The sequence below is a fragment of the Zingiber officinale genome, chromosome 1A (assembly GCF_018446385.1).
Source record: "Zingiber officinale cultivar Zhangliang chromosome 1A, Zo_v1.1, whole genome shotgun sequence".
NCBI classification, from domain to species: Eukaryota; Viridiplantae; Streptophyta; class Magnoliopsida; order Zingiberales; family Zingiberaceae; genus Zingiber; species Zingiber officinale.
This window is the reverse complement of record NC_055987.1, coordinates 21,586,549-21,657,387: the sequence shown is the minus strand read 5'-3', so window position 1 is coordinate 21,657,387 and position 70,839 is coordinate 21,586,549. Positions and strand designations below refer to the sequence as shown.

Here is a 70,839-nt window from a genome sequence, read left to right as displayed (position 1 = left end):
GTTATCTGCTGATGCAATCTTGGCGATGACAACTTCTCGCCTATATCATCTGTGGTACTGGCTTATATGTTTACTTGCTTATGGGCTCGTGGTTCCTTCGAGTTTGCAACTGCACGCTATTATCACAATAAATTGTGATGATTTTGGGCAAACCAGAATCACATCTAAGTTCATTAGAAGCCTAACCGCTTTAGCTCTTTAGAGGCTCTACATACTCGCTTCCATGGTTGAGTCCAAACATTCGTTAACACTCCTCCATGCAATGGCTCCACCTCCTAAAGTAAACACATAGCCTAATGTAGATTTAATGTTGTCCCTATCTGATTGGAAGTCTGAATTCGTGTAACCCACAGGGAGCAAATCGTCTGCTTGGTAAACTAGCATATAATCTCTAGTCCTTCTAAGGTACTTTAATATATGCTTTACCGCAGTCCAATGTCCTTGTCCAGGGTTACTCTGATATCTGCTAACCATGCCCACGACAAAACAGATATCAGGTCTCGTACATAGCATTGCATACATAAGGCTTCCTACAGCCGAAGCATAAGGAACTGCTTTCATGTCCTCTATCTCCTTTGATGTTGTTCGGAGACATCTCTTTAGATAGAGCTACTCCATGCCTAAAAGGTAAGAAACCTTTCTTGGAATTCTACATACTAAAATAAGCAAGGATTGTATCTATATATGAAGCTTGGGACAGACACAACATTCTTTTCTTGCGATCCCTTATAACTTTGATCCCAAGAATATGTGCACAATCTCCTAAGTCCTTCATATCAAATTGTTTGGACAACCATACCCTTACGTCCGATAGTACCTTGACATTGTTGCTAATTAACAAAATATCATCTACGTATAGTACAAGAAATACCACCACGTTTCCATTACACTTCTTGTATACACAAGACTCATCCGGACACTGAATAAATCCATTGTTTCAGTCCATAAATGGACCGATTAAGCTTGCACACTAAATGCTCTTTGCCTTTTTCAATGAACCCTTCTAGTTGCTTCATATGGATGTTCTCTTCAAGACTTCCATTAAGGAAAGCCGTCTTGACATCCATTTGCCAAATCTCATAATCCATATGAGCAGCAATGGATAAGAGTATCTGGATAGACTTAAGCATGACTACCGGTGAAAAAGTCTCCTCATAATCTATTCCCTCTTTTCAGGTGTACTTCTTCGCAACAAGCCTAGCTTTAAGGTTTCTACCTTCACGTTGTCCTCTTTTCCTTTGTAGATCCACTTGCATCCGATGCCTTTTACACCATCAGTGGTTCTACAAGCTCAGACCTTATTAGAGTACATAGACTCTATTTCGAAATTCATTGCCTTTTGCCAAGATGCTGCATCTATATCTTGGAGTGCTTCATCATGTCGGGTTCATGTTCACCAGGATCAAGTCCAAGACTCTCCCAAAACATGAATCTCTCAGGTTCCTCACTCTCCCACTACGACGAGACACCGTCTGTGGTTGTGTATCATGTGTGACACGTGTTGGTCTCTTGTGGTACTTCATCTTGCACTTTGGTACTAAAGACGTCCTCTAAGTTCTTCTAGAACAACTTTGCTACTGGGTTTGTGATCCATTATATAGTCTTTTCTAAAAACGGCATTGATGCTAACAATAACCTTCGGTCTTTAGGACTATAAAATAAACTACCTTTCGCTCCTCTAGGACACGCGAACTTCTGTTCGAGATTCTAACTTATCAACATCCTCGGACTACCCCAAATTCAATATGTCTTAGACCGGTTTTCGCCCATTCCATAATTCCGGGTAGAAGATACTAATTTAGAAGGTACTAAGTTCAGAATGTGCGCTTCCAGATTGTATCCCCAAAACGAATTTGGTAATTTTGAATAACTCATCATCGATCTAACCATCTCCATAAGAGTCCTATTCCTTCGCTCTGACACACCATTCTATTGGGATGTATACAATTGGGATTGAATCCCGCCTCGATAAGTAATTCCTAAACTCTCCTAAGAGGTATTCGCCACCACGATCGAGTAGTGTCTTGATACTTTACCTAGTCGCTTTCTCCACATCATTCTTGTACTCTTTGAACTTATCAAAGCACTTGGACTTTGCAGCGATTAGATAAATGTATCCGTATCTTGAATAATCGCTCATAAAAGAGACAAAATATTCAAAACCACCTCACCGAACATAACATCAGATCACAAATCGAATGAACCAATTCTAACACTTCTTGCTCTATACCCTTGGCCTTAAAATGCCTCTTGGTCATTTTACCTTCCAAGCAAGATTCAAGTTGGAAAATTTTCCAACTCTAATGAACCCAAGAGTCCATCGGCTATAAGCCTTTGAATCCTACTTAGTTAATACGACCAAGCCTTAGATGCCAAAGATATGCTTGGTTCATTTCCAGGTTCTTTTCTCTTATTTGAGTTAAAAGATGTGTTATTAATTTCCATATTTTGCTTTGTGGGAGAAATTGATTTAAAGTATATAAATTGCCAACCAATGCACCGTAACAGATAATCACTTTATTTCTCTTAATAACCACATTATTAAAGGAACTAATATCCATCCAAAATAGTTTAGAAACGAAATTAAATCTTTTCTAAAACTGGGTACATAAAGATAATTTCTTAAAACCAAATTTATATTCCTATCAAAAGATAAGTAGACGCTCCCACCGCAATGTAGCCACCTTAGTAGCATTGCGTACTATTATCTCCCTCATATAGTCATCGTGTTTCGAACCCCAGAAAGAATTGCAGACATGATCGATGGCTCAGATTCACACACAGTGGTACATAACACGCTTAAACATGTTTCAACAACGAAGCATGAGATATACCTTTGTTGTTTTGATTCCTACGGACGAACGCCCACCCCGACTCGCTATGCAGATGAAGCACTTGCCCTTCACTTCTTCATTCCAATTTAGGTCTGTATTGAGATTTATTCACTTTCTTCGTGAGTCAACTTGTTTCTTCTTCTTCTTTCCTTCTGAAGTAGAACCATTTTCAGCATAGTGAATTTGAGAATTGTGACGAAACAAACCTTCTGCTGCCTGAAGTTCTGTCAGTAGTTCCGCCAATGAATATACCATTTTATTCATATTGTAATTCAGGCGGAATTGCTCAAAACTTCTAGGTAGCGTTTGGAGGATCATATCGATCTGGGTTTCCCCATCAATTTCTCCTCCAAGGATTTGTATTCCATTTAGATAAGTCACCATCTTTAGGATATGATCCCTCACGGGAGTACCCTCTTGTATGGTGGCCATCATTATCTTTCTCATGGCTTCTTGCCTAGAGGCCCGATCCTGGTGACCAAAGAGTTCCTTGAGATTGTTCATAATATTATAGATTGTTGGTAAATCTTGATGCTGATGTTGCAATACATTTGACATTGAAGCCAAAATGTAACAACGCGCCATCTCATATGTTTTTACCCATTTCTTATGATACTCAATCTCCTCTTGGGTAGATTCACCATTGAGTGTATCAGGGCAAGGCTCAGTCAGTACAAACTTATAACTTTCAGCAGTGAGAACAATGTCCATATTCCTTTTCCAATCTATGTAGTTAGGACCAGTAAGTCTATTCTCTTTTAGTATGATGGACAGTGGGTTGAAAGTCATCCTAAGAATCACAAATAACTTTTGGTCAGAACTCTAAATTTAGAATAATATTGATTCCTCAAACAATACTATTTTAAATTAACCAATACCTCAAAACACCGTGAATTTTGTATGCCATGATAGTGTGGACTATACAAATTCAACATTTGTAAAAGGAGGGTTTAACCCATTAATTTTATTATCTTGTCAACCTAACTTTTTGACAAATAAAATTAATAGTTGGTTTTCTTTGGTCACACGAATAATAGCAGTGACTCCGATGGGGAAGATACTATTAGACGTGCCTAAGTGTATACCATTACTTGATACTAAGTCCATTAATAAGATTGTGCCCCTTCCGATGGGGAAGATCATACGCTCTTAATTAACTTCCTATAGTCATCCAAAAATGGAAGTTTAATCTAGTGATCTGTAAACAAGCTCATCCGATATGGAGGAAGGCACTTAGAGCCAACGCGCAAGCTTGTTGCATCACTTATAAACCAATAATGGAGACCGTGGAATTTATTTTTAAAAATAAATCCCTCTCCCACTTAGTTATTTAAAGTGAGGAATTTTGACTATGCTAGCCTACTTAACATGCATACTAACAAGCACACACAGTCACAGCATAAAAAGCAATAAATAGAAAAACTAATTTTCAACTATTATGGCTTTTATCTATTGCTGTCCTCCGTGTATCGCCAACCCTAGCTGCTGCCATCTTTGGCCACTACCACCGAATCTAGTTGTCGCATCCATCTTGCTCATTATTCCGCTGCGCCTCTGGTCCTCAAAAGGTTCCACGCCTTGCAAGATTCGATCCGTGACATAAATAGAATTTTACATTTTTTGATCCTATATTCCTCGAAGGAATGTACATGTAACTAGATCAAAAAATAAAATCCTAATAAAACTAAATACAACTCCTGCTGTATTTTATAATATAATCATGCACACACAATAAAATGCCCTTGACATGTCCAAGGGTCCAATCACACACATAATAACTATAAGCCATAATAGTTGGATCCTGCATCCACAAAGTTAGCACATCCTATTATTAACCTGCCTAACTTATGTATGACATGTGCATAATTAAACTAATACCAAATACACAGAGGCAAAACCCTAGCTCTGATACCAATTGTTGGTTGCTACTCGGAAAACCTAATGGTTCCACTGTACAAAATTTTGTACAAAGGTCTAAACCTTTTCCTAGCTACCATGTGTTCTTTTAAATTAAACTTGGATCGCCTGCGGAACTTAAAACATTTGATCCAAAGTTTAATTTATTTGTTCTTTTAGGTTTAGACTTGGATCTCCTGCGAAACTTAACACGTTCGATCCAAATCACCTAGGTTATTAATTCCATTAAATATTAATTTCCAAAATTGGCTTCCAGAACTGCATGGCGAGGCAAATGGCCTTCTTGGATATGGGAACAACCACCACAGCCTAGACAAAGCCTTTTAAGGAAAGTTAATATTTAATTTCCTTAAATAACTTTAGGTCAACCAAAAAGAATAATCAAATCACAAGAAAAATAAAAACAAAAGAACACAACATCAAAAACAAATTCGAAATACTAGAATCGCATGCCCCTTGTATTTGGTATTTTTACAAAGAAATAAAACTAGTATGATGCAGAAATTAAATACTAGTATACCTTTTCTTTTGCAAGCAAAAACCTCTAGGTCTTCTACCGTATTCCTCTTCTAACCTCGGACGTTGTGTGGGCAACGATCTTCCGAGATAAAAAACCACCAAAGCACCTTCTTCTCCTACTTGCAAGGTTCGGCCACAACAAGAGCACCTCCAAGGATGAAGAGAAAACACCACCAATGCTCCAAGGGATGCAAGCTTTCTCTCCTTCTTCTCCAAGCTAGAATCCGGCCACCACTTGATCTCCAAGAGGAAAGGAAGTTTCGGCCACAAGGATGGAGAGAAGAGAAAGGGATGAGTCGGCCACACCAAGGAAGAAAAGAGGGAGAAAATAATAGAGGTTGTTCACCTTGAAGGCACCCAAAACCCCCTCTTTTATAATCCTTGGCTTTGGCAAATAAAGAAATTTAATTACAATAAAATTTCCTTAACTTTCCTTGACATGAATTAATTAAGAAAAATTAAATAAAATTTCCTAATTAATCATATCATGGTCTGCCACCTCATGGAGAGCAAACAAGGTAATTTTCAATCAACAATTAAAATTCCTTATTTGTCTTCGGAAATTTTAAAAAATAAAATTTACCTTTAAAATCCCTTCATGGTTGATAAAAAGAAAACTCTATAATTTTAATTTTTCAACATGTGAATAATTTACAAAGAAGAAAAATAAAATATCTTTCCAATCTACAAATAAGGAAAGAAATTTAATCCCTTTCTTTAATCTTTTGTAGAACCTTATAAAAGAGATATTTTAATTTTTAATCTCTCCAATAAATTATATCTTTCACATAAGAAAATTTTAAAATTAAAATTCTTTTTTAATTTAATAGGGCCGGCCACCTAAGCTTGGGTTCAAGCTAGGGTCGACCACCCATGGACCAAGGCTTGACCGGCCCTAGCTTGATCCACAAGATAGCTTGGTCGGCCCCTACAATATGGGTATGAAGGTGGGTATAGGTGGGTATAGTACTCTATAAATAAGAGGCTACGATAGGGACCGAGAGGAGGAATTAGTTTTGGTCTCCCGATAAAATTAAGCATCCCGTGTTCGCCCCGAACACACAACTTAATTTTATCAATAATAATTCATTCCACTATTATTGAACTACCGCACCAATCCCAAATTATATTTTTGGGCTCCTTCTTATTATGAGTGTGTTAGTCTCCCTGTGTTTAAGATGTCGAATGTCCACTAATTAAGTGAGTTACTGACAACTCATTTAATTAATATCTTAGTCCAAGAATAGTACCACTCAACCTTATCGTCATGTCGGACTAAGTCCACCTGCAGGATTTAACATGACAATCCTTATGAGCTCTTCTTGGGGACATTATCAACCTAGATCACTAGGACACAGTTTCCTTCTATAATCAATAACACACACTATAAGTGATATCATTTCCCAACTTATCGGGCATATTGATTTATCAAACTAAATCTCACCCATTGATAAATTAAAGAAATAAATATCAAATATATTTGCTTGTTATTATATTAGGATTAAGAGCACACACTTCCATAATAACTGAGATCTTTGTTCCTTTATAAAGTCAGTATAAAAGAAACGACCTTTGATGGTCCTACTCAATACACTCTAAGTGTACTAGTGTAATTATATAGTTAAGATAAACTAATACCTAATTACACTATGACCTTCCAATGGTTTGTTCCTTTCCATTTTAGTCGTGAGCTACTGTTTATAATTTATAAGGTACTGATAACATTATCTTCTGTATGTGACACCACATACTATGTTATCTACAATATAAATTAATTGAACAACTACAAACAAGTGTAGGTAATTTGACCAAATGTGATTCTTTATTCAAAATAAATGTTTAAAGGATAACGGTTAACAGAAGCGGGTCGGGAAACAGATCGGTCAAGCAGGTCGGAGCGTACAAGCCATGGATAGTAGTGGATTGAAGCAGGTCAGGATACAGATCTAGCGTTTAGATACTATAGGACAAACAAGCCAAGGAATCGCAACCTCTTGTCAGAGAGTGTCAGAGAACAATCAAGGTGTCAGGGAATATGCTAACAGTCGGGTCGCACTACGCCTTCGGTTTTGCCGCGAGCTTATCAGGAAGAGTCACGTGTCAGTCACCGCCAAACAAAGCCTGACAGCTGACATTCTCTAACACTTGTCAGGTCCCAGAGGAATCCGTTGCAGTATAAAAAGGGATGCTTTATCCCTTATGCAGGTACGCTCACTCATCATTTCTCACTAGTCTTTACTTTTCGTCCTTTCTCTGTGATTTCTGGGGAAAAAGTACCTGACTTGAGTGTCAGAGGGCCTGACTCGGGGACTTTTCCCCTAGTTTCTGGTCTCTAACGACCCGTGGGCTCGTCAGAGTGTGCGCAGAGCCACAGCGTATCGTCCTGGTCATCTGTCTTCATCAGTCGCCCGTAAGAACCTTTCCAGGGGGTGCCAGGTAGATCCGAGGCTTCAGCGACTTTCCATCAACTTCCAACACACCAAGGTCTACCTTCATCCGACTCAGCTTCCGGACGTGATCAAATTTGGCCCCGTCTGTGGGAACGCAATAGCCTGTTCCGGAATGTGAAGATGGAGGAGTCTAGCCGCATTAATGTTACTATGACCGTCGGAGAGTATGAACTTTTCAAGGAGGCCAAAAGGCGAGCGACATCCAAAAAGCAAGCGACTATCTCGCGACCGTGACAAGTTCCTGCTGAAGCTTCCAAGGAGCCCCTCCCTATTTCAGATCAGGGCTCTAAAAGAAAACAACTTGAGGTATTTCCTCAAGTTCCTTATCGTGAGCCTGGTGTGGGGTATTATCAACCAGAGCCCCAGGGCCACAGCCTCAAGAAAGAGCAGCCACAAGCCTCCATGGCAGAGAGCTCCTTGCCCTGAGACTCGAAGAAGGGGAAGGCTCTCATAATACCAGAAGTATTCCCGGAAGATCCAGACGAGAAAGTACCTTTCTCGACCAGGATTTTAAATGAAAGACTGCCCAAGGGTTATAGAGCTCCGTCGATCGGAGAGTATGACGGGAGCAAAGACCCGGAAGAGCATTTACGAAAATTTAAAAATGCAGCCTTGCTGCATCAATACAGTGATACTGTCAAGTGTAGAGTCTTCTTGTTCTTGAATACTCTAGCTGGCTCGACATTAAAATGGTTTGATGGGCTACCTCAAGGATCCATCACTTGTTTCTTATACTTCAAGACGGCCTTCCTACGTCGTTTTGCTAGTAGTAAGAAATATCAGAAGACAGATCACTATTTTTTCGCTCTGAAACAAGGGTCGACCGAGCCCTTAAGAAGCTATATCAACCGCTTTAATCAAGTGGCCCAGGATGTCCCCACCGCCACTTCGGAGATTCTAATGAGCGCCTTCTCTCATGGACTAGGAGAAGGAGAATTCTTCAGAGATCTCATCAAAAATCCCGCTGGGAATTTTGATGAAATGGTGGAAAAAACTACCTGCTACATCAAAGTGGAAGAAGCACAAGCGTCTCGGAGGAAAGCCGAAAGACCACCTCCCTCTACCAATAAGCCGGAGAGAAGAGTGCCTCAACCACCTCCTCAACCTCTGTCGCGCGCTCGGGAGGCCAGACCTACCTTCCAGCCCGAGCCAGAGATCAGACCCCCCCCCCCCCCCCCCGAGTTGCAGTTGTGTATGCTCCCCGACCAGGACCATGGAACAATCGGTATTACACTTATCATCGGTCTCGCACTCATGATACTAATCACTGTTTTCAGTTTGCTCGGGATTCCAAACGGACTGCCGAGATGGGCTTACCGTTGCCCGAGCTAGCCTCTCAGTTAATCAAGATGATGGAAGAGCAACGAGCCACAGCAGGACAGGCCAGATAATCCCGTCCTGACCTAGCAGGGCCCAGTACTCATCAACTCGGTCGGGGGAAAGAGCCAGAAGGATCACGGGAGGCCGAGAATAGAGGTAATGCCGCCGTCAGAGAGATTGGCATGATATCTGGTGGGCCAACTGATGGTGACTCGGGAAGAGCGCGCAAGTCACATGTGCGCCGCTTGGAGGTTCACACTGTTGGGTGCAGTCAAGAGCAGGTTGCTGGCCCTGTTATCAGCTTCGGGCCTGCAGACCTGGAAGGTCTGGAGCTACCTCATGATGATGCTCTTATCATCAAAGCCATTATTGCCAATAGCCGAGTGACTCGGGTTTTTGTTGATATCGGGAGCTCGGTCAATATTCTATTCAGGACCGCGTTCGAGGAGATGCAGATTGATGCTACTGAACTCCAGCCGGTGGCCACATCTCTATATGGATTTAGAGGCAATGAGATGAAGCCAATGGGTCAGATTAAGCTGGCCATATCTTTGGACACCAAGCCGTTGGTGCGCATGAGGAGGAGTACTTTTATAGTGGTGGACTCTCCTTCTTTTTATAATGTCATTTTGGGAAGGCCCGCCCTGCATGAATTTAGGTTGCTATTTCAACCTTCCATCAAAAAATCAAATTCCCTGTGGGCGAGCAGGTCGGGGAAGTTAAAGGAGAACAAAGGGTTTCTCGCCGATGTTACATTGATATGGTCTGGGTGGAGGTCCGAAAAAATCAAAGGATGCAAGATGGGGGTATCCACGCTATTCAAGAAGAGCCTTTGCCTGTGGCAGAAGAACCCATCCCCTGGGAGGAAGTGCAACTATACTCTGACTGTCCTGAGAGTATAACCCGTTTGGCGAGCGACCTTCCTTCTCCTCTCAAGGAAGAGTTGGTTCAATGTTTGATCCGCAACCGGGACGTCTTCGCCTGATCTACAGAGGAGTTACCTGGGGTTAGGCCGGAGGTAGTTGAGCATAAGTTACATCTACTACCAGACTCCCGACCGATCAAGCAAAAGAAAAGAAACTTCTCGGCCGACCAAAACAAAATAATCAGAGCTGAGGTGGACCAACTCAGGAAGGCAGGTCACGTTCGAGAAGTACAATTCCCGTCCTGGTTTTCGAATGTGGTTTTAGTGAAGAAGCCCAACAATAAATGGAGGGTGTGTATATATTTTCGAGACCTCAACCGAGCAAGTCCCAAAGATTGCTATCCCCTGCCTCGGATCGATCAGATGGTGTATTCCACGGCCGGCTACGAGAGGATCTGCATGTTGGATGCATACCAAGGGTATCATCAGATACCTTTGGCGGTGGAGGACCAAGAAAAGGTTAGCTTCATCACGGCTGATGGTACTTTCTATTATACTGTCATGCCCTTTGGTCTCAGGAATGCCGGGGCCACATACCAAAGAATGATGGACAAAATCTCTCAGGAGCAGATCGGGCGCAATGTGGAGGCGTATGTGGATGATATACTTATCAAGTCCCCGTTAGCTGTTAACCTGATCAAGGATGTGGAAGAAACATGCAGAACTCTCCGGCAATATGGGTTGAAGCTGAACCCTTTGAAGTGCATGTTTGGAGCTAAGGGAGGAAAGTTCTTGGGTTACCTGGTGACTGAGCGAGGGATAGAAGTCAATCCAGAAAAAGTTCAAGCGCTGAGGGATATGCATGTTGGAGTGTATACTAAAAGCCTATCTTTTGTAAACATTTATTTTTGAAATAAAAGAATCACATTGGTCAATATCTGTATTTATTTGTTAAATGTAATTGTTCAATTAATTTATATAGTAAATAACATGGAGTGTGGTGTCACACTCAGAAGATTATGTGTCGGTTCTCTATAAATTATAAACAGTTGCTCACGACTAAGATGGAAAGGAACAAACCATCAGAATAGTCATAGTGTAATTAAGTATTAGTTTATCTTAACTAATAAATTACACTGATACACTTTAAGTGTATTGAGTAGGATCATTTAGGTAAGTTCTTTTTGTACTAACTTAGTAAAAGAACTAGACCTTAGTTATTATGGAAGTGTGTGCTCTTAATCCTAATATAATAACAAGCACATATATTTAATATTTATTTCTTTAACTTATCAAAGGGTGAGGTTTAGCTCGATAAATCAATATGTCTGATAAGTTGGGAAATGATATTACTTATAGTGTGTGTTGTTGATTATAGAAGAAATTTGTGTCCTAGTTATCTAGGTTGAGAATGTCCCCAAGAGGAGCTCATAAGGATTGTCATGTTAAACCCTACAGGTGGACCTAGTCCGACATGACAATGAAGTTGAGTGGTACTACTCTTGGAGCTAGATATTAATTAAGTGAGTTGTCAGTAACTTACTTAATTAGTGGGCATTCGTAATCTTAAACACAGTGAGACTAACACACTCATGATAAGAAGGAGTCCATAATGTAATTTGGAATTAGTGCGGTAGTGCGGTAATAACTCTCTAGTGGAATGAGTTATTATCGATGAACTTGAGTTGTGTGTTTGGGGCGAACACGGGATACTCAAGCTCATCGGAAGGTCAAAAATCAATTTTTCCTCTAGGTCCCTGTCGTAGCCTCATTAAAGCCTCAAGTCCATCCAAAGAAAGGCCCTTCTTGGTGTCCAAGAAGGGGGTCGGCCCATTGCTTGGTGACCAAGCAATGGCCAGCCACATCTCCTCTTAATAGGGCTGGCCCTATTGCTTGGTGACCAAGCTTGTAGGGGCCGGCCACAATTATTTCAAATAGGAGGGGTGTTTTGAATTTTTAAAATATTCTCTTTGTAGAAAACTATAAGTTTTAAAAGAGAGATTTTAATTTTTAAAACTATCCTTATTTGAATTAGACCACATGTTTTAATAGAGAGTTTTAAAAGTTTTAAAACTTTTCTTTTTTAACCATCCTCATGGTTTAAGAAAAAAAGGGAGATAAGTTTTAAAATTAAAATTTTCTATCATCATGTTAAAAAGAGAAATTTTATTAGACAAGTTTTAAATTTTAAAACATGGTTTTAATTTTTTAGAACTTTCCTTTTTTAACTCTAGGAAAGAGAGCATGTAAAATTTTATAAGAGTTTTTTCTTCTTGTAAAATTTTATAAAAAAATTATTCTTTCCTAAATATGGTGTCCGGCCACCTTGCTTAGTGCCCAAGCAAGGGGCCGGCCAAAACACAATCCTAAACTAAATAGGATTGATCACAACCATTGATTGGTAATTGATTCAATCAAGAGGAAAGAAAAGGAAAAATAAAAAGGAAAAAGGAAAAACTCTTGTATGATTTTATTTTTTGTAACAGGTTTTTCCTTATTTGTCTTGGGCAAGTAATATAAAAGAAGGGGTGAGGGGGCTTCTTGAGACACAATTCTTATTCTCTTGGTTGGAGATCATCAAGTGGCTGACCCTCCCTCTCTTCTCTCTTTTCCCTTTTGCTCTCTTCTCCTTGGTGGTGTTGGTGGCCGGATTTTAGAAGAAGAGGAGAAGCTCTTTTGGGTGGTGTTCATCTCGACATCCAAGGCGAGGAATATGGCAGAAGATCTCGAGGTCATTAGCTTACAAAGAGAAGGTATAACTAGTAATTTTCTTCCGCATCATACTAGTTATTTTCTTTATAAGAATTCTAAATACAAGAGACAATTAGATCTAGTTTTTCGAAATTGTTTTTCGAGTTTGTGTTTTCTTCTTTTTCGAATTTGTGATTCGATTGTTCTTTTTGGTTAACCTAGAGTTATTTAAGGAAATTAAATATTAGCTTTCCTTAAAAGACTTTGCCTAGGCGGTGGTGGTTGCTCCCATATCCAAGAAGGCCATGTGCCTCGCCATGCAGTCCTGGAAGCCAATTTTGGAAATTAATATTTATGGAATTAATAACTTAGGTAAATTTGAATCAATAGTGTTAAGTTTCGCTTGCGATTCAAATCTAAACCATTAAGAATAGATAAGTTAAATTTGGAATCAATGATGTTAAGTTCCGTCTGTAATTCCTAATTTAACTTCTAAAGAACACAATAGGTTATTTAAGGAAAGGTTTGACACTTGTACAAAAAATTTTGTACAGTGGAACTGATACGTTTTCCTAGGACTAACCAACAATGCAGCCTCCTTAGAATTTGAAGGAAACTCAGAAGCTGGTCGGCAGAATAACAGCCCTATCAAGATTCATTTCCAGGTCTGCAGACCGGGTAACTCCTTTCTTTAAAGGGGTCGAGGCGCGATACACAGCCCTCGAAAAATTGGTGCATGGATTGGTCCTCATGGCTCGGCGGTTAAGACCTTACTTCTTGTCACATCCTATTACGGTTCTGACCAATAGCACCATGGGAAGATCTCTAACTAATGTAGAAGTTGCAGGCCGGCTTATCAAGTGGGCGACGGAGTTGGGGGAATATGATATACAGTATCAACCGCGCACAGCCATTAAGGCATAGGCCCTAGCTGATTTCTTAACAGAGATTCATCAAACCAACTCTGAAGAAACTTGGAAGGTATATGTGGATGGATCGGCTAATCACCAAGGAAGCGGGGTTGGGGTCTTATTAATATCTCCTCAAGGGGATACACTCCAATTAGCGGTTCGATTGAATTTCAAGGCCACCAACAATGAGCCAGAATACGAGACTTTGTTGGCAGGACTACAAGCAGCTCGGCACGTAGGGGCAACCCGGGTAATCGTTTACTCAAATTCCCAACTGGTGACTCAGCAAGTGACTGGCAACTTTATGATAAATTGTGATAAATTACAAGTGTACCGAGAAGCTTATGAGAAGATGAAAGAGGAATTCGCAGAGGTCACAGTAACCAAGATCCCCAAGTCGGAAAATGAGAAGGCAGATGAGCTAGCAAAGATGACCAGTTCCTTAACCACTTAGGTGTTGGATCGGTCAACGGTACAATCTTTTCTTATAGCTCAGATAGACCTGCAAAATAATAGAGAAGCAACTATTGATTGGCGGACGCCCATGATCAACTATCTCAGGCAGGAGATCTTACCGACCGACCCAGAAGAATCACGGTTGATAAGAAAGCAGGTCCATGCTTATTTCATGATCGGGGATCAGCTCTACAAGAGGTCCTTCTCTAGACCCTTACTCAAATGCTTGGGTATGGAGGAGGTCGACCAGGCCTTGCGAGAAATACATCTGGGATGTTGTGGCAATCATGTAGGCGGTCGGACCTTGTCTCGCAAGGTACTCCTGGCCGGGTATTTCTGGCCCACCTTACAAAGAGATGCTCACAAATTGGTAAATATCTGCTTGTCTTGCCAGAAACATCAAAATTTAACACATCGACCTACGGCTCTCCTGAAAACGTCTATCGTCTCATGTCCTTTTGATCAATGGGGAATGGATATTGTGGGACCATTTCCTATGGCGTCAGGTCAGAGACGTTTCTTATTGGTAGCAGTAGATTATTTCTCTAAGTGGGTGGAAGCAGAGGCCCTGGCCAAAATCACAGAAGATGCCGTCATACAATTTCTATGGAAGAACATTCTTTACAGATTTGGTATTCCTCACAAACTAGTGTCAGACAATGGAAGGCAATTTCAAGGGCAAAAAATCCAGGCCTGGTGTAAGGGGTTCGGCATCACACAATCTTTCACTTTAGTAGCATACCCACCAAGCAATGGTCAGACTGAGGTAGTTAACCGAGAAATAGTACGAGATTTGAAGGTTAAGCTGGATCATGTGGGAGGCAACTGGGTGGAGGAGATGTCAAGCATCCTATGGGCTTACCGCACAACACCTCGAGAAAGTACCGGTCTGACACCATTCCATCTGGTTTATGACAATGAAGCAGTTGTACCCATAGAAATCGGAGTACTATCAGTCAGGAGGACCTTATATAATGAAGGAAACATAGAGCAGCGGTTGATTGAGCTGGATCTTATTAGCGAAACCCGTGACAGAACAGCGGCTCGGCTGGAGGCTTATCAACAAAGAATGAGGCAAAATTATAACAGAAGAGTGATTCCTCGATTCTTTGGGGAGGGAGATCTGGTCTGGAAGCAAATCAAGCCCGTGGGAGACGTGACCAAGCTAGCACCGTAGTGGGATGAGCCTTACAAAGTCATAAAAAAATTATCGTCTGGAGCTTATTATTTACAAGACGATCGAGGCAAGAAGTTAGATCGACCATGGAGCGCTAATTACTTGCGGCCTTATCGAGTCTGAAAGGTTATACAAAAAAGAGTAAGCCAGGATGTAAGCCGAGCTGTCACCTAATTGATAGACCGGATAAAAAGCAGATCAGATAGAGCGATGCGGGAATATGAAAGGGGAAGTTGTATGTCCTAATATGCCTTTCAGCAAACTAAGCAATTTTGGCAAAAAGTAAAACTTAGAATGCAAGTGGAAAAATAGTAAAGTACTTTACAAGAAAATGTTAAGTCATTATATACAAGTAGCCAAGAAAGGTCACTTGAAAGGAGCAAAAATTTCATCTGGGATCTCTTTAAGGATCCGGTCATGATCTAAAAATTCAGGAGGGGGAGCTGAGTTCAAGTAGCCTTGCTTATAAAGTTGATGCAGAGCCTCGGCCACCCCGTAGATAACAGATGTGAAGAAACGTTGTCCAGCTTGTGTACAGAATTCCGGAGAACAAAGGTACAAAGCGCGGCTCTGTTGACAGCGGTCATTCTCTCCTTCTTTATAAATGGCCAGGGCTGTCGATGCCCCTTCTGCAGTAGCCTGAGCCTGAGCCAGTTCATTTCGGACGGCTAATAGTTTTGCTGCTTGGGATATCAATTGGACCTCCTGGGATTTTAACTTCTTGTCTTGCTCTTGCGTTAAAGTCTCGGCGGCGCGCAGCTTTTGAGCCAATTGGTCCATAGCTCGCTGATGCTCCAAAGCTTGCTGGTCCATGAGTTGTTGGTGTACAACCTCAACTTGGCTTTTTTCTTCCTTGAGGTCCTTAAGCTTTTGGTCAGATATCGTCAAGGATACTTCCAGACTATTCTTCTTTTTGGTTAGAGCCTTTACTTCAGCTCTCAAGGCGTAACGAGTCTGCGTCGGGTTATTCAATTGAAGTTCCAGTTCAGTTACCTTGTCCTGTAGTATCTTATTTTGACAATGGACGGCATGGAAGGACTGATTTACTGTCAAGGACTCTGCACATGCCTGGGACATAGGAGAAACATCTGATGAGGATAAGGAATATAATAGTTGCAGTAAATAATCAGGGAAGCTGACCTTGATATATAGCTCAGGGAATCTATCCATCTGGGCAAGGGGCGGCAAAAGTTCCATCTGATGCCTACTTTCTTCCCACACAGTGGCCAGACGACCTTTCATTGTCAAGGAGATGGTGGGAACATCACGCCGAGATTGTAGCCCAGCCTCAGAAGGAGTGGTGGTACAATAATAAAGAGGAACAGGTAGTGGCGATTGGGAAGACCCCGCGGCGGAGCTAGAAGGCCCAGCAGCCGACCCCGAAAGAGCTGAGGGAGGCACAGGAGACGGTTCTGGAGGTGAGATAGCTGGTGAAGGGTGCTGCGAGGGGCCAGCTTCAGCGCGTTGAGGTTGTTGCGAAGTAGCGGGCTGAACCAGTGGGGGATCAACCTGAACCTCGGGCGGAGAAGGTTGAGCTAACGGAGGCTCAACCGGAACCGTGGAGGGATCAGGCGAGACATCTACCTGGCTAGGGGCAGGAGTCGGGGTTGCAATAGGAGGTGAAGGAGAAGTGGGGGTGGCAGTAGGAGGCGGTGGAGAAACAGCGGAAGGGCCCGAGTATGGCACAAGTGGAGGGGCTCGGCGGCGAAGTCTCTGAGACAACGGCTGATCATCTGAGTCAGACTCTTCAGATGGTAGCCGAGCCCTATGCCGAGAAGAAGAGGAGGCATCACGAGTCAAGCGGTCGTTTACCGAGCGTGCTTGACGAGCCGCCTGAGAAGCCTCTCTAAAAGCAGGGCTGGCGTAGGGAACGTTGTCTGATCTTCGACCAAGGCCCAGACCAGGGATATAAGTAGCTCGGGGAGGATTAACCGATTGAAGAGGAGTCGGGGTAAGGGGTCAGGTTGTGCGTGGGGCCCGGGGGCGAATAGGGGTGGCTGGCCGGGGTGGATGCGCAGTTCGGGGGCGAGTAGGGCAAGCCAAGGGGGCAGGACGGACACTGGAAGACCCTCGGCTAGCAGACCGGGGTCGAGGATTGGTCGGAGAAGCCCCACCGACTGAGGTCGAAGATGAATAGGGGAGCGATCTTCTTTGCAAGATAACTCGACCACGCCTCATGATTTCTATGTCACTCAGAGGAAGAGACTGAACCTCTGAGGCATGGGTTAAGACTTCAGCTGCACAGGATAAAGTAGGGAGTCAGGCGCAATAGGAAAAACAAAATGCTTATGAAATGATAACAGAGCTGAAAGAGAAGCTTACCCAGGGAATGAGGTGTATCTGGAGTAAGATAGCTCAGGCGGAAGTAGGAAAGCAACTCCTCGGACAATAGGTGGGTTAAGTTCAATTGCCAGCCCGATAAGCGAGACGAAGCCTCTATATAGGAGGTGTCGAGATGAAAATCCTCCAGTGCCGGGCTCGAGGGAAGCGAAGATTGCCATCGCATGGGCCACTCCACCTCTTGTGGAAATCGGACGAAGAAAAATTTGTTCCTCCAGCTTGAGTCAGAAGGCGGCAGGGGCGAGAAAAAGGCAGTCCGAAGACGAGGCTGGAAGCGGAAGGTGCCTTCTTCCTGTTACCGGAGGGTGAAAAAGTAATGGAACAAATGGGCAGGCCAGGACAACTCGCAAACGTCGCAAAGTACCACGAAGCCGCAGAGGAGCCTTATCGAATTCGACGTCAGTTATCCTAGAGGAATCTTGAAGTAGCGACATACGTCCGAAAAAAAGGGATGGAGAGGAAGATGAAGGCCGGCCACAAATTGCTCTTTAAAGAAAGTGCAATATCCATGGGGAGGATCAAAAAACGGTGTATCCCTGTGGGGATGATCACATGAGCATTATCCCCGACTCCGTAGGTGTAGCGCAGGTCATCCCAATCTAGTTTGTCAAAAGTGGATGAACCAGGGTAGTATACCGCCGCCAAAGAAGGAAGAAAAGAGGGGGATGCCATGAGAAAAGAAACAGAAGGAGAAGAGATCGAGCGGGAAGCTATCAACGCAAAAGCAGAGATTCGGGAATGATACTTGATTCCAGCGGAAGGAAGAAGAAGACGTGCGAAGTCGGGAGGCGAAGCTTGAGGAGATTATTTATAACCGCCAAGCAGAGGGGCAGTTTCGTCAGACATCATCCATCAAAGAAAAATAATTGGCGGGAACAAAGAACACCGACGGATCTTCCTTGAAAATAACACCCAAGAGTATATTTGGAAAAGTATCGATGCGAAGTACGAGGAGATGGATCTCGGGGAAAAACAATAGTTATGGAAAGGTGCCCTCGCTTTCCTAGTCTAGGATTAACCCTCAATTTCTCGGTCTGAAGTTAGCCTGACCTGGATTACGAGGAAAAGAACAGGTCAGGGGGGTATGGCTGAGCCATGGCGGGCAGCAAAGAAAGGCAAGCCAAGTAGGTCGGGATATCAGCACAGACTAGGTCACTGTGTCTAAGCAAAGTTGAGTGGTCGCAGAAAAAGGCGAGAAAAGCAGGTCGGGGTAAAAGAGGGATTCCCGACCGGGGTCCAATAAGACAGGCTAGAGGGCCAAAACACATTCGTAGGGTCGCGGGTCGTACCGGTCGGGAAATATACCATAAAAGGGTGAACATACTATAAGAAAGTGGATAAGCTATAAGAAAAAATTGAAAGTCGGTGGTCATGTCACATCACAAGAAGATTAAACAGGAAAATGTAAATTCAAGTTTGAAGTTACAAGCAAAGCGAGAGTTGGACAACTGCATTTTTACATTAGAAGTGCATTACATAGTGTCATCTCAAGGATCATTGTCAGTAGGGTTGACAGGAGGCTCGGGGGGACAAGGCGCAGCGTCAGCAGGAGGCTCAGGGAGGAGGAACAAGTCGTCATCATCTTTAAAGGAAGGAAGCGACTCGTCTGGAATCTCTCTCATCAGGCGAGCGATATCTAAGAAATCTTCTGAGGGGGCAACGCAAAGCAGATCCTGCTCAAACATTTGTCGAGCCCCACCAGCCGCGCCACAACAAAGCATAAAATTCATCAAATCCCTTATCTTCCTCAAGAAGAAGGGGGAGGTGACGTATGCTTGCCTGTAGGCTCTCAGACGACCAACTTCTCCCGCCTGGTAATCTGTCAACTCTACCTGGGCCTTCTCTGTATCAACTCTGGCCTTCTCCGCATTAGCTCGGGCCAAAGTCAGATCTTGTTGACCCTGGGAAACATCCTCTTGAGCTTTCAAAAGGTCGGCCTGCATTGATTTAAGGGTCGCTTGGCTGGCCTCCCACTGGCTGTGAAAGGCCTTCTCCCGGTCTGAACTAGAGGCCAGTTGACCCTGGACATCAGTTAAAGTCTTCTGAAGGGCCTCCTGGGCTTCCTGCAGACTCGTCAACCGGGCGTCCTTTGCGTCCAGCTCCACCACTAGAGAGCGACGCCTCTCCACTTCAAAAGCCAATTTGGACTCGCTTGTCTGCAGAGCCGCTTCCAAAGTCTTTATCTTGTCAAAAGCCGCATGAGAAATGTTGCAGACAGACTCTGCAGACTCCCCAATCAGCTGAAGATAATGCGCTAGGTCCTCAGGAGTCGGGTTGAGGGGATCGCGGGGAGTTAGTGGCAACTCTAACTCTTCAAGACGAGCCTTTAATACTTCATTCTCCCTCTGTAAGTGGGAGGCGTACTGAATGGCACTTAGATTGGCAGAGCAGGCCTGCGTTAGATATAGGAAGAAAGATTATAGGAGCTTCCAGCAGAGGAGCCTTGATACAAGAAAACTTACGGAAATTATTTGGCGAGTAGCTTGATCTAGCCCCTCCATCGAAGGATTCTTCCAAAACTTCCGATTGCCCGATCGTCAGGATGCTGCTAAATCTCCCTCTAGTTCAACCAGAGCAATAGGGGGAGGAGCCTCTCCTGTAGTTTCTTCGGCAGCGCCGGACTCTGTGGAAGAGGGTAGGTGCCAAGAGTCAGTAAAGGCATACTTCTTGTGAATTTTCCCCCTAGATCGAGAAGTAGAAGCCGGAGCGGTTATCGGAAGGGAGGCAGATTGAGTGGCAGAACTCCCGGGCTGGTCCATTAGAGGAAGGGGTAGCTGCTCGGGAGAGAAGGCCTTAGATGGAAAAGAGGTCTGATCGGGAGTTATAGCCCGACCGGGGGTCGGAGCTGATATGTGAGGCGACATAATGGGAACTTCCGACCCTAAAGTAATCTCCCGGTCAGGAGTAGCAGTCCTGGCTTCCGAAGAATGAGAAGGGGCAACGGAACGACGGCCAGAAGGGAGAGGTGGAGGAGACGCCTTAATTGCTGGAATCACCCTCTTCCTTTTGTGTTATAGCCGTAATCGTTTAGCGGGTGGAGGGGACTCAGCTCGCTCCTCCTCGACCTGCTCTATAGTGGCTAGGTCGACCTGCTCTACAGTGGTCAGGTTGACTTGCTCTACAGTGGTCAGGTCTTCTACAGGAGCCACATCCGGGGGAAGGGCCGAGGAAGCTGTTAGAGTGTATACTAAAAGCCTAGCTTTTGGTATAAACATTTATCTAGAAATAAGAATCACATTGGTCAAATGTCTACATTTGTAATAAATGTAGTTGTTCAATTAATTTATATTGTAGATAACATGGTGTGTGGTGTCACACACAGAGGATCATGTTATCAGTACCTTATAAATTATAAACAGTAGCTCACGACCAAGATGGAAAGGAACAAACCATTTGAAGGTCGTAGTGTAATTAGGTATTAGTTTATCTTAACTATATAATTACACTAGTACACTTAGAGTGTATTGAGTAGGACCATTAGAGGTCGTTTCTTTTATACTGACTTTATAAAGAAACAAAGACCTCAGTTATTATGGAAGTGTGTGCTCTTAATCCTAATATAATAACAAGCACATATATTTGATATTTATTTTTAATTTGTCAATGGGTGAGATTTAGTTCGATGAATCAATAAGCGATAAGTTGGGAAATGATATCACTTATAGTGTGTGTTGTTGATTATAGAAGGAAACCGTGTCCTAGAGATACTAGGTTGGGAATGTCCCCAAGAGGAGCTCAAAAGGATTGTCATGTTAAACCTGCAGTGGATGACTTAGTCCGACATGATGATGAAGTTGAGTGGTACTACTTGAGCTAGATATTAATTAAGTGAGTTGTCGAACTTACTTAATTAGTGGACATTTGTTATCTTAAACACGTGGAGACTAACACACCATAATAAGAAGGAGCCCAAAATGTAATTTGGGATTGCATGCGTTCAATAATTAGTGGAATGAATTATTATTGATAAAATTGAGTGGGGCAAACACGGATGCTTAATTTTATCGGAGACCAAAACCAATTCTCGCTCCCTATCGTAGCCTCTTAATTATAGAGTACTATACCCACCTATACCCACCTTCTTACCCATCTTATAGGGGTCGGCCAAGCTAGCTTGGAGACCAAGCTAGGCCGGCCTTGCTTGAACTCAAGCTTAGGTGGCCGGCCCTATTAAAATAAAAAGGAATTTTATTTTTAAAATTTTTCTCATGTGGATAACATGATTTAAAAGAGAGTTTAAAATTTTAAAATTTTCCTTTTATAAGATTCTACAAAAGATTAAGAGAAGAGTTAAATCTCTTTCCTTATTTGTAGATTAAAAGGTTGATTTTAATTTTGGTAAAAACTTTCCTTTTAATCATGTTCATGATTTAAAAGAGAGTTTAAAAATTAAATATCTCTTTTATAAAGCTTCTACAAGGATTAAGAAAAGATTAGATATCTTTCCTTATTTGTAGATTGGAAGAGATTTTAATTTTTAAAGATAACTTTCTTTTTATCCACATGTTTAAAAGAAATATTTTAATTTATAAAATTTCTTTTTTATTGACCATCATGAAGGGAAAATTATTAGAGAAATTTTTTATAAAATTTTCGGAAACAAATTAGGAAAGTTTTAATTCTTGATTGAATTAAATTTCCTTTGCTTGGTTTAAAGTGGACGGCCACATTGTTGATGAGAAAAAAATATTTTTAATTAAATAAATTTTCCTTATCAATGGCAAAAGAATTAAGGAAATTTTTATTTAAATTTCCTTATTTGCCAAGGCCAAGGATTATAAAAGAGAGGGTAGAGGTGCCTTCATGGAGAACAACTCTATTATTTTTCCTCTCTCTTTTTCTTCCTTGGTGTGGCCGGCCATCCTCTCCTCCTTTCTTCTCTTTGATGGCCGAACCTCATCCTTCTTGTGGAGACTCATATGGTGGTCGGATCAAGTTTAGAGAAGAAGAAGAAGGAGACAAAGAAAGCTTTGTTTCTAGCATCCCTTGGAGCATGGTGGTGGTGGCCGAACCTCTTCATCCTAGAAGAAGTTTTGATGGCCGAAACTTGCAAGGAAGAAGAAGGTGCTTGGTGTTTCTCATCTCGGAAGATCGTTGCCCACACAACGTCCGAGGTTAGAAGAGGAATACCGTAGAAGATCAAGAGGTTTTTCTAAAAGGTATAACTAGTAATTTTTCTTTCCGCATCATACTAGTTATTTTTGGAAATAATACTAAATACAAGAGGCATACGATTCTAGAGTTTTGAATTTATTTTCGATATAGTGTTCTTTTGTTTTTCTTTTCCTTGTGATTTGATTGTTCTTTTCGGTTAACCTAAAGTTATTTTAGGAAATTAAATATTAACTTTCTATAAAAGGTTTTGTCTAGTCGGTGGTGGTTGCTCCCATATCCAAGAAGGTCATGTGCCTCGCCACGTCAGTACTGGGAACCGATTATGGAAATTAATATTTAATGGAATTAATAACTTAAGGTGACTTGGGTCGAACGTAAGTTGACTTGGGTCCAACGTCAAAAAGAATAGATTAAGTTTTGGATCAAACGTGTTAAGTTCCGCAGGCGATCCAAAATTTAATTTAAAAGAACACATGGTAGCTAGGAAAAGGTTCAGACCTTTGTACAAAATTTTTGTACAGTGGAACCTCTAGGCTTTCCGAGTAGCAACCAACAGAAGCTTCCTCCTGGCCCGGTGCAGGTGGCGCGAGTTGAGAGGCAGAAGGGGCGGACTGCAGAGCAGAAGGGACATATCGGGAGGAAGCCGCCAAGCCCTGCTTAAGTTCCGCGCTGAGAGTTTTCAGAATGGAGAAAGATTGGCGTTTTATATCTGAGGAGTATGCGCGGAGCATGGGAGCCTCTACAAAGTGAAAGAGAAATACCTCAGTTAGCGAAAAATAGCAAAAAGGAAAACAGGTTCTTACTTAACGGAGCCCCTATATCCGCTTGAACTGGGCTGAGCCCGAACAAATACAAAAAGCCTTCCAATAGTAGTATAGACAAGCGAACGCTCACTCCTTGAAGTTTTGAGGAAGCGGCATCGCAGGAAGGCTGATGGTGATGTACAGGAAGGTTGGAAGGAATATCAGGGCGCCAAGGGATCGGTTTGACCAAGGGTAAAGATGTAGGTAGTCTAATAAAGAAGAAGCGTGACTTCCACCCCTTGTTGGAAGAGGGCATGTCAGAAAAGAACTTAAAGCCAGGCCTAGCCTGTACCATAAACACTCCTGGTTCTGAGCGTTTGAAAGAATAAAAATGATGGAAGAGCTGAACAGTTAGGGGAATTTGGTATATGCGGCATAGAATGTCAGTGCCACAAACTGTTCTAAAGAAGTTGGGAGCAAACTGAGAAGGGCATATGCCAAAGTATTAGCTTAGAGAGGAAATAAAAGGATGGATGGGGAAACGAAGGCCCCCAGTAGTTGATCCCTGAAAACGATCATAAAACCTTCAGGAGGGGATGAAGGATGCTCGTTGGGTGTGGGGATTCGAAGTTCGTATTCTTTGCCAAGCTTCAGGTCAGACTGAATCATGGACAGGTCATGGTTGTCTATGTTAGAAATGAAACACGAGTACCAAAAGGAGGCCTTACCGTCAGCCATTATCAAAGGGAAGAAGGTTGAAGAAGGGGTTAGTCGAGAAGAGGAAGAGCGCCAAGCGTGAATAGTCTAGAAGGGGAAGGGTCGGGACACCAGAGACGGCGAAGCAACACGAAGACGAAGGCAGTTGAAACGGTCAAGGCAATGACGGTGGACTGCCTTCAGGGCTTATAAAGAGGGTTTTCCTAGGGAATATCGAAAAGATGCGTCGAGTATATTTTTGGGTAAAACGCCCAAAACCGTCCGATCATAGAACGATAGGCTTTTCTGGGAGGTCGTGTACAAAAAGGAGTGAGGTTGGCGGCGTCATACAGCGTAAGCAATAAAGGCGTGGGACAGGTGTCGAGCCCCTATGAAGCGTATTAATGATGGATGTAATAAGGAAATAATGAGATAAAGCGGGTGTACGGAAACGCTTACCACGCGATTTTCTCGGGAAGCGGCGAAGAGAAGTGGCGGGAAAGAAATTTGAATGTGGCGAGGCCGGGACTGAGTAAGATTTTAATATATTTTCCTCACAATACATCTGATATGGTATATTTCTTGATTGCAGACAAAGTTGAAGCAATCTCTTTGAGTGATTCCTGGTCGGGAAATCACCTCCGGGTCAGCAATATTTATCCTGGTCGAGAAACGACCTTCCAGGTCGGCTGTCCCAGACTCTCGCCTCAATGCGAGTTATAAGTGAGCAAGGCTCTCACGCCCAATGACATTTCAGGTCGGTTATCCCAGACTCTCGCCCCAGTGCGAGTTATAAGTGAGCAAGGCTCTCACGCCCAACGACCTTTCAGATCGGATGTCCCAGACTCTCGTCCCAGTGCGAGTTATAAGTGAGCAAGGCTCTCACGCCCAACGACCTTTCAGGTCGGTTGTCCCAGACTCTTGCCTCAATGTGAGTTATAAGTGAGCAAGACTCTCACGCCCAATGACCTTTTAGGTCGGTTGTCCCAGACTCTCGCCCCAGTGCGAGCTATAAGTGAGCAAGGCTCTCACGCCCAACGACCTTTCAGGTCGGCTGTCCTAGACTCTCGCCCCAGTGTGAGTTATAAGTGAGCAAGGCTCTCACGCCACCTTCTGGTCGGGTCCCTGACTCTCGCCCCAGGCGAGTTATAAGTGAGTAAGGCTCTCACGCCCGTGACCTTCTCTTCAGTTCCCACACTCGCGCCCTCAGCGAGTTATAAGTGAGCAAGGTTCTCACGTCCAACGACTATTGTTGTCGCACTCTCACCCCGGCGAGTTATAAGTGAGCAAGGCTCTCACTGAACGACCTTCTGGCCGTGTCCCGGACTCGCCTTAGTGCAAGCATAAGTGAGCAAGGCTTTCCACGCAACGACCTTCCGGTCGGTCCCACACACTCTCGCCTCGGTCAGTTATAAGTGAGCAAGGCTCACGCCCAACGACCTTTGCTGTCGGTTGTCATTCTCGCCTCGGTCACAAGTTATAAGTGAGCAAGGCTCTCACGCCCAACGACCTTTCAGGTCGGCTGTCCCAGACTCTCACCCTAGTGCGAGTTATAAGTGAGCAAGTCTCTCACGCCCAACAACCTTTCAGGTCGGCTGTCCCAGACTCTCGCCCCAGTGCGAGTTATAAGTGAGCAAGGCTCTCACGCCCAACGACCTTTCAGGTCGGTTGTCCCAGACTCTCGCCCCAGTGCAAGTTATAAGTGAGCAAGGCTCTCACGCCCAACGACCTTTCAGGTTAGCTGTCCCAGACTCTTGCCCCAGTGTGAGTTATAAGTGAGCAAGGCTCTCACGCCCAACGACCTTTCAGGTCGGCTGTCCTAGACTCTCGCCCTAGTGCTAGGGCTGTAATCGAGTCGAGCCGAGCTTGAGCTCATGCCAGCTCGAGCTCGAGCTCGAGAAAACTGCATAGGTTCAAGCTCGGCTCAAGCTTGATCGAGCTTTTGAGTTTAAGCTCGAGCTCGAGCTCGAGTCAAGCTCAAGTCGAGCTCGAGCCGACTCGAGCTTGACTTGGAAAAATAAATTAAAAACCTGTCCCAATGGAGATTTGAACCGTAGACCTTAAATACACCAAATGATATGCTCTAGCCACAAACTCCTCCTTAACTTATTCTTTATTTTAAAATTAATAATAATTTTAATTATTAAAATATTAAATTAACCTGGCTCGATAAGGCTCAACGAGCCTTCGAGCCAGTGTTAAATGAGCTCGAGCTCGACTCGAATGTTAAACGAGTCGGCTCGAGCTCGGCTTGAGCTCGGTCAAATTCGAGCTCAAGTCGAGCTTTGACCGAGTCGCTCGCGAGCGGCTCGGCTCATTTGCAGCCCTGCCCAGTGCGAGTTAAAAGTGAGCAAGGCTCTCACGCCTAACGACCTTTCTGGTCGGTTGTCCCAGACTCTTGCCTCAGTGTGAGTTATAAGTGAGCATGCTCTCACGATCAACGACCTTCTCGGTCGGGGCAAGGAATTTCTCGGTCAATACTCCTTATCCTCGCTGATGCACCATGCAGCAGGCCAAGTTACCGTGTTGGACGCGTCAATAAGCAGTATTCAGGGGTTCTTGCTAAAACTGAAATCTCGCAGACACATCTTCAGGCGTCTCATTGGCTTTAGCCAAAAGCTTATATGTTATGAAGTAAAATGGGGTAAGCAAGATATTTTTATTATTGCTATTTTTGCTAGAAATATTAGACAAATGCAGATGTTCTATAAAAACATGATGATACCGAGCCATAGAGGGGGGGCTACACCATGAGTGGAATCCAGAAAATAGTTTTTATTCCGTTAAATCAAAAGGTACATTTTTCAAGGGTTTACATGACTACCAGAGCCGGAGGCTTGATCCTTTCGGGTTAAATGAGCTTGGGCCTTAGTTAAATCTTCCTTGAGAAGGTTGATGGTGCGCTTCAGTTGCCCAATAGCCTCATCTTTGAGCCGGCCTTCCTCTTTTAGGAGAGCCACCTCATCTTCATGCTTCATTTTCAAATAAATAATATAATGGACTTGGCTTTGGAAATCAGATTGAACTTTTAGCTTAAGAGCAACTTCAGCCCGAGTTCTGGATTTGGCGGCCAGCCATAAGCTTTCCATTTCGTGTGTAAGGGATGCTTGAAGATCTCTGCTCTCAGTCATCTCCAGCAAGATTTCTTCTTTTTGAGCCAGTAATTCCGTCAGAGCGGCAATTTGCTGAAGTGAGGCTTCCTCTTTTTGATCCGATAACTCCAGCAGATGGGAAGTTTGTCGAAGTAAAGAAGCAAGTTCGTCAGGTTCCGTCGTGGGTTCCATGGAGAAGAGATATCATATTGATAGCTTGAGGCATTAGATGCTTGGACTTTTTATAAGTAGGGAGAAGGTGAAGGGATTTCCTCGGAACTCAAGGCGGCGCTTGAGAAACAATGTAACATTTATAGGAGGAAAGTGCGCTCAGAGGTTGAGGAGTCAACATAAGCATAGAAGGAGATTGTTCATCTCTTAGGATGACAAGAAATTCTACAAAAGGCGGCAAGAAGACAGGTCGGCAAAAAACGCGGGACCCAGGTCAGTTAACACAAGGCGTGGGGTCTAGTCAGTCGGACTAGAGTCTCCTTCGACTAGGCTTGAGGGGGAGGCTTGTGATACGACACATGTTCGTGGGGTCGGTAAAATGATGTGGTGGTGAGTCAAGACCACAAGAGGGTCAGAAGTCAAGCTGACATGGAGGTCAGAAGTCAAGCCTCCATGTCTGGTCCGAAATCAAGCTAATGTGGAGGTCAGGAAGGTCAAAAGTCTAGCCTCCGTGTCCGGCCCAAAATCAAGATGACGTGGAGGTCAGGAAGGTCAAAAGTCTAGCCTCCGTGGCTGGTCAGAAGTCAAGATTACATGGCCATGGTCAAAGTCTCAGCTAACGGGGCGATCAAGGGATAGGAGTATAAATCTGACAAGGGCCAGCCCTGATAGCGGTCAGAGACAGGGCCCATGAGCCAGGTACATTTGAGGATTGAGCCCCTAAGTCTTGGGTAAAGGAAAGAAGGCTTTGGGCGTAGAATAAACAGACCTGGCATGCACGTCGGGACATAAAAGACAAGGATAACGGTAAACAGCAGGTCGGGAAACAGACCTGGCTGGTAGGTCTGGAAATGCCAGTCATGGATAACAGCGGATAGAGGCAGGTCTGGATATAGACCTAGCGTACAGGTCTGGAAGTGTCAGTCATGAATAGCAGTAAATAGTAAACATGTCTGGATACAGACCTAGCGTACAGGTTTGGAAGTGCCAGTCATGAATAGCAATAAATAGTAAACAGGTCTGGATACAGACCTGGCGTGTAGGTCGGGACGTACAAGTCAAGGATAACGGTAAACAGAGGCAGGTCGGTACACAGACCTGGCTGGTAGGTCTGGAAGTGCCAGTCATGGATAACAGCGGATAGAGGCAGGTCTGGATACATACCTGGCGTACATGTCTGGAAGTGTCAGTCATGAATAGCAGTAAACAATAAACAGGTCTGGACACAGACCTGGCACGCAGGTCAGGATGTACAAGACATAACGATAAACAGCAGGTCGGGAAACAGACCTGGCGTGCAGGTCGGGATGTACAAGACATAACGGTAAACAGAAGCGGGTCGGGAAGTAGCTTAGCGTGCAGGTCGGGACATACAAGCCAAGGATAACGGTAAACAGCGGGTTGGGACACAGACCTAGCGTGCAGATCGGGACATACAAGCCAAGGATAACGGTTAACAGAAGCGGGTCAGGAAACAGATCGGTCAGGCAGGTCGGAGCGTACAAGCCATGGATAGTGTGGATCGAAGCAGGTCAGGATGTAGACTTAGCGTTTAGGTACTATAGGACAAGCAAGCCAAGGAATAGTAACCACTTGTCATAGAGTGTCAGAGAACAATCAAGGTGTCAGGGAATATGCTAACAGTCGGGTCGCACTACGCCATCGATTTTGCCGTCAGCTTATCAGGAAGAGTCACGTGTCAGTCACCGCCAGACAAAGCCTGACAACTGACATTCTCTGACACTTGCCAAGTCTCAGAGGAATCCGTTGCAGTATAAAAAGGGATGCTTTATCCCTTATGCAGGTATGCTCACTTGTCATTTCTCACTAGTCTTTACTTTTCGTCCTTTCTCTGTGATTTTTGGGGGAAAAGTACCTGACTTGAGAGTTGGAGGGCCTGACCCGGGGACTTTTCCCCTGGTTTCTGGTCTCTAACGATCCGTGGGCTCGTCTGAGTGTGTGCAGAGCCACAGTGTCATCGTCCTGGTCATCTGTCTTCGTCAGCCGCCCGTGAGAACCTTTCTAGGGGGGTGCCAGGTAGATCTGAGGCTTCAGCGACTTTCCGTCAACTTCCAACACACCAAGGCCTGCCTTCATCCGACTCAGCTTCCGGACGGGATTAGTCGGGTTAAAGGGATGATCAATTACAAGCCTCAGTACCCTTAGCCCGACAAACCAGGCTGGATAACTTTCAAAAACTAGACCGAATTTAAATAGGTTGAGATATTATCTCAGTAATCAGAAACCAGCCTCTAGTCATAGGGACACCCGACCAAGAGGTCGATCGGGCATTCTCTGCTGGACGGTTAGAGGGAATCCAGAAGCACGCAACCCAAGTACATGGCTGGATGGTCATAAAATCGTCCTGACCTAAGAGACTCGTCTCTATAAGTTCACTCAGATGATCTCTAGAGTCACAATATATATTCAAGCAGTTCTAAAGACAATGTGTGATTTCATTCAGATCTCTAGAGTTACAATCTATATTTGAGCAACCCTAAAGACAAGGCATGATTTCACTCCAATCTCCAGAGTCACAACATATATTTGAGCAGTCCTAAAGACAGGGCCGAATTTCACTCAAAGCACCATAATTAAGGTTCCATTCATCCTTCACCACAATGGGTACCCGGTCAAGACAACCCCTGCCCGAGATATATCTAGGGATCAAATTGGTCAGAGAATCCTAATAATATGTCAAAGAATCCTAGCAGTCTGTCAGAGAATATTTCTTTGTGCTTCCCTTAGTCGACATATTATGACAATATATTCCTTTAATCGCCTCATTAATAACGTTAATAACAAAAAGGGTGTACACGTGCAATGAAAGATTCCTCAGACTGGGATTACACTCCTTCCAGGCACATATACTCCGTTACTCGACAACTTTTGACATCTGACATTCTCTATCATCTCATGATTGCGGAGGTTATAGAGATGATATATAAACAAAGGGTCTTCTCCGATGACGAGGTATGCACATTTGATACATTGTACTGCGTGCATCCTATTATTCATTCCTACTGTTCTACTTTCCACCTAAGCGATACATTAACTTAGCATCGGAGGACCTTTGATAGAGACCCCTACCAACCAAGAGTCTTCGATTCAATCTAGAGGTCTTCGACCAGTTAATGTCATAGCAAATTACCCAGCGCATCATCTCCAACTTTCAAACATGATCAATGTTATATTTTAAAAATCAGTAACATCATCGTATTACATTTTAAAGAATAACATCATTGTAGTATTGTATTTTAAAAATTAACATAATTGTTCTTTATAATATATATTGTTTGTTGAATGAGCACCAAAATAGTAATTAGTAGGAGGGATAAAATAATAAATAAATATACTTTTAAAAAATCTAAAAATTAGATCTGCCTTATGAGAATTCCATGACCTTCAATAGGTCCTGATCAATTACGACAGTATTAATAAAACACTGTTACATTTATAATAATTTGTGAAAATGGATACAATATTCAACAGCACTCTAAAATATGCTATATTCTAACCCTTTTAAATAAGAACATCCCAAAAATATTTTAGTTAGATTAATTTTGATTAAAATTATTATAATATAAAATAATTTTAGTTAAAATTATTGGATGTTATATAATTTAATGTTTTTAGAATAATATTTTTTTATTAAAATTAATATGATATATGGATATTTTTAGAAAAAAAAATCAAACATTCAACAAATTACTGAAATTCTGGAATACTCAGATCAGATCACGTACTCAAAATTTAAAATTAACAAATCACATGTCCAATTTTAATTTTGCCTCTCTCTCAATATTCTCAATCGATTGATAAATCTACTCATCGATTGGGAATAATTACATGGTCATGTAATATTTCATCAATTGATTGTTATAGTGTAACAATCAATTCATAAAATTTAACTTATTGGAAATGAGTTGAAAAAATCATTGTGCTCAATATATCAAATTTTATATTTGACTGTATAAATATAATCAGAAGAACTAGATAAATACAAGAGATATGATTTCACATCATTCCTAACTCTCTAAGTTTATCAACCAATTTTAGAAAGTTCGAAATGACATAAAATCAAGTGTTATATGTTTGTCCTGATTATATTTATATTATAAAATATCATTGAGATACATCATATTGAGATAAATAATTTTTTGAATATGATCGAATCGATTCGTGTTAAAAAGTACTCTCAATATAGTGTGCAAAATTAATATTTAATGACATAGATATAATTACGAGAACTAAATTAACACATAGGACTTAGTTCCATATCATTTTGAACTCTCTACGTCCATTAATTTGTTTTAGTCGAAATTGATTGATGGACTTAGAGAACTAAAGTCTTATGTGTTTGTCTGATTTATTTGATTATATCTATATATTCAAATATTAATTTGATATATTATATTAAGAATAATGATTTTTTCAACTTATTAATGATCGAGTTAAATTTTATCAATCGATTACTATATCGATAAACGTAATCATTTACAATTGATTATTGCAATCTACCAATCGATTAGGAAGAATAAGAGGGGTAAAAGTGAAATTATATATGTAATTTTATAATTTTATAATTTATGTACATGATTTAGATATTCACTTCAGCTACGTGATTAAGTAATTTATCGAATATGTTATTTTTCTTCCAAAAAAAAATCCATATATCATAATAATTTTGATAAAAAAAATATTATTCCAAAAATATCAAAATTATATATTATAATTTTAATTAAAATTCATTATCTTGTCCATCCAATCTACTACGGCAACGTATTTAATTCGAGTAGGACGTTTCCTTTCCCGTCTGGCTCTTTTATTTTTCTCTTCCTCCCACGTTGGCTGTCCAATGGAAACACGTCCAGAATCCAATGCTCCCATTACGGCTGCTGTTTCCGTGGCATAGTGGCATGTGCCTCCGGGCCCACGAAGCATCCCCCACCATTCTCCATGGACCCACCATCCTTTCGCGGCTATTGGAGATCACACGAGTCTGGCTACTCCGATCGATCCTCAAAGTTAAAGCCTTTTTAACGGCCCATTCTTAATCCGGTAGGTCTCGAAGCTCTCAAGGGCCACTCTGAACACCCATCCTCTGCTCAAAGGTCTCTCTCTATAATTTCTAACACAGCTTGGAAATTGGTGTGGTGAATCAATGATGCAGATATGCAAATGTTGGTGTGGTGAATCAATGCATAAGCAATGTTAATGCATGGGCGAGGATATTCGAGGAAACTCCTCATGTATATAATTGAAACCTCGAATATTATTAAGGCATAATATCAAATCAAAACCTAAAGTTGTGGGTTGATCCTTACTGCTGCTGCTTTGGTTCGGTTCGGGACTTCGGGTACCCTGTCAGCAGCCCCATTCGATGGAGAAGGCCTCCAAGGTGACGCCTTTCCGCCTCACCTCCCTTATTCGCCTCGAGGCGAATCCTCATCTCGCCCTCCAGCTCTTCCGCAACCCTGTACCGTCTCACCCCAAGACCTTCCGCCGCAGCGCGCGATCTTACGACCTTGTCATCTGCAAGCTTGGCAAGGGCCGCATGTTCATGGAGATGGAGGAAGTCCTCAGCCAGATGAGTTTAGAGACCCGCTTTGTCGCCAAGGAAGCCCTCTTCTGCCGTATCATCTCCTTCTACGGCCGAGCCCGCATGCCGGCCGAAGCACGCCGCACCTTCGAGCGCATCCCTTCCTTCCGCTGCCTCCGGACCATCCGGTCCTTCAACACCCTCCTCCACGCCACCATCACTTGCGGCGACCTAGAGGGTGCCAAATCTTTGCTCCGTGGCCTCGATGACTACTGTCTGACCCCCGACGCGTGCACATACAACGTACTGATCCGCGCCCGTATAGCTTCAGGCTCTCTTCCAGGAGCATGGGAGTTGTTTGACGATATGCGGACGAGAGGGATCGATCCGACTGATTTCACATTTGCCACTCTGGTATCCGGTCTCTGTGCCAATTCAATGCTGGATGACGCTTTTAGGCTAAAAGAGACGATGGTGAAGCAATACAATGTGAAGCCCAATGTTTGTGTATACAAGTCTCTGCTCAAAGGTCTCTGTAAAGATGGCAACTTGGACCTCGCACTTCAGCTAAAAGAAGAGATGCTTTTAGACACAAATTTGAAGTTGGACTCCACTGCCTATTCTACCCTGATTCGTTTTCTCTTTGAAGCCAGCAGGAAAGGAGAGGTGGTTGATATCCTGGAGGAAATGAAGCGACTTGGGTTAAAGCCGGATGTTGTGACTTACAATGCAATTCTCAGTGGGTTCTGCAAAGATGAGAAGGACTTTGACGCCGCCTATGAGACTCTGAATGAGATGGCGAAACAAGGCTGCAAGCCAGATGTCGTGAGTTACAACATAATCATTTCCGGACTTTGTGAGGCAGGTAAGTGGATGGATGCAAGTGAGCTTTTTGATGATATGCCAAGAAGGGGATGCCCTGCTGATGTTGTATCTTACCGGACTTTATTCAAGGGTCTATGTGATGCTGGACAAGTCCGAAGGGCAAGGATGGTTATGGATGAGATGTTGTTCAAAGGGTATAAACCTTATCCGGTGAGTTTGTGGAAATTTTTGGAGAAATTGCTGGATGGAGAGGAGAATTGGAGTTTGGTTGGGTCAACTTTGACTAATTTGGTGAAGGCAAATGCTATGGGCTCTGATGAGTGGCAGAAGATAATTACTACTACATTGGTCGAGTCAGAGAATTTGATAGTTAAGGAGCTTTTGCATAGTTTGACAGTAAATTGAATGGCCTCATATATCCTGGCAACTGTGACCAAAGTGGGTGCTGGATCAGGCCATCATAGAAGATGAATGTTGGAAAATTTTGTATACTCTTACCCAGGTTTGAAGCTTTGCATGGACCAGAGAAAATCAGAGTCTAGTAAAATTTTGTCAGCATGTAAGAAATTTAGGATCTCGACCACGAAAGCATGACTGTCAGCATTCAAGAGTCTCTATAATAGTGCTAACATATCTCTTTGTACAGTTCGAGCACTCTCAACCAGAGTTCTCTTATAAGCTGTACACAAGGTGAGCAGAAACCTTCTCATCGTACAGTAAGTGCAAATTTCCCCTTGTCCATTATATGTTTAACTTGAAATTTTCACCAATGTTGCATAAAGTGTCCATGCTAAATATCCGTGTAAATAGCTCTTTGTTCATTTATAAGGAAGAATGAATGGTGATTTTTTTTAAACGTACAGTAGACTGACCTTGAGTAGGCAACTGAAATCAGATATAAATATTACATCATGTAGTCAACAGAAGATTAACTATCTGATTAATTAGTTAGACGGCGGGAGAAATTAGGAAATCAACATTTAGAAATCCTACTTATTAGCTTTTTTTCTCATCTATGGCCAAAACATATTAACTATCTTAGAAGTATGAATGTCTTTGTATGCACATATCTTGTTTCTTTCATTATGAAATTATATATGCGAACATATTCCATGTTAAAACTAGTTGTAATTTGATTTATGTACTAATGTGGACTTTATTTTACTACAGAGAATTATCATAGGTGAAGTAGTCAGACATAAGAAACAACTACTCAACCATGATTGAGAGCAATGCAGAAACATAGAACGATTCTTGTATTCTTCCATCTCAGAATAATAAAAAGTTGCACTACACTACTTACTGGTTTTCTAATAAATGTACCCCTCCCTTCATAGTTCGACATTTTAAGTTGTTATTGAGAAGCAATTATCATTGGGAAACGAATCGCAGGGTAATTCTCCTTTGGCAAGCATTTCATTATAGCATACACCAAAGTTGTGTTACTCAATTTCTCTGCCAGAGGAGAACTGCTCCACATTTATCCTCCTCGTGTTTGTCTGACCAGGCTTGAGTATAGGCGATGATCAACGACACATTTATAGCACCTGGAAGTGGAGATAATTTATGGATATGCTACAGGATATCCTTCCAAGGCTCTATTATTCTTTAGATTGACAGGATTTTCTATCACTCCACATTTCTCTTCCTTAGCTTTCTTCCTTTAGATTGCGCTTTTGGAATTGCACTAGTGAACTTGTATTGCTCTTCCACCCCATTTCCTTACGCTTCATGGGTATTTCATGAACAATTGATATATTGTTTGAACAATTGATTATATATTTTATATCCATATCCATTTTAGCTCTTCATATTTACGTCAATCGATTCAGGATATTATTCAGTAGCACCAAAGTCTCGAATTGATTGCTACAGTATAATAATTAATTAAAAAGATTTAATTTATATTTAAAAATTATTATTTAAATTAATATTTAAATGCACGGATATAATTATGAGAATTAGACGAACACATATGATTGAATTTAATGTTATTCCAAATTTTCTAGGTTTATTAGTTAGTTTTAATCAAAATTGATTTATAGACAATAATAGTTCGGAATGACATGAAATCAAGTTATATATGTTCGTCTAGTTTTCCTGATTATATCAATACCTTCAAATATCAAATTGACATACTGTATTGAGAACAGTAGTGATTTTTTTAGCATTGAGAGCAATAGTGATTTTTTTAACATGAATCATTTTTTTTTGAAGACATAAAAAAGTGTCGCCCTCAATATTGTTAGGATAAAAAAAAATTACATATCTTTACAATGATATAATATTATTTACTTTAGGTCTAAGCCTCATAAATTTATTTTTGGGCTATACCCAAAATGTTTCATACTAATGGAAATATTTTTCTCTTTTAAATCTATGATAGTCTCCAGTCACTCTTGACCTGCTCCGGGCTTATGCTCTCATGAATTTGTTTTTGAATTCTATCCAAAATGTTTCATACCAATGAAAATATCTTTCATCTTTTAAATTTATGATTTTTTCTATATATTTTCAATTTGAGACTTTTATTGTATTCCTAACAAATATGGAGTATGGAAATAATGTTTGAGAGTATGGATATAATCAAGAGAATTAGACGAATACATAAAATCTTGTTGCATGTCATTCCAAGTTTTTTAAGTTCATCAATTGATTTTGATCGGTTCGATTAAAATTAGCTAATAGATCTAAAGAGCTCAGAATGACTAGAACTAGATCCTATATATTTGTCTATTTCTCTTGATTACATCTATGCTCTTAAACATCAATTTCACAAATTATATTGAGAGTAGTAATTTTTTTGAACAAAAATCAGATTTTTTTGAACACATATGCGTTAAAAAAATTATCCTTCATATGAAAATAACAGTCGAGGAGCATGGATATAATCAAGAAAGCTAGACGAACACATATGATCTGATTTTATGTCATTCTGAGATCTTTAAGTCGATAAACTAGTTTTGACCAATTTCGACCAAAATCACCTGACAAACCTAGAGTGGTCGTAATGACATCAAATTAAGCTTTATGTATTTGTCTAGTTCTCCTAATTATATTCATGTCCTTAAATATCAATTTGACATACTATATTGAGAGCGATGATTTTTTTTTATTAAAAATTAAATTTTTTGAACACATTTATATTAAAAAAATTATTGATCTCAATATGATATAGAACTAGAAAACTTTGAATGATATAAAATCGTGTTCTATGTATTCGTATTGTCCTTTTGTTTATATTTATACTCTCAAATACATATTATATCGAAGTGATATTTTTAAACACTAATCAGATTTTTCATACATATTTATATTCAAAAAATCACTGCTCTCAGTATAGTATATCAAATTGATGTTTAAAAGTATGAATATAATCAAGAGAATCGGACGAACACATAAGACCTGATTCCATGTTATTCTGAGTTATCTAGGTTTATCAACTGATTTTGATCGAAATATACTAATGGATCTAGAGATCTCGATATGGTATGGAACGAGGTCGTGTTGTTCGTCAAGTTATCTTGATTATATTTATGTTCTTAAATATTAATTTGATTTACTATATTGAAAGTAATGATTTTTAAAATACTAATTATATTTCATAATTTAAATTTAGGATTATAAATCATTTTAAATCCATTGAAAATGTCATCCGTCCGTGATTCTGCCATTTGCTGAATAATTAAAGAATATATTCTTTTTAGTATATTTTAGATTCAAATTAAAGAAAAGTGATTTTTTTTTTATGTATGTATGTATGTATTTATTTATTTATTTATTTTATTTGATGGTATTATCTATGCTAATTTATTCGCATTATATATTTTATAATTTGATTTGTTTATTTTTAGAAAAAAAAAATATCGTCAATGTACAAGATATATAATATATTGATAGCCAACTTAATGCGTTAATCGCGACAGTATATTGGAAAAGGAAGAGAGAGACGATAGAGAAAGATCAAACACCGATCGCTTGTCTTGCGTAAGATACGCTTCCCTCTTCTCCTTTCAGAGGTTCCGTCGCCATGTCCCACTTTGACGTCATGTCCAGGTTTCGTCATTGGATAACTTCCCTGAGTGGAGTGTGTGGCAAGACAGGGGAGCCGGGGAAAGGAGCGATAAGCTCGATGGCGTCACAAACTTGGAAGACTTTTTTCACTTCTCTCCCGGGCTATGGCCTATGGGTGCCCTCGCATCGCGAGAGCCTCTCCTCTCTTCGCTGGCTGCTGTGATTGTTGTTATTAGCTGATTTGCTTCCTGAATTAGATAGCCAAGATATCGAATCATTCTCTAAAACTTCTTCGCTTCGTACGGCCCCAGAGTGTTCAACCGATCCTTCCGCTTCCTCCTCGTCTCGGCTTCCTTCGTTTCCTCTCTTGTTCTCCGTGGTGTGAGGTTTTCTTTCTCTCTCTCTCTCTGTCTCGCCGTATATCCGTCGCTGCCCGACCCCGAAGGTATGCCTTATTCTTTTGTTTTTATTTTAATTCGGTTGCCATATCGGTAATATAGATCAGGGAATTGAGATGAGCCGGAGTAGATAAGCTGTTTTTTGTTTGGGGGATTAGGTTTTGTTTCTTTTCGAGGGCTTCAAGAATGATTTATGTCTGTAATAAATAGAAAAGTTGTTATTTGGCATGCAGGAATTAGTGATTTGTGATGGAGATACGGATCTTGGAAATAAGAACAAGTCTCGGAAGGGTTTCTTTCACTGTTCCGGAGTGAGGATTTGGGGGGTTCGAGTATCGTGATTTGGCACAGGAAGTGGAAAGGTGGATTCTGCGAGGGAATTCAACCGATTGGTTTCTATTTTTTTCTCGTTGACTTATCATTTTTGTATGGGATGAGGAATTTGTGAAATAATAGGAGAAAAGAGATTTTTTGGAGTTTGCTTCAATTCGTTTGGGAGCATCTCTTCCTTTGGTGGCGGGATTGATGGGGAATAAGATTGGGAAAAGGAGGCAAGTGGTGGATGAGAAGTATACAAGGCCACAGGGACTGTATCAGCACAAAGATATCGATCATAAGAAGCTGAGGAAGCTCATTCTTGAGTCCAAATTGGCACCTTGCTACCCAGGTCTCGATGACCACTCTTTCAATCTGGAAGAGTGCCCCATTTGCTTTCTGGTATCTCTCTATTCAATTTTAATTTTATTGTTGTTGTGATCTATTTAAGAAATTTAGTCTTGAAGGCGTTGTATTTTTTCTTCCTGAATCTTGGATGACTGTTAAATGTACATTTTGTGTTCAGTATTATCCAAGCCTTAACCGATCCAGATGTTGCATGAAAGGCATATGCACTGGTACTATGCAAATTTATGTTCACTGTACAATGCAATTAATTATTAAGTTTTTATTTTCTTGTATTTTGTTTAGTTGCTCTTCTCAAGTTGGTTTCTTCTGCAGAGTGTTTCCTACAGATGAAACCATCACATTCCGCTCGCCCAACACAGTATCCTTTGCCTTTATGCTAAATTTTGTCTGGTTCTAACTTGCATTTAGTTACTTATGCGATTATATTTTAATGGAGATAATCGAGTATTGGATAAATAATGTCCACTTGACTTTGAAGATGCCCCTTTTGTAAAACTTCCAACTATGCTGTGGAATATCGTGGGGCGAAGACAAAAGAGGAGAAGGGCGTAGAACAAGTTGTAAGTTTCTCAGTTTCCCTCCTGCTGTGGAATTTCAGTGTTCTATTCTACCTTTCGATGGGTTTTATTTACCAAGATTGCTGCCTAAATGCAGGAAGAACAGAAGGTAATAGAAGCCCAAATAAGGATTCGGCAGCAAGAGTTGCAAGATGAAGCTGAAAAGATAAATAAGAGACCAGATATTAATTCATCTAAAAGGATAATGACTCCAACAGATGCTGGATACCATGATATAAATAATACCTCTGCTTCTGGTCTGCTTTAGACTTGTGATTCTAATTTTATTAAAAAAAAAAATAATAAATTGCTTCATTTATCTTTATTGTTCATTAAACAGTTCACCATTCAAATATCACAAGGCAAAGTAATTTTGGTTCATCTCAAGCCTCGTGCTCTGCACTTGCAAGCATGCAGTTTCCACACGCAAGGCAGAATAGGTATGCCTGGTATGCAATTTGAGCCAATAAGTAATTGGTTGATATCATCATACAAATCTAGAGAGTGAGCCATATAGATGAGTAATACTACTTTAGAATGCATGTTGCAATCATGTTGGTTATTGTGGTTGAAAATTTACTTCTTACAATACATTTATGCATTTCTACGTTTGTTCTTTAAGATGATTGAGTTTTTATCTAGTTTGTAAATGATTTGGTATGATATTACAAATGATAGGATATGAAATGGAAATTATATTGTGGTAGAGTTTGACTCTTAGAAATATTAATTTGTTTTTAATATTTATCAAATTTTCTATTATATTACAGTAGGATTTTTTTTACTTGTTTTTTTGCTTTCCGTTGCTTCACCCACTGCATTTTGTAATCTGGATCACTTGTATGAGTATGAACATATCCTAGATGCATGATGAAGGTCCTTAAATAAAAGTACATTTGGGTTATTAGGAAATGACATGATGGATGTGCATATTAACTAGTGTTGTAAATGGCAATAGGCGGTGGCGGTGTCGTCAGTGACCGCCTACCCCCTCGGCCGCCTAGGCGGTTGAATATTGTTTTTACTATTTTTATATATAATTAACTAATATATTAACTAAAGGATAAAAAATTAAATAAAGCATCAATTTATTTTTTAAAAATACTATAAAATATATTGACTAAAAATAAAAAAAGTTAATCTAAATATTTTTTTAAAAAAATAAATAATAATAATTTTTTAAATATATATTACATTAATAAAATAATTTTAATTAAGTCTATTTAAATTATCCAATCATGGTTAAAATTATTAATCTAAAGTTTCGATTAAATCCTAAGTTAAAAAAAACTATTCTATTCGGCGATCGGCTTCGGCGTTTTGCCGTCGAACATGTTGTCGTACGCGTTGCGCCCGGACCAATTGTCGGGCCTAGGCGATGAGTCCGGAGCGTTGCACGTGCCCGGATGCATCCCCCAAGTTCAGCAACGGGCTCAGATGATTCGTGTGGGTCTGGCGATGTGTGTGGACGCATCGCCAGCAATGTGCGTTGAGTTGAGTCTGAAGCGGAAACACTGAACCACTGCCTAAACCACCGCCTTTCCCAAGGTGGTGTGGTTGAGGTCTGCCTCCTGCCTAGGCGGCCACTTCAACCGCCATTTAAAACACTGATATTATCACATTCTAAGAAAAAATTGCATAAGAAATATATAGTGATAAACAACTAATTATACAAATAACAAATGTTTGAAGGACAAGATGTAAGATGATAAAAATAATGGAACTTGCTACACAAAGCTCTTGCCATCGGGAAAGGGTCTATTGTACGCAACCTTATCTTGCTTTGCAAGAGGCTATTTCCGAGACTCGAACCTGTGACTTCTAGATCACACGGCAACAACTTTACCATTGTACGAAAGCTCCCCTTCAAGGTGTAAGATGATAGAAGCAGTAAACAATGAAACATATGCAATCTCTAATTGACTAGGATGTTTACCGGCTTAGGTAGGGTATAAGGTTTTGTTAAAGAAAATAGTCACATAAAAAACAAAAGATATTTTGATGTTTTTAGTTTTTAGTTTTTTTTTTATGCTCTCCTATATAGAGCTCATAGTTGCAAAATATATTGTAAGTACTGATATGATCATAGAACAATTGAAATCCTAAAGGACCAAGAGAAATTTTGTTTGATTCAATACAATCTAATACATTCCATGTAGAAAAAAAAAACTGTTGTCCATTAGCAATGAAGCCTGTACCATTAAACTTAATACTTTGTAAACTAAACAACTCCATATATAAAGAAAATAATGAATATTCTGTACACAATGGAAGTAGGTAGATCAGGGTGAAGAGTCTTGAAGTTGACTATGATGTAGAAGAATAAATCTTGTTTGGAAATTCAGGTATCGACAGTGAACTTTCTACTTGACTGTGAAATAAATGAGGAAATAAACATATGATTCATTGTAAATCAAGCAACTCAATATAGAAAGAAAAAGATGAATATTCTGTTACCTAATAGAAGTAGGCAGATTAGCGTGAAGAAACTTGAAGTTGATTATGATGTGGAAGAATAAATCTTGTTCAGAAATTCAGGATTTGACAGTGAACTTCCTACTTGATGTTGAAATAAATGAAGAATAAATCGTGTCTCATTGTACCTCATCCTTGACAATGAGGGTGGAATCAGCATTCAGCAGTGACTAAGAAGTCTTGATACACCAATGTCATCTTCTTCATCTTTTCATTTACCGTGATTGTTGTTTCCCTCTCTTTAGTAGCATTGATGCCGTCAAGATTCAAGAGTATACAGTGAGGGAGAAATCAACAATTATTATCATATTATAAAAGAGGAATCTAGAATGAAATGTTTTGTTCTGTCATTTCTTTTCAATATTGAAAAATAATAGTAGATATTCTTTTCAAGATGCTCTAGATATGAATTTAATTGCTTTGTTGTGATAATGTCCATATTCTTTCAAGTATATTATACATAAAATAGAATATTTATTGGAACTTTCAGTCCTTGAGTGGCCTGGTGCGACTATGAGTTTTATGATATTTGGGTAAAGGGTTTAACATATACCTTGCTTTTGTATTTGATTTGTGTATCTAAGTGTGCAAGGATTTAGATATACATACATTGAGTACCTGATGGTTCAAATTTTGTTAAAGATTGGAGAAAGGGTGGTATGCGACACTCGAAAGATTGTGGACTTAGATATTGAGTACTTGATGGCTCAAATTTCATGGAAGATTGGAGAAGGGTGGTATAGGACACTTGAGCATCAAAGTAGTTGTGTTGGAAAGTATGCAAGTGGTGCAAAAAGGATAGCAAGAAAGTGAACCAAAAGGCTTGGTGCATTTGAGGAATGAAAAGTTTGATGGCAGATTTTTGGAGATGCACTTTATAAGCTAAGCCAGAAGGATGATACAAGAAAGGAATCGAGGGCTAGGTGCATCTGATGGACGAGAAGCTTAACAGGAACTTGACAGTAGAAGGTCTCATGGCGGAAGGCAGGTGAGTTGAGAGTTGAGTGGAAATGTAGTGGGGTGTAGGTAGATCTCAAATTAGGTGAACTCAGACATTAGATGGGTTGAAGTCAACTTACTAGGCAGTCGATGCAGTTGGTTAAAAAACCTACTATTTTCGATGTTTCTGTTTGGACCAATCTACTGAGTATTTATTGTTTGAGAAATTGAAAGAATTGGTTGCGAGCCGCAAGTGATCAAGGCAGTCGGCTAATGCACCTTGAATGAAGCAATCATCATAGGAATCAATCACAAGCCACTGGAATCAGTTGGATCAGTCGATTGATAGTGAAAGATCAGATGGGAAGATCGGGTCAAGATTTCACTACGTGGAGGAGGCTTGAAAAGGAGATTCAGAGGCCATGAAGAATAGATATTAATTCATTATTTTCATTGCTATTGTTGAGCTTTATTGTAAAACTGTAGAATTCTGTCATAAGTCTCCAAAGCTATCATCCTTGACAATCTTGTAAGAGATTTCTCTACCTTCGACATTTTACCGAAGAGGAGGAAATATAGATGATTCCTAGAGTGGTCCACTTAAAGAATCATAGGTTGTGGACTAAGAGTCTGGGGGTAGCCAAATCACATTACATCGCTTGTATCTGTGTGTGGTTTGTGATTGTTTTTTTTTTTGTATTATTATTGTTTTCCACTACTAATTGTGTTTTTTGACATGTTATTCACTCTCGTGTTCACTTTCACCTCACTATCACCACGATCCAACCATTTTGTATTATTTTGCATCTTAGAATATAAAAGTATTAAGTTAGGTCTTACAGTTTTAACTGAACCTACAATTCAGGAATAGATAGAATTAGTAATTTGAAAAATTCATCAATTTGGCTCACGATATAATTCTCAGATAATCTTGCTGGTGTAGTATTTGTGTACCCAGTCCAGCTAGTTCAGATTACAGTTTGTAACGATGTGAGTGTTTGCTCTCCTGGTAATGTTTACATCAATTCTTTTCCCTTCTTTCCATTGTCAATGTAATATTTTGTTCAGATTTTATTGTTGCCATCAAGATTTGCTGAAACCAAGGCACTAATATAAGTGAAATTATAGAGAAACTAGACTTCTGCTGTAAGTCATTGAAGTCATGTCCCTGAATGATATTAAATAATTTACTAGATCATATTTCTCTCCTTTGTTGGTTATCTCTTGGAGAAAGTTGATTACACTTTTATTTTTCAATCAGCTAAGTTGTTGGATTCTTCTGGTTAACTGAAATATGCAACTCCATAGTGCGTATGACATGTCTGACAATTTATTTTTATCTTCATCCACGTTGGTAATCAAGTCATATGAAGCCTATTTGTTCATCTCTCATTTCATTACTCTGAAATGCAGGGATGACAACTTTGACCTGGATCTTGAGGACATAATGATCATGGAAGCAATCTGGCTTTCCGTTCAGGTAATATTATCCGCACGTGGAATTCAGGAAATATTTAGGTATACAGGGGACCAACTTTATGCAGATGCATATTTGAATAACTATTCTATTTTATATTCTTTCCCGAGCTTGTGAAATGTATCTCCTGTTTTACTTAGGGCTTCTTGCGTACATTAGCTTCTACAAACATGCGTCATTTGTATAAGTCTCTTGTTTTGATACAGCCATACCACAAAAAAAAGGAAAGAAAAAAAACCTCTTTGGTATCGAACTGATTGGTTGTATATTTTGAGCAGGAGCAATCATCTAAAGGTAATTCAGGTACTACAGACAGCTTCTTGCCTGGACCATCAATGTCAGTTGGGCCATGCAATGCCCATGGAGCAAATATTGTGAAACCATCTCCATCGGGTGGGCTGGCTTGTGCAGCTGCAGCCTTAGCTGAGCATCAACATATGAATGAAGGTTCATCTCTCTATATGAATATGGATGTTAAAGATGCTGCTGCAGTTTCTCTAGAGAAGAGGAGGGAAGAGGCAATTGAGGAATTTGGAGAGAGTTCGACTGAGCATTGGTCACTGGTGGCGGAAGAAGGAACCAGCTATGCTGGCTCTGATGGCACGGTTGAAGCTGGGACTACAGCAGAAAGTTTGACTATTGCTCCAGGACATATTATCCCAGAAAGCTTCGAGGAGCAAGTGATGATGGCCATGGCTATTTCACTAGCTGAGGCTCAAGCGAGGAGTAATCATGGACTGGGCTTGCTATAATTGTTTGGTGATTTCATTGTACATCTAACAAATTGTATCCTGCCACATTTGTATTTTAGGCCCCCTTTTAGTTTTCCTTTGTCGGTTGGTTATGTTCTTTCTTGATTTTTTTTTTGTAGAAACATAAAAGGAAAAAAAACAGGGCCATAATTTGTTCAAATATAATTGGAAGTGGTAAAGCGATGTGAAAGCTGCTCTTTCTTCAATTAAAGCGCATTGTTCCCGTGTAGAATGGAGCAAGGTTTAGCACCAACAGTTAAATGGTTTGACATGTAGGAAACTTTTGGTGCTTATGTGTTTTGTCACCATTTCCAAGAGAAGTGGCTGATCCCACACATGGGGTGTATCAAACAATACAAGTAATGAATAGATTAAGGCAGAAAGCTTTCATAAATAACAGCAAGTAAAAAACAATGACCTTGAACTTGCGAGCACATAATTACAGAACCAAGGGTACTATTAAGAATACAAACACATTACATTGATCCATTTTTAAGATCAAAGGGCCGCTTCTAGCAATTTCACATGGATTCAAAAATCCCTAATCTCTAATTAAAATTTTTTTAATCTATTTTATTTACTATTAGATTAAACAGCCGTTGATATCCTTGACCTATGTTCTCTAGCTAGAAATTCTTGTTTCAGTCGCTAATATATTTAATAACTGTTAATACTATTCGTTGTGTTTCTAGGAAGGATATTTTTTTTTTAAAAAAAAATTGTGAAATGAATCTAGGAAAGCAGCTCCTTGAGCATGCTCTGTTGCTCTATGATCTAGTAGTCTTCAAACCAACATAAACCAACACCAATTATGTTTACCCATTTCTAAAATTTTATCATGCTTTTTATTCCTAGTTAGATCAACAGACCCTGGAAATTATGACTAATTGATCTGTCCAATCAACTTCAATACATATCCTGAATAGTAGAGCAATTATTGATCCATCTGGAAATTAAACTATCAAAGGAGGAACTAGGTGCAAAGGCAAACCTCCACGTAGAAATTAATCATCAATAAGATGAAAATGATGACAAGGTGTCGAGGTCTCAACACTAAACTGAAAGCTGCCTTGGTTGTCATCTTCGTTCCATATTTATCCATCTTGTAAATTTGAAGGCATTGTGTCATTATCCTTCATTTACAAAACAAGATTTATCAAGAACTTTCAAATTTCATACTTATTGTAAAAAGCAAACAAGTTGTACAATTAAATTACACTGTGAATAGTGACAGGCTAACTAGTCGATAGTGAGTCTTAAATAAGATTCATGGTGTAGTCAAGTTGATATTCGAGTGATAGAGTCATTTGTAATGGTCCATTAAGGTACATTCTTCTTAAAATTAAATGTGCTCCCATCTAAGAGGTGTTAAATAATGAAAAAAAGGAGTGAAATTGCCTTTTTCTTCGTTGAAAAACATACGGTAACCCATTATTTTCAATAATTTTCCATGTTTTTTCTTCAGATTGAGTATAAGAAAAAAGTGAGATTTATCTCACCAGTAAGAAATGGGTCGCCACAAATAAATTAAAAGTTGCTATAATTAATGCGCCTAATATGCTAAATAAATAATCTGTGCTGCTTCACCTAGTCATTTAACGGTAGATTATAAATTAACAATGTAATTTACCTCTCTTTCTATAGGACGAGTTATAAATGCTACAATAAAATTAAAATATGGTTGATTAGGACTGAATAATTTATCCGGACTTGCTTTTGCCACCTATGAAACTTTCACAGAAACAGCACCTAATTTGACATGTAAATTAATTAGCGAGAAGATACATAAAAAGGGACTCAAATAAACAAGGCAAGATATTAACTTGGTGGGACGGTGATGCCATAAAAGACATTCCATCCTTATCATTTCTTTCGTAGGATAAAGAAACCAACAGAGCCACCGCCGTTGGATTGCACCTCGTTCTTTTCTTCCCTGATAAATCCAACCACCGCTTGCATTGTTCTTCTCTCTCTCTATATTCTCCTCCACCAACGCGTGTTTTCTGTGTTTTCTTCCCCAGCTTTTGCCGCCATGGTGATGTTGACCATGCCAGTTCTAAAGCAGAGCAGCTTCTGCTGCGGCGTTCCTATGATCAGCCTCTCGGAGCCGGACTCCGGGACTCTCCTCGTTAGAGCCTGCGAAGATCTCGGGTTCTTCAAGGTCACCGACCATGGAATCCCCATGGAGCTCATTGCGAGGCTGGAGGAGGAAGCCTTGCAGTTCTTTGCTCTGCCTGCGGCGGATAAGGAGCTCGCCGGAAAAGCAAACCCCTTCAGTTACGGCAGCAAGAGTATCGGGAGCAATGGAGATTTAGGCTGGGTGGAGTACCTCCTCATGGAGATCACCTCCAAGCCCCTCTCCATGGACTACCTCCAGAAGCCCTCCGCGAGCTCTTTCCGGTAGGCATGCAGTCTCGACATTAATCCATCATCTATTCTGTTGAGCTCAATTACTGATACTTCATGGTATTATAGCTCTGCTTTGAACGAGTATATATTGGAAGTGAGAAATCTAGCATGTCGGATTCTAGAGTTGATGGCGCAGGGGCTCGGCATCGAGCCAAGCGATGTGCTCAGTAAGTTGGTGATGGACGGGGAGAGTGATTCGATGCTGAGGCTAAACCATTACCCTCCCTGCCCAATCCTTCAAGAGCTCAATGGATTCATGACCGGGTTCGGAGAGCACACCGATCCACAGATCATCTCCGTGTTGAGATCAAACAACACTGCGGGGTTGGAAATCTCCTTGAGAGATGACAGCTGGGTCCCTGTCCTCCCTGATCAAGAATCCTTCTTCATCAATGTCGGAGATTCCTTACAGGTATATTTTTGGTTCACATAATTCGTGTCAGAATAATCTTTTTCTTTCTTTCTCCTCGCCCAATGTGATTATGGACCGGAGAGTGCTGTGTTTCAGGTGCTGACAAATGGGAGGTTCAGGAGCGTGAAACACAGGGTGCTGGCTAACGCATTGAAGTCGAGGTTGTCGATGATCTACTTTGGAGGTCCTCCTCCGGGGGAGAGGTTAGCTCCGCTGCCGTTGCTCATGGCGGAGGGAGAACAGAGCCAGTACAGGGAGTTCACGTGGTGCGAGTACAAGAGCTGCGCCTACAAGACTCTGCTTGCGGATAACAGGCTCGACCGCTTCCACAAGTGAGATTGCAGAGCAGAGCAGAGGTCGTGCCGAAATCCGATGATGCTTCGGAATACTTTGTGAAACGTTTATGGCTAGAGGGTTTGTTCCAAGTTCTAGGCTTATAGCATACGATATGTGTGTAGGTGAATGAACACCTTCTTTCTTCACACTCAAATAACTCGCTGCATATACGTTAACAACAGTGATGTGTCAGTAAAAGTGAGGTGGACTTGGGCTCAGACTCAATGATTCAAGTCTAGTCCTAGTAAATATCCAAAATGGTTTAATGCAAAGATTAAGCAGCAATCTTTCAATTTTATAATCCACCGAGTAAATATCACATTGTCAATAAATCACGAAGATGCTAGTAAATAATCCATATATTTCTCAAAGAATAGAACTCTCTTAAAATCCAACAATGGAGCAACTCAACGCTGGAGCAGGGTAAGGTAGTAAACTATGAACGCCAAGGCCACGGCATAGGCGGAGCCCGTGGAAGCCCCTTCCAGTGCTCCGCTGGCAGGAGCCGGAGCTGGGCTGTGCGTCGTGATGAGCTCCTGCGCGCTCGCCACGACGACTATAGTTGCAAGAAGGAACAGAGAAGGCAGCAAACGCAGGGGCGCAAATCCGGACCGAGACATCTGCGAATTCGACGAGAGATTTTGCTTGAGCGTTAGGTGGAGCACGATGCTTTTAATGAGTCTGCGACAAAAGGAGAAGCGAGCGGTGAGCGTGATTTATAGGAAGGCGGGGAGAGACATAGCCGTTGCGGCTTCGAGCGGAGCACGTTCAATTGTCAGCGCGTGGGGTCCACAGCGCTGCGTCCCGAATGTGGATGCAGCCGTTGAGGCGGGAAACCCAAGGACTCGTTGAAAGGCTTTGGTTTTCTTAGAAGCGTCGGCCTCCTTCCTCTCGGCAAAAATATAAATATGTTGTGAAAAATAGATGGAATGTAGTCTTTCAGTGAACGGTCGATAGTGATTCAATGTTTCCTTTGAAAAAGTGATAACAACTTGAATGTGAAGGGAGAAAGAATTATATCCCGGGTTTGAGTAAGTTAGTCATCATATAATAAAATTGTCAAATTAAATAAGGATTAACTTTTATGAAGATAAGAGAAATACTTTCTAATATAATTTTCTAATTTACCTCCTCTTTATAAATAAAAAGAAAAATAAGACGTCCCGAGTTTGAGTAAGGGGGGTGTATTAAAACTAGACTTTTAATGACTCTTCTAAAATTTAAAAGTCTAGAGGTATTGAAATTAGACTTTTATAAACTCTTTACAAATTTAGTGATATTCAAAATAGATTTTCAAAGAGTTATAAAAAATCATGTGGTATTCAAACTTGACTTTTAAAGACTCCATAAAAATTTAAAAGTATCCAAAATTGCAATAGATTTCCAAGGATTCTTAGAAAATTCTTTAGTATATATTTAAATGCCTTAGGTATTACTATAAAAAGTAAAAAATTGTCTTCCATTTTACCTAGAGATTTTGACAGATTTTAATCGCACTAAACTCTCTCAAGATGTCTCGGGTTGTCTCCTCTCACGGTAAAAAAACCTCCTCTCACGACAAAAAAATTCTCCTTCAAAGGTATGATTGTTACTGTTTCGATTGTTCGTCTACAATTTTTCCCTTATTTCATAACGATTGGTACTGTTTCAATTGTTCGTCTATATATCTACAATTTTTCCCATCCCGATTGGTACCATAAACATATATATCTGTCTACCGTCTCTAACACAATCTCTAACGTATACTTTTTTCAACTCTATAGGTCAACGTAAGTAAATATTGAATTATTATACGAATAGTGGAGCAAAATTTTTTGTTTGATTTCATTTTTTAATGGGTGTTTGAGTTTATTTTTTCTTTTATAAAGCACAATTTATATATGGAAAATTAATAGTAGAATTTATTATATCTCTAACTATTACTATTATATGAATAGTGGAGCAGAATTTTTTATTTGATTTCATTTTTTAGTGGGTGTTTGATTTTTTTTTTATTTTATGGAGCACAATTTGTGTATAGAAAATTAATCGTAGAAACTTCGTGTAAAATATTTTTCTTTTGTGGTTCATAGGTGGTTATTTTTGCATCATTCTAACTCAAAATCGACCTTGAAATGTTGCTGGTTTTGGATTTATATAATTTGGGAAAAATGGAGCAGCTACTCTATGTTCTGTAATTTTCAATATTCATTTTAGCAAAGAACAAAGGATCAAAGAAAATATCAATTATTTATCAATTTTTATACATGATGGCTTGCTTTTATAAACATGTGCAAATATGTAACCAAGAATGTATGAACTTTGAGGCACTAGGGAGAGCATATAAATAACATAGTATTTTATTTTCATTGAAGGAGTCAATGAAAATCTCATATAATTTAATAGTGAAATTAATAAATTAAGAAGCATTTGATTGTTGAAATTTTCTTTTTCTGTTTAATTGGTTGCATAAGCCAAACTTTTATTATAAAACAACAAAGAATATTGTTATATATGTGCTCATCCACCATTTTTCTATCTTATGCATGCTAAAGAAGTACTATCAATGGGAGATTCATAAGCAAAATATAATATATGGACTGCGGAGGAGAGCAATGAATTATTAAGACTTATGCTTGATGCTGCAATGCGAGGATGGCGTGATAGGAATGGTGTGTTGAACAAAAGAATAGTGGAAATAAAAATACTTCCCACTCTTAATGCAAAACTTGGGTGTGAAAAGACTTTTGCACAGTATCAAAGCTGTTTGAAGTGGTTCAAACAACGATATAACAACTACTGTAAGCTTATGCGCCATAGTTCTGGGTTTGGATAGGATTCTATGACAAAGAAATTCACAGCTAGTGATGAAGTATGGGAGGATTATTTTAAGGTTAGAATAATAAATTATATATTTACAAACTGTATATTTACAATTAGAATTTGAATTACACTTATGATTTTTGTTCTTTGGCAGTCTCACCCTAAACATGAACATTATCGGACTGATACTTTTGAGGATTATGAAGACTTAAGACTTGTAGTTGGGAATGGAACTGCTACAGGAAAATATGTAATTGGACTTGGAGATGACACTGATGCGAGAACCTTTGAAACAGAAGAAAATGGGGGTACTAACTTATTAGATGATTACGTGTTTGATCACAACAGTGGTGAATTCATACAAAGCAATAGGCAAGAATCTTCATATCAGCCTATATTTTCTGAGGACCTTGCTTCACCATTACCATCTCAACCTATGAGTTCTGAGGTTCCACAAGCAACTAGAAAACGAGATAGGAGCAAATTTGAAGCAAAATCAAGCACTTCAAAGAATATAGACCCAGATGTTTTAAATAGGCTCTCTTACACCATTGAGAAAGCATCTTCTAAGATTGAATTAGTTGGCATTGCAGATGATAACTGTTGGGATGCTATAAAACAAGTCCCAAACTTGGATAATCGTACTCGTTACAAGGCGCTTGACTGGCTCAATACTAGAGCAAAGAAGGTGGCTTTCTTGAAAATGACAATTGAAGAGCGTTTGGAGTGGATAGATTTTAAAATGAGTGAATGAGTAGTTTTTGGGGGCATAAATTACTAATTAATGTTAGAATTTTTATTTATAGTATTTTGAATTGGTTTCTAATTATTGAACTAGTAGTGAATTATTAGCTCTTGAATGTTTTCTAGTTCTATAAGTTTTGGATTGTTTATTGAACACATCTTTATTTTGGTTATGCATGGTATGTTTTTTTTATGATTTCGTAGATGTTCTTTCATTTTAATTGCTTGTTAATGTCAGGCATTTAAATGACAAATATCAATATGCATGAAGTAGATGAACAAATGGAAGAAGAAGAATTGTAAGAAGAGTTGCATGAAACCATTGAGTCTTTGTTGATGAAAATTTCCAAGACCCTCTATGTGTTATATCAATATATAGCAAACATACAAGACGAATATGTTCATCGTCCCTTAAATAGACAACCAATAAGTACAAGTGGATATAATTATATTCTTAGAATATTAAAAGAGAATCCAATAAACTTTCGAGAAATTTATAGAATTTACCCAGACATATTTTTAAAATTATGCAAGATCCTTAGAGAAAGAACCTCCTTACAAGATACAAGACACATCTGCGTCGAAGAAATGCTTGCCATGTTTTTACTTGTTGTTGGTCATAATACTTGGTATTGCTTGATTCGTAAAACATTTGGTCGATCACATTACAATACTAGCCAAAACTTCAACAAGGTGTTGAAAGCATTGAAGAGTATTGCATTAGATATGATGGTCAAACTTGGATCTGCAGTGCCAGAAAAAATAAGAGAGAGCACAAGATTTTACCCTTACTTTAAAGTAAGTATGAAATTCTTTTATTATTATTATTATTATTATTATTATTATTAGTGATGACGATGATGGTTATGTTATTGTTGTTGTAGGATTGTATTGGAGCTATTGATGGCACTCACATTCTAGCTATGGTGTCTGGGCAAGATATTAACAGTTATCGTAACCGTCATGGAGAAATTTCTCAAAATATTTTAGCAGCTTGTAACTTTGATTTAGAATTTATATATGTACTCAGTGGGTGGGAGGGGTCTGCCCATGATTCACTTGTGTTGACAAATGCTTTATCAAGAAATAATGGGCTTAAAGTGCCCGGAGGTATTTTTTTTGTTCTATATGTTTCTTAACTATTTATATTTTTGTAATTTTAAAGAATATATATGTTACTCATTGATTATTTGATACTACATATATATGGTTTGGCAGGTAAATATTTTTTAGTGGATGGCGGGTATCCAAATCGACGTCAATTCTTGGCTCCTTTTCGAGGTGTACGTTATCATCTTCAAGAATTCACTGGTCAGGGTCGTCACCCTGAAAATGCAAAAGAGTTGTTCTATCTTCGTCATGTTTCTTTGAGGAACGCTATTGAGAGGATATTTGGTATATTTAAATCACGGTTCAAAATATTCAAAACAGCTCCGCCATTTCCATATACAACACAAGCAGAGCTTGTGTTGGCTTGTGCCGGATTGCACAATTTTCTTCGCAGGGAGTGTCATTCTGATGAATTTTCAATCGAACTAGATAATGAAGTCCCATCATCTTCATCAGAACAAGTTTATGAAGATGACAACTTTGATCAATTATTTTCTCAAGAACAACAACGAGCGAATGCTAACTTATGGAGAGAGAGTATAGCCAATCAAATGTGGAGTGATATTGATCATGTTGTCAATAACAATTAGGTTTTTTCCATACAAGACTATCTTGGTATGTATTATTAAAAACTATTGATTAATGAATCATATATGTTGAATTGACTTGAAGAATTTAAATTTGATTTTAATAAATTGAATAGTGATTCATTCATCATTTTTCTTAAATTAAAGTTAATCTGATTTTAAGCTAAGAAGAATTCACTTATACAAATAAATAATAAAAAGTTGAAGATGTTATCGTTCATTTACTAGTTAAAAGAAATCAATAAAAAAATGACATAATTATACAAGTTACAAAATCCATGAAAATCCAGAACTCTATGAAAAATATTACGAATGTCTATAAAAATCTTGCAAAAAAAAGTCAATAAGAGTCTATGAAATTCTATTTATAAAAGTCTGTGGAATTCTATTAAAGTCAATAAAAATCTATCAACTCTATAAAAATATATTATTTTAAAAACTCATTAAAAGTCATTAGAAGTCTAGAATGAATACACCCCCTAAGAGAAAGATTTAAAGAATTTTTTTTTAATCACTTGAGCTCGAAAAATATTATGGTGAGAAATTAGAAATAAAAGTTGTAGGCGAATTGTAAATTGATCAAAATGGAAGCTTCTTCTTGTTTCACGTCAAATAAAAAAAATACACAAAACAAAATGAGCAAGTAATAATTATGGAATTATAAAATTATATTTATTTATTTAAATATTATCTCAGTGCTCTTATAATGTAAATCTTTGATAGTTTTGGTAAAAATCTAAGCCGCATGAATTCTAAACAATCAAAATAAAAATTTAAATAGGAAAACTAAAAACATATGAGCATGAATCTTCATTTTATCGAGAACATGAATGTATTTGAATGCAGCGGAATTATCATTGTTCTTCTTATAGAGCTCATCCATCCAACAATCCTACAGAAGAAGAAGAAGGAGAAGAAGGTTGGTCTTCCATCCAACAATCCTACAGAAGAAGAAGAAGGAGAAGGAGGTTGGCCTTCCGGAGGAATTAGGGTTGACGGCGCTGAAAATCCTCTTCGTCAATGGAGAATGAAGAAATGTCTCAAAGATGCCCTAATCCTATGGGGACCAACCCATTATATAGTGTACATCTATTATCAGTCCATAAATAATCATAGATGTGGGACTATAAGTTCATATATATATATACTAAATATCTATTATCAGCATATAGATGATAATAGATACGAGACTAAAGGTTCCACACATACATGATCTACATCAAATAACCGAACCTAATAAACATAAGTTAGATCACTTTAAATGGTTCAGATCGTATTCACATATGCAACTTACAAATAAGTCCACCTAATATGGATAATTATATCCAACAATCTCCCACTTGGGCTATATGTGAGTTATATGTCGAATACAAGTAAAACTTTAGTTGATATCAAACTTTATGGGTACAAGATACCCCTGCAAACAATCTGGTCCATTAACTTCATTAGTATAGGACTAAAGAGGTCATAACTACTGTATATGATCGTAACAAGCCCCAACATTAATCACAATACCAATGTCATTAATGACATAGATCAAGATATAGATGTGTAGAGTGAAAATTATATGAAATGTGATCAGTACATGTCAATTTTCAACTGGTCCTAAGATGACCTCAAAAGAGGTCAGATTATATTTGCAAAATATTTTATGCTAAACTGCAATAATAAATCATGATCCACTTTATGATTCCAAAAGGAATCTGTATCATATTTATAAACACTAAATGTTAAACAACAGTAGTAAATGATGATATCACAGTTAGAGTGTCAAACAAACATATAAATTCTCATTAATGTTTTGAACTTTAAGTACATACAATAATCAAAATAAAATGTTTGTCTTTATTATCAAATATAGAGAAATAAGATAAATACAGACTCCCACTAGATAAGTTCTTCTTCCATAAGAAGGACTCTCATATCTACAACATGCGCATGAAACACCTTAGGCACCAAGCCTTTGGTGAGTGGATCAGCCAACATAGAATCTGTGCTGATGTACTCTACTATAATCTGACAACTCTGAAATTTTTTTTTAACCGCTAGAAACTTGATATCGATATGCTTGGACTTCGACGAACTACGATTGTTCTTGGCATAAAGTTTTGCAACTTTATTATCATAGTAGATCCTTAGTGGTTTGTCAATGCCATCAACGGTCTGTAATGCTCTGATAAAATTTCACAGCTAAATCCTATGATTGGATGCTTCATAGCATGCTACCAACTCTGCCTCCATAGTAGAAGTGACTACTAGCGTCTGCTTGGCCCTCTTCCAAGATATAACCCCTCCAGCAAGCATGAAAAATATAACATGAAGTAGATCTTCTGCTATCCAAGCATCCAGCAAAATCGGAGTCTGAATATCCAATCACCTCCAGATAATCTGTTCTCCGATACGTGAGCATATATCCTTTAGTTCTTTGCAAATACCGCATCACACTCTTTAACGCTTTCCAGTGTGACGGTCCAGGGTTACTAACATATTTGCCTAACATTCCTACTATAAATGCTATATCTGGTCGAGTATAAACTTGTACATACATACTGTTGACGCATATGGGAATTACTCCATCTCCTTTATTTCAAGTTCAAGCCTTGGACACTGCTGCAAGCTAAACTTGTCACCTCTTGACATAGGTGTGTCATCGGATGTACAGTTCTACATACCATACCTTATAAGAACCTTTTCAATATAGACCTATTGTGAAAGTCTAAGAATGCCTCTTGAATGATCATGTTAGATCTATATGCCTAAAACAAAAGATGCTTCATCAAGATATTTTATTTCAAAATTACCAGATAGAAATGACTTAGTTTGAAGCAGTAAATCCTTATTATTTTCGCAAGCAATATATCGTCCACATATAAAACAAGTATAACAAACTTGCTCCCACTAAACTTGACATATATGTACTCATCAATGGGGTTCTCTTTAAATCTAAATGAGATAACCACTTGATCAAATTTCTGGTACCATTGACGGGATGCCTGTTTTAAACCATAAATAGACTTCTTTAATCTACATATTAGGTGCTTTGAGTCTTTAGACTCAAAATTCTCTAATTACACCATATATATATATATATAGACTCCTTTATGTCTCCATTGAGGAATACAGTCTTTATGTCCATTTGATGTAGATCCAAATCATAATGAGCTACAAGTGTCATGATTACCTTAAGGAAGTCTTTTGTCAATACAGGTGAGAAAGTCTCTTTGTAATCAATGTCTTCTTTCTGAGTGAATCCCTTGGCAACAAGACGAGCCTTATATTTTTTGACATTGCCCCTTAAGTCCCACTTGATTTTAAATATCCATTTATAGCCAACGGGTTTCTTTCTTTCAGGCAATTCAATAAGTTCCCAAACGTCATTATTTGCCATAGACTTCAACTCTTCTTGTATGGCGTTAATCTACCTTTCAGGGTTAGAGCATTGTATGACTCTTGAAAAGATGTAGGATCACTCTCCAACCCTATGTCAAAATCATGCTCTTAGAGATTAACATAATCACGAGAATTCGTGGTTCTCCATTCCCTTATGGATTGCCTTAAAAGCACGTGTGTTTGAGGTGGTTGAGGTACTTGCTGATCAATATGAGGCAATACTTCAATTTCAGTGGCAGGTTCCTCCAATTGCATTGAAGATATCATGAGAATATCTTGGTTCACTATGCTCACTGGATGTGTGATACCCATAATGTGCGGTATGGTAACCATACTACTACTGATCGCACTAGTAGTAACCACAGGAGGATCGTCAATGCTTTCCTCAAAAGATACTTCCCTGATTTTATTACTCCCACTGTTCTCAATGAACTTGGTATTTTTCATTTTGAAGAAGGATCTATTAGAGGGATCATAAAATTTATACCCTCTTGTCTTCCCAGAGTATCCAATAAAATTATAGTTAACCGTTCTTGAGTCCAATTTTCTTTCATTAGGCTTGTAAGGCCTAGCTTCAGCTAGATAACCCTAGACGTGTAAGTGCTTAATGCTAGGCTGAAGGTGCAGCGGAGGCCGGCAAGAGGGGGGTGAATTGCCCGCAAATAAAAATTATACCCTCCTCATGCTTTCAACTCAACTAATGCAATAGTTAATAAAATGATAAAGCAATAAAGAAATAAGAAGACAGAAATTTAACCTGGTTACAACCAAGAGGGTTGTTAATCCAGGGTAGTAAGAAAAGCGCAGTAGAAAAATCTCCTTTGCTGAAGGCGGAGAAGCCTTTTACACACTAACGGCTCAGAACTATTGCTAGGAAGTTGTTACAAAGTTGAATGAATAATTGATATTGAATTCCTATCTCCAGGGGCCTTTAAATAGCCTCTGGAAATTTGATCTCGAGGGTCCAGGGCGCTTCCAACAGGGGTCCAAGGCGCCTCCATCGAGTGGGTGGATAAAACTTTATCCAAAAGCTCAACGTTCAATTCTGTCGGGTCCGAGGCGCCTTCAACAGGGGTTGAAGGCGCCCTCAAACTGGAGGCGCCTCCAAGCTGGCTGGCAGCTTTTCCAGCTTGGTTGCTTCTTTGCTTTGTCTTCCGAAGTCTCGTTCTTTTGGGTGATTCCGGCCAACCGAAATACGGCTCACTAGAATCCAATTTTCGGCCTTCTCCTCGAGCAGGCTTCCGTCCGGCTTCTCGTCCCTCAAACTTCGCACACGTTCTTCCCGTCCACTGGAGTACTCTTTCGTAGCTCTCTCGTCCTTCGGACGCACCAAGTCCGTCGGCTCCCTTCCCATGCCGTCCTTCTCGCTAGCTGCTTCTTCCGCTCGACTTCCTGTGCTCCTAAGCTCCTACACACTCAGACACAGGGATCAAACACAAAACAGGACCTAACCAACTTGGTTGATCACATCAAAACACTCACGGGGACCAACAATCTCCCCCTTTTTGATGTGCATCAACCCAAGTTCAAGTTAGGGTAAAAATAGACAGAAAAGTAATTTTTAAAAGAAAATTACTAAACTAACATGTTAAGCATAAATTTGCAATTAATAAAATTGCAACTCGGTTTAGTAAAATATTTAAAAAATTTTAATTTTCCATTTTCCTAACTCCCCCTAAACTTGTACCTTTTTCTCTCCCCCTTTGATCACAGCAAAAACGGGGTAAAAATAATATTTAACAAATTCTTAACTCAGAAAAAAAAAATTTCTGAGTAAAATGAATTTTTCAAAAATAATTTCTAAGTAAACTGTAGAAAAAATTTCTAAGTAGAAATGGTTTTTAGAAAAAAAAATTTCAAACTAAAATGAATTTCTTGAAAAAAAGAATCTAAGTTAAATGACTTTTTCGAATTTACCAGAAAGAATTTCTAAGTAAAATGAATTTTTAGAATTTAAAATAAAAAAACTTTCAAAACATTATTTAAGTTTAATGTTTTTTCAGAAAGTTAATTAAACATTTTATTTCAATATTTCAGCTTCCAGGTCGTGGTGAGGCACTAGGCCTTCTTGGTTATTGGAGCAACAACCACTTCCTTAGACAAAGCTTCATAAAAAAATTCTTTGTTTAATTTTCTCTCTTGAAAGCTTTAATTAAATAAATTAATTTAGTACTAATTTCGGAACCCAATAGAGGTTCCTTCCTAAGGATTATTCAAAAATTTAGGGGGTACATAGTTCTTAGGCACTCTTCTAAGTTGACCCTGATGGTTTCTAATGTACCAATTCAATTTTCCATAAATTTTAACTTTTGATTTTGAAAATCTATTTAGGCATGCATCATTATCTTTCAGTTTCTCAATTTCAACTTTTAATTTTTCATTTTCTAATTTTAGATCATCGTACATTTCTAGTGGGCATGCTTTTGCTAGGTTTAATTTCAATTCAGCATTTTCTTTTTCTAATTTGAATATATCTTTAGAAAGACATTGAATAAATTGAAAGGACTGAGTTGGGGTTATGTTACGTACCTTACTTACATGACTCGGTGATTCTCCCCCTTCACTGCAGCTTTCTTCTTCTGATGTTGCTCCCCCTTCATCTATGCTCATCTCAGAGCTTGAGTCATCTTCGGGAAGATGGTTAGCCATCATCGCTAACCCGCAGAAGGCTTCAACGTCTGATTCGGAAGAAGACGAATCTGACCAAGTGACCTTCAGGTTCTTGTGCTTGGATGATTCTGGTTTCTTGTACTTTGTCTTTTCTTTCTCCTTCCCCTTTTTCTTCAAGTCTGGGCAGTCATCTTTGATGTGCCCTTCTTTGTTGCAGTTGTAGCAACGAACCGTCCTTTTTTTTTGCCGATGCCTCTTTGTCTGCGATCTAAATTTATTAGATTTAAAAAATTTATTGAAGCGTCTTACCAGTAGTGCCGCTTCAGATTCGTCAACCGAGGCTTTGGAGTCAGAACCGTTTATTCTTGCCTTTAAAGCAATATTCTGACTAGTCTTCTCTACTTCATTGGGCTCTGCAACTCGAGATTCGTGAAGTTCAAAAGTAGAAAACAATTGTTCTAGAGTACTTACCTCGAAGTCTTTAGAGATGTAGTACGCATCTACTAAGGAGGCCACTCTGGAGTTCTGGGGAAGGCGTTGAGTGCGTACTGGATCGAGTCCCAGTTCTTTACTTCTTCTCCAAGGTTGCTTAATTGCGTGATCAGCTCTTTAATCCTCGCTTAGAGTTGCGCTACCTTCTCGCCTTGGTTCATCCGGAGGTTCGTTAACTGGGTCCGGAGGATGTCGCGCCTCGTTAGCTTCGCTTTGGAGGCACCTTCGTGAAGCTCCAGGAATTTCTCCCAGAGATCTTTCGCAGAGTCATAGTTTCCGATCCGATTTACCTCCTAAGGTGGCAAAACGCTAAGCAGGTGGAACTCAGCCTTTCCATTGGCGACGAAATCCGCTTGCTCCTTTTTCGTCCAAGTGTGCTCTTCTTTGTCTTTCGGTACTGCATATCCATATTTCATTATTAAGAGTATATCAAATTCAGTTTTAAAAAATACCTCCATTTTTCGCTTCCATGTAGCGCAATCTCCGTTGAACTTTAGAGGATGAATATTTGCTGCGGCCATCGTCTTGATCGTTGTGCTTCAGTCGGCGGTTAGTCTTTCTGAGGCGGTCTGGCTCTGATACCAATTGAAGGTGCAGCGGAGGCCGGCAAGAGGGGGGTGAATTGCCTGCAAATAAACATTATACCCTCCTCGTGCTTTCAACTCAACTAGTGCAATAGTAAATAAAATGATAAAGCAATAAAGAAATAAGAAGACAGGAATTTAACCTGGTTACAACTAAGAGGGTTGTTAATCCAAGACAGTAAGAAAAGTGCAGTAGAAAAATCTCCTTTGCTGAAGGCGGAGAAACCTTTTACACACTAACGACTCAAAACTATTGCTAGGAAGTTGTTACAGAGTTGAATGAATAATCGATATTGAATTCCTAGCTCTAGGGGCCTTTAAATAGCCTCTAGAAATCTGATCTCGAGGGTCTAGGGCGCCTCCAACAGGGGTCCAAGGCGCCTCCATCGAGTGGGTGGATAAAACTTTATCCAAAAGCTCAACGTTCAATTCTGCCGGGTCCGAGGCGCCTTCAACAGGGGTTGAAGGCACCTCCAAGCTTTTGGGTAATTCCGGCCAACCAAAATAGGGTTCACCCGAACCCAATTTCCGGCATTCTCCTCGAGCAGGCTTCCATTCGGCTTCTCGTCCCTCGAACGTCGCACACGTTCTTCTCGAACACCGGAGTACTCTTCCGCAACTCTCTCGTCCTTCGGACGCACCAAGCCCGTCGACTCCCTTCCCATGTCGTTCTTCTCGCTAGCTGCGTCTTCCACTCGACTTCTTGCGCTCCTAAGATCCTGCACACTCAGACACAGGGATCAAACCTAAAGCAGGACCTAACCAACTTGGTTGATCACATCAAAACACCCACGGGGACCAACATAGGCTTCTTACCTATCCACATCTCTAATGATGTTTTAGTTACTACCTTACTAAGTACTCTATTAAGTAGGTAAACTGCAGTCTTGAGTGTTTCATGTTGTACCCCGTGGGTGTTTTGATGTGATCAACCAAGTTGGTTAGGTCCTGCTTTGTGTTTGATCCAGAGAAGGACGGCACAGGAAGGGAGCCGACGAGCTCGGTGCGTCCGAAGGACGAGAGAGCTGCGAAAGAGTACACCGGTGGGCGAGAAGAACGTGTGCGACGTTCGAGGGATGTTAAGCCGGGGAGGAAGGTTGCTCGAGGAAAAGGCCGGGAATTGGGTTCGGGTGAGTCCTATTCTGGTTGGCCGCCATCACCCAAGTTATCGGAGCATCGGAAGCCGAAACAAAGTCAAAAGGAGCTAAAGAACTAGCTGTAGGCGCATTAAAAGAAGTGCTGGAGGCGCCTGCGCAATCCTCTACCTTGGAGGTGCCTCCAACAAGTGTTGAAGGCACCTTCAACAGTAGAGGCACCTTCAACACTGTTTGAGGTGCCTCTAAGCTGGTCAAAATGACCGTTCGAGCATTGGATAGAATTCTATCCACTCACCGAGTTGGAGGTGCCTTGAACCTTGTTGGAGGCGCCTTAGACCCTCAGGATAGACTTTCCAGGAGCTATATAAAGACCCCTGGAGCTAGGAAATAGAAAATCAACTCAAAACTAAACTCTGTAATCAATTCCTAGCAACTAGTGAGCATTCTACGTGTGTAAAAAGGCTTCTCCGCCTACAGTGAAGGAGACTCTGCTAGTGCGATCTTCGACTGCCTTGGATTAACAACCGTCTTGATTGTAACTAGGTTAAACTTCTGTCTCCTCTTTTATTTCTGTTTTAATTTTATTATTGTTGCTGTATTTTTTAGTTGAAAGCTTTGAGGAGGGTATAGTTTAATTTAGCAGGCAATTCACCCCCCTCTTGCCGGCCTCCGCTGCACCAACATTTCACCCCACAAGGACTCTAGTAGAAAAGTGAAAGCCATTATACTTCTTACCATATCTTTTACGGTTCGATTGCAATGCTCAGCTACATCATTCTGACTGGATGTACCAGACATGGTATATTGAGGCACAATCCCACACTCAGCAAGGTAGTTCACAAAAGGTCCTGGACATTGTTCACCTGATCCATCATATCGAACGTAATATTCACCTCCACGGTCGGATCAGACAACTTTAATTTTCTTACCTAGTTGAAGTTCAACTTTGACTTTGAAAATTTTGAACATGTCCAAAGATTGCGATTTCTCATGAATAAGGTACAGATAGCCAAATCTGGAATAGTCGTCTATATAGCTAATAAAATATGTGTGTTCATTCCAAGATGCCTTAGGGAATGACCCACAAATATCTGTATGTATTAGCTCCAAAACATCAGTACAACGGCTAGCCCCTTATTCCTTTTATTAGTGGTCTTCCCCTTGATACACTCTATGCAGATATCAAAGTATGACATGTCAAGGGAATTGAGAATTCCATATGACATTAACCTTTCTAGGCGTTGTTTGGATAAATGTCCTAAATGCCTATGCCACAACATGAAAGAATTCTCGTTAGTCAATTTACGTTTCGTACTTATGCTATGCATTATCACGTTGTCAACTGTAGGAGTAAAGGTGTTCAATTTATAAAACTTATCAATCAAGGGACCATTACCAACCAACACTGAATTAAAGAAAATACTGAAAATTCTATTTCTAAATGAATAAGAATAACCTGATTTGTCCAAACAAGAAATTGAAATTAAATTCTGTCGAAAAGACGGTACAATAAATGTATTTTCTAAATTCAGAAAAACATTGGTTCCTAAACAAACCCTAAAAATGCCAATCAACTCGACTTTAGCCTTCTTTCCATTTCCTGTATAGATATATCTTTCACCATCAAGCGGAAGTTAGCTCTTGAGACAACCCTGCATAGCGACACTTATGTGAATAGTAGCACCTGTATCTATCCACCAAGTGTCAGTAAGTACAATAGCTAGATTGACTTCCGAACTAACAAAGTTGAGAAGTTTACCTTTCTTTACACGCCAGTTAGCATACTTGAGGCAGTCTTTCTTCATATGACTTTTCTTCTTGCAAAAAAAAAAACAAGTGGTTTATTTATCCTACTTCTTGTGCTCCTTATGACCATTGCCTCAATAATCTGCAGTTCGTTTTCCTTTTTTCCTTTGTTATTGATCCTCTTTCGTTTCTTGCTCGCACTTTGAGAACCAGATGCTAAGTGAGCACTCTCAGATGTCTCAATTTTTAGTCTCTCCTCCTCTTGCACGCATTGGACAATAAGCTCATTCAATGTCAGCTTTTTCTTTTGAGTATTATATGATATCTTAAAGGAGTGAAATGTGTAGGCAGAGACATCAAGACGAAATTCACTAACATACCCTCAGACATATCGAGTTTTAGTGCTTTCAGACTTGTTGTTATATTGGACATTTCCATAATGTACTCCCTTATGTTTCCTTTACCATTATACCGCATGGTTACCAACTTCGTAAGAAGTGTGATAGTCTCGACCTTTTCATTTGAGGTGAACCGGTCTGCTAATTGGTCTAGGAAACTCCTAGCATCTCCTTCCTATATTATTGAGCCCTTTATTGGTGCTGGTATAGAAATCTTTATGATACTTAGACACATGCGATTTGATTTCTCCCACAGTTAAAATTCATCCCTCTACTCTATAGTGCTAGCACTGGTCAGAGGTACGGGACGATAATTCCTTAATGCATAGTCTAAGTCCATGCAGCCTAAGACTACGGTCACGTATTCTTTCTATTTAACAAAATTCGAACTAGTTAGTGTTGGGATGTTATTAATGTTGGCAGTTACAAATTACATTGAAATTAAAGAGAGAAATTTATTTAAGCTCACGATTTAACTAAAGCCAAGAACATATAAGTAATATAAAATTATGCAAATAAAATAAAAATTTAAATGCATATAAATGGACTCTTTATGAGATATCAAGTACAATATAATGTGTCTTCCTTTGGGCTGACACATTATTTATTAGCGATACTTTCTAATATAATTCAAACTTTAATTGGCCACACAATGTGTCTTCCTTTGGGCCAACCCATTGTGCGCATAATATGATATTTTATATGAATTATATTTTAGTCTATAACTTACAACAACCTTAATCGACCACATAATATGTCTTCCTTTGGGCTGACATATTTTGTGCATGTTTTGAACAAAATAATATTTATGGAATGTTCCATAGTTGTAAGTTACCTTATGCATATATCTGACATAAAAGTAACATTCTTTTGGGCCGATCACTTTTAGCATAGATATACATCTACCAACACAAAATGTACTAAACCTACCTAAGGTGCCTTTCTTTGGGCCGACACATTAGTTCAACTTAGTAGCACGTTGTGTAGATAGACTCAAGAAAATACTAGGAACTTAATTTAAATAGAAATTACTTAATCAGCCTTACCAATATAAAATTAAACTTATTAATCGATTGATACCTTATAATAATCAATTGATATGATTCAATTGATTATCTCAATTGATCTGAAAATCTATTATATGTGATTACATGAGTATATATAGAATTTTATCTTAAGAAATTGAAGCTTCTTTAACTTCTATAATTGAAATAGTACATACAGTTGCGAAGAAATTTTAATCGATTAACTTATTTTTCTTATGAAACAGTAAATTACGATTTCAATTTTTTTTAATTACATGAAACAATAACATAGTGTTCACGATTAATTGCATGAAACAGTTGTCTATTATTTCTTTAATGGATTATAAGAAATATAATTGATTAAAACATAAATCTCAATCGATTAATAAAGATAAATTTAATCGATTTAAAATTGATGTAGTCATGAGTTTAAGACCATTAATCGATTGAATTTCAATTATTTCTGTTCAATATTTTAGACTTGGCAATCAATTGCTCGACTAAAGTAATCAATTAAAACTTTATTATTTTACCTAAAATTAGGTTAAACAGTGACGATTTTCGACATGGTACAGGCTTCATTGCTAAGGATTGTTATAAAACTGTTTAACAAGTATATCCTAGTTTTCTCTTATATGATTTTCGACGATTAAAAATTTATATTAACTAAGAAAAATTAATCTAGCATACAAACAATAAATTGACGAAAAATTTAAACTTTATTGCCAATGAAAACGATGAAATAGAAACTTAGCTCTGATACCAATTGATAGTTCTTGTAAAAATCTAAACCGCATGAATTCTAGACAATCAAAAAGAATTCGAATAAGAAAACCAAGAACATATGAACATGGATCTTCATTTCATCGAGAACATGACATAAGAAAGTAAATACTGTAATTACAAAGAACCTGAATGTAGCGGAATTATCATTGTTCTTCTTGTAGAGCTCGTCGATCCAACAATCCTGCGGAAGAAGAAGAAGGAGAAGAAGGTTGGCCTTCCGGAGGAGTTAGGGTTGACGGCGCCGAATCCTCTTCGTCAATAGGAAACAAAGAGACATCTCAAAGATGCCCTAATCTTCTAGGGACCAATCCATTATATAGTGCACATCTATTATCAACCCATAGATAATCATAGATGTTGGACTATAAGTCCATATATATACTGAACATCTATTATGAGCATATAGATGATAATAGATGCGGGACTAAAGGTTCTACACATACATGATCTACATCCAATAATCGAATCCAATAATCATAAGTTAGATCACTTTAAAAGATTCAGATCGTATTTACATATGCAACTTACAAATAAACCCACCTAATAGGGATAATTATATCCAACAATCTCATCTTCACGTGCTTTTAGTTTTGGAGCTTCACATCCATGAAATAAACAGGGCTGAGTCACATATTCCGAGATTATATATTGCAATATACATTTTCAAATTTTGTGTGTTCAATAGGGTGGAATCATGTCACCTCGACGTGTTCATGTGATTAGAAGTCATGATCTATCAGCGAAAATCAAGATAGATCAAACATGATCCTAAAAAGAATCGGGTCTAACCCATATAAAATTCAAGTTGATCGAACTTACTCAGTGTATTCATTCTAAAAGATTCAACCTCAAATCACCGACATCCACCATGCCTTAATCTCATATTTTGACATCATCTATGTTTCAGTTCACCCGCCGATACCCTTCATGTCTACGGTTGATAATGTACTCTAGCCAAAGGATGTCAATATTATGACGCAAGTCTTAGGCTCACGGTCTCGTTACGTGAAGGGTTTAGGTCCATTACCTAAACTATCTGTAGTGGGTGGTTCTAGAGCCACAAACATCAGTTCAAAACATCATGATGATTATGGAAAATTTGCAACTATGCAGAAAACAATCGATGAACAAAATCTGACTATACGTGAGTAGCATCAAAATTTTGAAGCATTATTGCACCAACTTCAACAAGTCATTCCTGGCTTCTCATTCCAGCCTCCACCAACATGCTCTTCAATTCGACCTCCTCTGCCACCTCCCCCGCCTCCATCATCGACTATGTAGTTTTTTATTTTGCAACATTATGTAATGCGCATTTCACTACTTATATGTTCTTTTGGATAATATTTGACTAGTTGTATTCATGTTTTAAAAATATTTGACTAATTAATAGTAAATTGCACTTTTATGATGTATTTTAGATACATTATAATGTTGTGACTGAATGAGCAATATATTTTGTAATGCATAGACTGCGTCACAAATAATAAAAGAAAAAAAATATAGCAAAAATACATTTCGCGACGCATTTCATGTGTCGTGACATGTTAGAACCTATTCGCGACGCATAAAAGAAGGTGTCGCCTATATTAGCGTTGCGAAATGACATCACCTTTGGCGACGTCATTTGGCGACGTAATAAAAGAAGGTGTCGCCAATACTTGCATAACGAAATGTTGTAACCTTTAGTGACGCGTACCTTAATGCGTCGCCAAAGATCATATTGACATTTGCATACGAACCAATTGCGATGCATGCTGGCGATGCATGTTTGCGCCGCAAAATGTTCTGCGACGCATTTTACGTATATATGGCGATGCTAAAATGCGTAGTTAAAAGTCTGAATTCTTGTAGTGACACCTAAGTCTCAGTTTCACGACATCTTCCCGAACAAGGTCTTGATGGGTTCCAGCATGCTCTCTGTCTTATCCTTAGTCACCGACTTCATCTATCCACAAGACCACTCAACAAAAACCTCATTTCCTCATCCTCTCATCAGGCTCACACCCTACATTGGCTTGTAATTGCCTCATCGACAAGACTCTCTCTTTGTGAATATTCTAGAACATGTGGCACCGAATGAATGGAGAGTTGGTTACAAAGTTGTTAGATTTGATCTTCTATATGCTCTCCTTCAAACACGTGGTGCTCGGTGAATGGAGAAGCAACTAACAACTGCTAGATATGATCCCCTCACTGACTATACGAGAATGATGAAGGCTTCTGATGTGGAGATGCTCTTTTGACAAGTATATAAACTCCGGAGAAGGTAAATATAGAGGACTCTTCCCCATTGTTTGACGCCAGTAGGTTCTCCACTTATTCTCCATCTTCTTCCTTACCACCTCAAGTAAATCCTAACTTGAGTGTTGGAGTTGTTGTCTGGGACACTTGGTGCCAATTTAACTCTCTTTTGGAGTGTCTTTCAGGTCCCCTCATTCTCCTCACTGATGATATTCAAAGAACATGTATGTTATCCTGTTGTTGATTACCATCCATAGTATTTGATTGGAACAAATTGGTGTAGTATGTGGAAACTTGAGTCAAGATGTTGTAATGGTTAACATTAGAAGAACTACTTATTAATAACCGTGACTCCATCAGAAAAAGAAGCATCAACGAAGCAACAATCATAACATAAGAAGACATCAATCAAATAATCTCCAACGTGATATAGGGAATACTGTAACAATACCCACTCATACAACCACCACTAGAGGGAGTTCATCCTTCTTTAACAGGCACACCCCCTTTGCTAGGTAAGAAATCATCACCCTTCATAAGGGTTCTGTCGGTTATGGTCTCAATCAACAAGGGGGTAGTCCTACTCGGTGAAGATTTGCAGAAATCACGAGTAGGAGAGACTCCTTGTGATCGCAAAGGAAATACACCAGTCTTCAATAAGGGAGCTATCCGAGGGATGCCCCTCTCCAGAGAGGTCCTTGAATAGGAATTACCCTGCTATTTCCGACAACTACAATTAGGCAAATACACAGGGTTGCCAGACCCAAAAGATCATCTATGTCGCTTCGAGAATGTCTCTCTATTGTATCAATACATTGATAGGGTTAAGTGCTAAGTCATTTTGACAACCTTATTTGGCTTGCCCCAATGATGATTTAGTAGACTCTCTGTCTCCTCCATTAAATCCTTCAATGACTTCAAGATTGCATTCTTACATCAATTCACCAGTAGTAAGAAGTATCAAAAGATCCTCTTAACCCTTTTACCATGAAGTAGAAGCCTCAGAAAACCCTCCGGAAGTACTTTAAGCAGTTTAATAAAGTTGTCTGCGATGTCTCATCCACCCCTTTAGAGATATTAACCAATGTTTTCTCCCAAGGGCCGGTAGATGGAAATTTCTTTAGATCTCAAGTGAAGAAGCCTCTAGTAAACTATGAATGGTCATTGGAATGGGCTAAGAAGTACATCCACTTAGAGGAGACCAAACTTGCATGCAAAGGCAAAGCCATCTCTGTCTCTTAGCTAGACAAGAAACCTCTTCAGTCTCTACCCAAAACAAGATTCCTCACTAACTCCTTAACTACGTCTCTACTCAAAGAGAGGAGAGGGTGGTGCAAGCTTTAAACTCGGCTCCTACATTTGTAGCATGACCAAGCTAGTCATCCTCGGAAAGAGTGGTCCGTTTCAGTACTTATCACTAGTCATACTCACATGACACCTAAGAGTGTGGATAGCTTGTTGAAGAATTCAACTAGGTCACAAAGGAATGTCGCCAAAGTAAGAGAACTACGTCCATTGCTATCATATATATTCTTGATAGGTACATTTGACATGACAACTCTGGAGATCAATCGAACCAGCGCAAAGTTGATTTGATCCCTACAACGAACCAGAACTGCATTAGTGCCACTCGGATTGTTGTAATAACCACCGAGATGATCGCTAAGATTGTTAGAACAATACTACCCATCAAGGAAACATTAATATGATCTTGAGTAGCTCCATTGATGGAGACTCCAACTGAGCCAGGAAGACTCAGGGATGAATGTTGGGGAATTACAACATTGACTCCGGAAGAGGTCGAGAGAGTATCCCTCTTATAAACTTCAAGCTCAAGACTTAGAAGGAGTTGTCATCCCACATGATGACGACTTAGTGATTAGCACCATTATAGCTAACTACAACAAGGTGAGAGTATTTGAAGACATTAGAAGCTCAGTGAATGCGCTGCATAAAGAAGCCTTCAATCAAATGCAAATTGATCGATAGGAACCATATCCATGTCAACCGCTCTGTTCAAATTTATCAGTCATAAGTTAAAATTGTTGGATCGAGACGCGCTAGAGAGGGGGGGGGGGTGAATAGCGCTCGCGGCTATTTCGTTCGTATCGGAATCATAAAAACTATCGGAGCAATTAAAATGCAGCGAAAAATAAGAAAACAAGCACACAGAGACAGGAGGATTTACTTCGTTCGGAGCCTTGATCAACTCCTACTCGAAGGCCCGCGATCCTTGATCGCTTTCCGTGGGCAACAACTATAAGCTCGTAAAAACTATTACAAACTAATTACAATTCAAAGCAGTAAGATTATACCGACAACAAAATACTAAATCTGAAGCTCCGGGTTGTCGGGGTGTCGTTGCAGCACTTCAGGATCGTCTCGTAGGCAGCTTGTAGCAGAAAGTTCACTTTGAAGAAGATATATCAAGCTGTTGGTCGAGATGTCCTTTTATTGGACTTTTAAGGCGCCTCCAGTGCCAGTCAAGGCGCCTTGAACCCCAAAACTTATCCCTGTTCCTGCGCTGTGATAACCTCCGCTGAATGCTGCTTATCCCAGCCTGAAGGCGCCTTCATCAAGCTCCAAGGCGCCTTCAATCAACTATGAGGCGCCTCAAGCTCGCTTCGCAACTAACTTAACCTTTCACTTGCGGCGCCTCCAAGCTCCATGGAGGCACCTCGGACCTGTTCATCCGAGGTTAATCTTTGCACTTTGTTCCTGCAAGATACATTAATCCCAAATATACCTGCAGTACAAAGTTAGCACATAAAACATAATAGAATGATAATGAGTCTCGGACTGTCCGGATCTGACCGGATTTTTCCGCGGGAAACCCTAGGTCGACCCGACGCATACTATTCCTCTACGAAGGCGTCCTCACCTACTCCACTCGGAGATTTACATTGGCCGTCGATCCTCCGGATCGTGGACGACTTCTTCGACTCGACGCTTCCGGACTTTCTGCTGGACATCCGCTTCCCGGGTAGTCCAGTCTTTCACCTGGTTCGCGACACCAGGACTTTCCACCTAAGGTTACCACCCCCTAGGACTTTTTGCCTGAAGTTATCGACCTACCAAGACTTTCCGCATAGGGTTACCACCCCCTA

General features: G+C 39.7%; 6 protein-coding genes across 10 annotated transcripts; 5 read left to right on the top strand and 1 right to left on the bottom strand.

Annotated features, from left to right (window-relative positions):
• Nucleotides 1-18,967: 18,967 nt before the first annotated feature.
• LOC121996848 (myosin heavy chain, embryonic smooth muscle isoform-like) lies at nt 18,968-27,318 on the bottom strand. The gene is made up of 3 exons (XM_042550983.1): nt 26,859-27,318; nt 23,150-23,334; nt 18,968-19,873 (listed from the first exon to the last, which is right to left on the bottom strand). The coding sequence occupies exons 1-3, from the start codon at nt 27,316-27,318 to the stop codon at nt 18,968-18,970; spliced, it is 1,551 nt and encodes a 516-aa protein (XP_042406917.1).
• A 5,268-nt stretch (nt 27,319-32,586) lies between these two features.
• On the top strand, nt 32,587-35,475 carry LOC122020535 (putative pentatricopeptide repeat-containing protein At1g53330). 4 transcript variants are annotated; one of them, XM_042578519.1, is made up of 3 exons: nt 32,587-34,354; nt 34,835-35,057; nt 35,172-35,475. In XM_042578519.1, exon 1 carries the CDS (start codon nt 32,681-32,683, stop codon nt 34,067-34,069), a length of 1,389 nt encoding a protein of 462 aa, XP_042434453.1. In that variant the 5' UTR covers nt 32,587-32,680; the 3' UTR covers nt 34,070-34,354; nt 34,835-35,057; nt 35,172-35,475. The 4 variants fall into 4 exon arrangements, with proteins under 4 accessions (XP_042434453.1, XP_042434461.1, XP_042434437.1 ...); XM_042578527.1 differs by lacking the exon at nt 34,835-35,057; XM_042578503.1 differs by having other exon boundaries at nt 34,835-35,475.
• A 2,331-nt stretch (nt 35,476-37,806) lies between these two features.
• On the top strand, nt 37,807-45,052 carry LOC122020522 (E3 ubiquitin-protein ligase GW2-like). 2 transcript variants are annotated; one of them, XM_042578488.1, is made up of 10 exons: nt 37,807-38,123; nt 38,310-38,438; nt 38,533-38,793; nt 38,918-38,969; nt 39,073-39,118; nt 39,239-39,320; nt 39,415-39,574; nt 39,658-39,766; nt 44,145-44,211; nt 44,487-45,052. In XM_042578488.1, exons 3-10 carry the CDS (start codon nt 38,602-38,604, stop codon nt 44,958-44,960), a joined length of 1,182 nt encoding a protein of 393 aa, XP_042434422.1. In that variant the 5' UTR covers nt 37,807-38,123; nt 38,310-38,438; nt 38,533-38,601; the 3' UTR covers nt 44,961-45,052. The 2 variants fall into 2 exon arrangements, with proteins under 2 accessions (XP_042434422.1, XP_042434429.1); XM_042578495.1 differs by having other exon boundaries at nt 37,809-38,123; nt 38,310-38,793; nt 39,658-39,757.
• Nucleotides 45,053-46,945: 1,893 nt separating this feature from the next.
• LOC122020515 (gibberellin 2-beta-dioxygenase 1-like) lies at nt 46,946-48,394 on the top strand. The gene is made up of 3 exons (XM_042578475.1): nt 46,946-47,360; nt 47,436-47,781; nt 47,878-48,394. The coding sequence occupies exons 1-3, from the start codon at nt 46,993-46,995 to the stop codon at nt 48,115-48,117; spliced, it is 954 nt and encodes a 317-aa protein (XP_042434409.1). The 5' UTR covers nt 46,946-46,992; the 3' UTR covers nt 48,118-48,394.
• A 2,544-nt stretch (nt 48,395-50,938) lies between these two features.
• LOC121996840 (uncharacterized protein At2g29880-like) lies at nt 50,939-51,673 on the top strand. The gene is made up of 2 exons (XM_042550972.1): nt 50,939-50,989; nt 51,074-51,673. The coding sequence occupies exons 1-2, from the start codon at nt 50,939-50,941 to the stop codon at nt 51,671-51,673; spliced, it is 651 nt and encodes a 216-aa protein (XP_042406906.1).
• A 578-nt stretch (nt 51,674-52,251) lies between these two features.
• On the top strand, nt 52,252-53,363 carry LOC121996834. Its single transcript, XM_042550960.1, has 3 exons — nt 52,252-52,461; nt 52,548-52,773; nt 53,203-53,363. Exons 1-3 carry the CDS (start codon nt 52,252-52,254, stop codon nt 53,361-53,363), a joined length of 597 nt encoding a protein of 198 aa, XP_042406894.1.
• Nucleotides 53,364-70,839: the final 17,476 nt, after the last annotated feature.

Coding starts and splice junctions, on each gene's coding strand:
- LOC121996848 (XM_042550983.1), bottom strand. CDS start 27,318: ATGGAACCCACGACGGAACCTGACGAACTTGCTTCTTTACTTCGACAA. Junction 23,335..26,858: donor GGATCAAGCCTCCGGCTCTG/GTAGTCATGTAA, acceptor TTCACTTTGTAG/AGGCTCCCATGCTCCGCGCA. Junction 19,874..23,149: donor CGGGCCAGGAGGAAGCTTCT/GTTGGTTGCTAC, acceptor TATCTAACGCAG/GCCTGCTCTGCCAATCTAAG.
- LOC122020535 (XM_042578527.1), top strand. CDS start 32,681: ATGGAGAAGGCCTCCAAGGTGACGCCTTTCCGCCTCACCTCCCTTATT.
- LOC122020522 (XM_042578488.1), top strand. CDS start 38,602: ATGGGGAATAAGATTGGGAAAAGGAGGCAAGTGGTGGATGAGAAGTAT. Junction 38,970..39,072: donor CATGAAAGGCATATGCACTG/GTACTATGCAAA, acceptor TTTCTTCTGCAG/AGTGTTTCCTACAGATGAAA. Junction 39,321..39,414: donor AGAAGGGCGTAGAACAAGTT/GTAAGTTTCTCA, acceptor GCCTAAATGCAG/GAAGAACAGAAGGTAATAGA.
- LOC122020515 (XM_042578475.1), top strand. CDS start 46,993: ATGGTGATGTTGACCATGCCAGTTCTAAAGCAGAGCAGCTTCTGCTGC. Junction 47,361..47,435: donor CCCTCCGCGAGCTCTTTCCG/GTAGGCATGCAG, acceptor ATGGTATTATAG/CTCTGCTTTGAACGAGTATA. Junction 47,782..47,877: donor ATGTCGGAGATTCCTTACAG/GTATATTTTTGG, acceptor GCTGTGTTTCAG/GTGCTGACAAATGGGAGGTT.
- LOC121996840 (XM_042550972.1), top strand. CDS start 50,939: ATGACAAAGAAATTCACAGCTAGTGATGAAGTATGGGAGGATTATTTT. Junction 50,990..51,073: donor TATGGGAGGATTATTTTAAG/GTTAGAATAATA, acceptor GTTCTTTGGCAG/TCTCACCCTAAACATGAACA.
- LOC121996834 (XM_042550960.1), top strand. CDS start 52,252: ATGCTTGCCATGTTTTTACTTGTTGTTGGTCATAATACTTGGTATTGC. Junction 52,462..52,547: donor GATTTTACCCTTACTTTAAA/GTAAGTATGAAA, acceptor TTGTTGTTGTAG/GATTGTATTGGAGCTATTGA. Junction 52,774..53,202: donor TGGGCTTAAAGTGCCCGGAG/GTATTTTTTTTG, acceptor CAATCGAACTAG/ATAATGAAGTCCCATCATCT.